The following is a 72089-nucleotide window of genomic DNA, read 5'->3' on the forward strand; positions in this document are numbered from 1 at the left end:
AAATCAGCAAAGGTGGCTCTGGAAGCCATTGTGGAATCACGTCCGCTTACCGAATAGCTTTTAAGTGGTTTCGTGATTCAGGCCGAATCGTTGTTGAATGGACGTCCACTGACCTATGTCAGTGTGGACCCTCGAGATCCCGAACCACTTACCCCTTATCATTTTTTGTTAGTCCAGAGCTCGCCTAACACCGAAGACGACGTCATCGAGAACGAGAAACTGTATTCTCGAAAACATTGGGAAGCTATGCAAATCATGACGACACACTTTTGGCGCCGATGGCTTCAAGAATATCTCCTTACACTCACTGACCGTCGAAAATGGTTTTTTGATAAGAAGAATTGAGCTGTGGACGATACCATGCTTGTGGTGGCCCCGAATTCTCCTAGAGGACATTGGCCTATTGGTCGAGTAACTCGGATCATCCCCAGTTCAGATGGAATCGTAAGGTCGGTGTTCGTCAAGACCTCTACTGGAGAATACCACCGCCCGGTTTCCAAATTATGCCTATTAGAATCTGATGTTACTTATGTATAATTGTGTCTCTCTGTAATCAGTAACAGGCCCCGCTGTTAACGACAGAAGTCGTTTGGTAAAAATGTAATTTAATTTTTAGTTTTTATGTACGTGTGTGTTTAGCAATAGATTTAGCAATAGAAAGCTAGCATACTGATGAAGATAATTTTGTGTTTCCATATGCTACCCGATTACCCTACCCGATAATGACAATAACGAGTAATGGAAAGTATTTTGTATTGTAAAAATTGTTCTACTTATCCGGGGGGTAGGGGAGTCTACCGATGATACAGTCTACACTTTTTCCAGACATTTTATACCTAGGGCAAAAAAAAAGGTGTCTGGACTGACATTACCCAACCCCCTTTATAATGATTTTGCGCCAAAACCACCCTACCTCTGCTTAAAAAGGTAAACTATTAATATTTTCTACCCACAGATGGCTTTTTCAAAACAAATCGGTGTTCACCTTTGTGTGCAGGATACTGTACATCGTATCCTCTGCGCCTACTCAATGAGATTGTAAAGGACTTGGAAATAGAGATAGAGAACTTCCATAATTTGCACCATCTGATAAAACGGGTCAAAACTTTCTGAAGTACCAGATGGACCTTGCGTCTCAGACGGTCGGCGATAGAGGCTGATATGTCTGCATACATCCGAAGAGATACTCCTTGTGAGTTTTTGAAGCTGTTAGCTAGTGGAAAGTCTTGAGTCATCATAGTAAACAGAAGCGGTTGAGTACTGCGTCTTGAGGGACGCCCAAAGAGATCGTTTTTGTTATTTAGAGGGTGCCGTTCAGGCTGACGCGGACCTGCCGTAAGGTGAGGAAATCTTTAAGCCACCGAATGATGTAGTCTGAAACCTTTGCCTGGCAGAGATTAAATAGTAATCCTGTTATCCAAACATTTTCGCTTTAGAAAGGTCCAGGAACAGACAATGGACTTGAAGGAATTGGAGGAACTGTTTATGTTATTCTCTAGGTCTCAGATGAGGTCATGTGTGGGGCACCATTGCCGAGATCCAGCTTCAGGGGACGGAATAAAGTTGTGTTGATCTAAGTGCCACTTGAGCCTGGCTTGTATGATCCGCTCAAAGCCTTTGCTCGTGCAAAAGGTGAGGGAGATGGGCCGATAGGAGTCAATCTTTTTGTTATCTTTTCCTTATTTCAGTAGCGGCAGTATATTTTTCAGCTTCCAGTCATGAGCACAGAATCTGTTATTGAACAGTAAATTGAAGAGATTAAGCAGAAACTTTCGATTGGGTAGATTGAGATGACGAGGCATTTGATTGTAAATGGAATCGGCACTCATAGTATTCCATTTCGGGACCTTCAGCGCAACGTTGAGCTCGTCCAAAGGGATTGGTTCATTCAGGGGGTTTCTTGTATAATTGATGGCATCTTTGATTAGAGATACAAGGGTGGTTTCGACGGGGTTATGGGTTACTAAGGAGTGAAGAGCATGGGCAGTGAAACGTTCGACGAAATTGTTTGCTGTTTTGACATTCTTCTCAGAGGGGCTCAAATTATCTGCCATAGGAATGTTCATCCAAGCATTGAAATTGGAGTATTTGGCACCCAGCAGACTATTAGTAAAGTTCCAGATTCTTTTGGTATTTTTGGACCTGCTTAGGTCTACGATTAGCTTGTCCCATGATTGATCTCGGGCTTTTGCCAGAATTCATTTTTTACGGGCTTCTGCTCTGTTGAGGGCCTTTTTATTAGCGGGAGAGGGAAGAGCCTTCCATTTGTTGTAAGCCCGACGTAACTCGGCGACCGCATTGCTGCAAAATGCATTCCACCAGGGTCGATGTTTTTCTTTTTTAACTTGTTTGTTGTTTCGTGGTGTGAAGTATTTTTTGCTTGCAAATAATAAAACGGATTTTACCACATCGTTAGCTCCGGTGGGGTCTTTGATTCGATCAAAGTCTGAGACAAATAGAATCCGGTGAAATTCTTCGTTCCAGGCATTTCATTTGGAGTTTCTGAGGAGCCAGACTGGTTGGGACGATGGTTCGGTGTGGGTGTCTGATAAACTGATAAAGATGGGGATTTGGTCACTGCTCCAAAAAGGTCCGGATACGATTTGGTTAGGAAAGCCGAGGTCTGTCGTCATAAACGCGAGGTCAGCAGTGGAAACGGTGCCTAAATTAAAACATCTTCTCGTGATTAAGTCCCTATGAGTGACCAGTATCCATTCAGGAGCCTCATTTAAGAAGCCCGAGATCGCTCTCCTTCCTCTGTTTTCTCTGTGTGCAGACGTGTAATGGCTATGATGGGCATTAAAGTCTCTTGCGATGATGGTGGGACCTGAATTTTGGTGGAAAAGCCTAGCTATGAGATCCGAGTCGTAGGCGTTGCCTTGCGGGCAGTATGTAGAGAAGACAGTTATTTCTTTTTTTATAAAGTTTTAACACCAATTGTTTAAATGCCATCTAAGGGTTGAACAAGTGGAATGAGACTGAACCTTAGGTGCTGCTTGAGGATGATTGCGACGCTTTCCTAACCATCTGGGCGATTTTGGTGCACTAAGTTGTATGAGCTTAGTTTACAGGTCATATATGTTACGTCAACATCGTTCCAGTGGGTTTCACTGAGGACAACTACTAGAGAGTTTAGGGTTGCAAGCATTTGAAGAAAAAAATCCCTTTTGTGGCCTTTAAGACCGTTGGCATTCCACTGTAGGAGATCTATGTTATTATTCATGGAGAAGGTTTTGAGATTCCGGGTGCGATGTTACCTGGTGGTTAATGTCTACGCCTTCAATCAAAAGTAATGCGGGAGTGGAGCTTGTATTTTCATGTTGTTGGCGAACGATTCGGCAGATTTCTTCGATATAGGGGATATCTAGAGTCAACCTTACCATGACTGGAGCGATACAATACAAATTGGTTTTGGGATTTTCATACAGTTTCTTGGTTCATGTGATATTTTTCTGCATCTTTGTAGTTATGTCAAGCGGTGTGTGTTTGATTAGCTGAGACTTGAGGGATTCGACTTCGACTAGCCAAAGTGCTTCATTCTGGGGATCATTTGGAGCTGGTAGAGGTGTATTGCTTTTTTGTTGGGGGAGTATGGAGACGGATGATGTTTTAGTGGGTGTAGTTTTTGTTGATGAGGTACTTTATTGGTAAGAATCTCTTTAGCTTGGGGAAACGACCAATTCTCTGCCTCGGCGAAGTTGAGAATTTTTTCTTTTACTGCGGTAAGCTGGGCATGATTTGTCGTCCAAGGTGTGCCTTTCGCTGTTGCAATTGCGGCAGAGAATCAGTGCGGTGCAGATGACCGTGATGTCGTGTACTTTGGAATAAAAGTGGCAGCGCTCTTTCTGACGACATCTAGGTGCTGTGTGTCCCAGGAGCCAGCAATTTCTGCATAACAGGGGACGCTGCCGGAGATCATGAGTGCGAAAGACTTTGTTTGCGATATGAACTTCAGGGGGCGCGAAGCTGAACCACAGAATGACAGCCTCTGTAGTAACATGATCGTCTTCAATGCGTTTTCTTCATCAAAGGGCCTTGATAACTCCGTACTGAGCGAGCTCCGCTACTATTTCCTCTTCGGAATCTTCTTTTGGGACTCCGAAGATGATTTTTTACTCGGTTTCTTGGTTTGTGCGGCTGCACTTTACTTCGATATCACCTAATGTGACTGTTGTAACAATGAGTCTCTGGTCGACAGATCATTGACATGGACAAAGAGGTCCATGTCAATGTTTGATGGTCCAGTGCGCCCACGCAGGTGGACGCAAGACGATTTTTATCCTAGATTAACATAAATGCTCATTTTACGGTATTTTATAGGACATTTTTTAAACTATCTTTTTCAATAAGTGGAATTATTTTTAAGTTACTAATTACTCGTCCATTAATTTAAAAGCAAACATAATAGTAGGTGAATTCGCGTAAATACTTTTTGGGCCTTATGTTTGGCTACTTGGGTTTTTAGGAAATCATTCCTTCTACGGTACGTTTAATCTAAACCATGGAGCCAGGTTTTGGCATGTTGGTCGTAATTTATTTGGTATAATTAGGTCTACAACCTTCGATAAACGTAAACTGACCCTGGCATGCCGGCATCCGTCAAGTCGTCCATTATTCAGTTTCTTTGTCAAATAGCCGTCGTCTACTTGATCAAGGGGCGGCCGCCTTATGGTAAATAAGAATCATCTAGATGAAAAGATACAAGTAGCAGATAAGCATGATCTAGTTGAAATACATCAAGTAGCCGATAAGCATCATCTAGTTAAAAAGCAACACGTAGCAGATAATTGAAAATTGTTCGAACGAGCGAAGCTCATGAAGAACAATTGGGATTGTATTGAAATGAATAGTGAAGACATTAACTGTTGTGTTGAACACAATTTATTTAGCATTAATCAGCAAAAGTTTACGTAGTGGCACGCCCCCTCGTTAGTTTTAGACCTCTTTTTCTTTAAGGTATTCGGGGATTTATTTTATTTTATTCTTAATACTTTCCCCTGCTTCTGGGGTTATGGTTGGAACGATACTTGCAACCACGGTAATTCGTGATTCCCATTCCTTGATTGGTACTGTTTAAAAAACGAAATCAAAAACAGTTATAATTCGTCGTTCGGGGGGTGGGATGGTGGGAATAGAAGACAGTTAATGTCTTCACTATTCATTTCAATACAATCCCAATTGTTCTTCACGAACTTCGCTCATTCAAACAATTTTCAATTGTATGAAAATGTGTTCGACATTAACTGTTGTTATTTTAAAGCACCGTAAACGATCGTTTATAATGACTAGGAATAGTACACGAAGATCTAAGATTCTTCGGTGTCATCAGCCTCCTGATCTAGCACTGGCCATCCGGTAGGGTTGGAATCTTTCACTGTTTCACGGTGATAAAATTTGGCAAAAGTGAACTCGCTGGCCCAATGACCCTGTTTGAGGATGATATTAATCGGGACTCCGTTCGAAGCTGCTTTCGACGCTGCGACGTCACGGGTTGAATGGGCTTTGAAAACTGCGGTGTCTATACCAGCTTCCTGTAGCAGGACCTTTATCCAGCGCCCTATGGTGGGGCTACCTACTGTCTGGAAGGGTTTGGTGATGCTAATGAAGAGATTAGATGCATTCGACTTATTGCGTACAGGGTCCGTAGTGGATAAATATTTCTTTAGGCAGGCTACCGGACATATTGACTCGTTTCTTGGCCACGCCGGAATCGATATCCTAGTTAAAGGGCCAGCATGTTGGGTTTTTCTTGGCTTCCCCAGAAGAAATGATGCTTCGGTAGCCGAAATGACTATGGAACTGGTCTGAATCGAAGCGATTTCCGTGTAACGCAGGAAAGTAGTGATTGCCATCAGCGTCACCACCTTGCGGGCGAGTTAAATTCTGGACAAGGTTAGTGCTGCGGTTGCGTCGAAGGCAGCCAAAACTAGCACCGGATCCCATGTGTTGGCGTATTTTGGGGCCAGTGGCGAGCGTTGTATATTCCTTTTAAGAGTTTTACCACCAAAGGGTGTTTACCGATTTCGGACGGTCCCAGTGGACCGAAACCGAATGTTGAGGATACCATGGAGCGTAGAATGTTGATGGAACTGTAACTCTTACCCGATTTGAAGGCTTCCGTCAGGAACTTTAAGATAGGAATTACGCTGACCGACAAGGGATCAACCCCCCCTCGATCGCACCAACTGCACCAAGAGTTCCAGGCGGACTGGTATGCAGATTGTGTATTTTCCCTTGAAGCGGAAAGCAGGAGGTCCGCAACATCGTTCGGAATGCCCTGGCCTCTGAGACAACTCCCGAGAGGCGGTTAACCGAATAGATCCGTTCTGCGTAAGGGGCTGACAGTGACCCAATGGGGACGTGAGAAGGTTCGGCTTGGGATGAAGTACCAGCGGGATTTCTGTCGCTAGTTCCATTGCGGTCGGGAACCAGGCCTGGCTCGGCCAGTATGGCGTTACGAGGACTAGCGCCACTTGGTCCTGGGAGATCTTCAATAGGCAATTCGGAATGAGGTCGAACGGTGGAAAGGCGTACGGAAGAAGACCTTTCCAACTCCTGGAGAACGCGTTCTTCCAACAAGTGTTCGGCTGAGAGAACCAGCTGACGAATGAATGGAGTTGATAGTTCCACTCGCTCACGAATAGGTCGATCTCCAACCACCAGGTTGATTGGATTCGACTGAATGATGATTTGCTTAGCTTCCAATTTCCTGCCGTTAAAGGTCTCCTTGATTCCGTATCTGCTAGAGTGTTACAGACACCGGGGGGAAATACGGCATGTAAATCTATGTCTCTGCATTCACACCAGGCAAAGATCTTGAGAGCTACTGCACATAACTGAGCCGATTTGCTGCCCCCTAGGTTGTTGATGTAGCTAACTGCTGCTGTATTGTCGATCCTTAATACGACCGCTGAGCCGAAACTCGCTGCCGTAAAGCACTCTAATCCTTTTAGAGCAGCTAGGAGCTCTAGCTCGTTGAGGTGGTATTTCGATTCAGTTAACGACCGTGGTTTTCAGTCTTCACATCTTGGCAAAGGGCTCCTCACCCCAAAAGAGATGCATCCGTGCAAATTGATACGTCACTGGTAGGCATAATAATGGCCTTTCCCTCGTCAAATTTTGCATGCTTAATCCACCATGAGAGGTCGTTTTTGGCATTTGGCTTACTGGTAATCGAGGCTTGTAGGTTTCCTTCTGCAGATTTCAACCCTTTTAAATACAGAGCCTGGAGTGACCTGAAGTGTGCCTGCGCATAGCGAACCACTTGCGTTGCCCAGTTAAGATTGCCAAGCAATGACTCTAGCTCTCGTAGGGACATTTTTCGGCGTAGTAACGCTGTTTTTCACAATTTGACGATGTCAGCCGACTTTTTGTCTGACAGAGAAAAAGTCATAGGCACGGTATGAACAATCAACCCGATATATTCAAGGGTTTCGGTACGTTTTATAATACATTTCTCTGTACTAATGTCAAATCCCAAGGACTCTAGTAATGCCATAACTACCTGCACCTCCTGTTTTGCTCTAAGTTTGGAGGAGTGGGCTACCAAAAAATCGTCGAGATAAACTACCAAGCGGATGCCCGTTCTTCTAAGGAAAGCGACAACTGGGCGCAAAATTTTTGTAAACGCCCACGGTGCACATGACATCCCGAAGGGGAGGCAGGTAAACTCCAACATATGCTCACCGACTTAAGACATACCTTTGTCTTCATTTTTTCAAAGTAACAGACAAAGCATTGTCTTAAGATTCGGCTTTTTAAAATACGATATTATTCCTTCCGCTAGTGATTGGTAGCTGTATTTAAAGTTGACTTATTCATATTTTTGTCATTATAAGTTAAGTTTAATTTTTTTTTGCCGGCCTTACCAAGAGGGCTGATTCTTTCTTTTGTTTAGACAAAGCATTGTCTTAAGATTTGTCTGTTTTAAATACGATATTATTCCTTCCGCTAGTGATTGGTAGCTGTATTTAAAGTTGTCTTATTCATATTTTTGTCATTATATGTTAAGTTTAATTTTTTTTGCCGGCCTTACCAAGAGGGCTGATTCTTTCTTTTGTTTAGACAAAGCATTGTCTTAAGATTTGTCTGTTTTAAATACGATATTATTCCTCGCGCTAGTGATTGGTAGCTGTATTTCAAGTTTAATTTGTCATGTTTTTGTCATTATATGTTAAGTCTAAGGTTTTTCGGCCTTACCAAGAGGGCTTATTCTCTCTTTTTTTTTAAGACAAAGCATTGTCTTAAGATTAGCCTGTTTTAAAAACGATATTATACCTTGCGCTAGTGATTGGTAGCTGTATATAAAGTTAACTAATTCATGTTTTTGTCATTATATGTTAAGTTGAATGTTTTTTCGGCCTTACCATGAGTGCTGCTCCTGTTTGTTTTTTCTTCAGACATAGGCAAGTCTTAAGTTTTTTTCAATAGTTATTTAAAATTAAATTTTAAAAGTATTTATCAATTTCATCAAGGAATTTTACAAATATTAATTTGAAATAATTTATGATTATAAATTTGTGAAGTCAAGCAGTCGACATTTTTCCCCTCCCCCCCCTAGACGACGAATTCGACTGCGCTGATCCTTTCGGCGAGCTCCGGAAGCATTGCTCGACTTGGCGGTATGGGCAGTATGGTTCAAAACACGGTCTAACAGGAGAGGTAGACTAACGCCATAAGAGCTTTTTGTCTCAGTAGGGTGGGAGGGTTATACATTTATTTTATCCCTTTTCAATTCACAGCATAAACGTCCAAACGTTTATATTCCCTTTCATAATTTTCTAAAAAATGTTCTGTTTTAATGGTATGGGTGTCATTTAAAATTTCAGACACAGCCTTATCTTAAGTCGCAGAGCATATGTTGTGGGTTGCACATTTTGAGAATTTTTTTCTTTTTAACTTAGCATTTCTTTAAAAACTTCTCAAATCCAAGAATCTTTCATTTAAAAAATACTTCAGACAAAGCAACGTCTTAAGATTTTATCTATTTTTACGAAAGCGCTATTACCATGTAATTTTGGGGATTATGCAAATTTTTACTAACTAAGAATTTTTTTAATTAACTAAGCCAATCTTCATAAGGAATCACAATCGGAAGCATCTAAATTAACTCTAAATAGTACCGAAGTAGAAAAAATTATGTAACTAAACAAGGAAAATCTTATTTTTTTTGTAATTTAAGTTTTATTTAATCAAGAAAAACACAAATTATTTCTTTTTTAGTCAAAAGATCTTTATTGTTTAATATTAAAAGCCAAAAAAGAAATTTAAAAATTTCAGACAAAGCCTTTTCAGAAGAATTACCTTGGTGTTTCGATTCGTTTGTTCGGTTGACGTCTCTCAAGCACCACAATTAGTTATTATTTTAATTTTGCAACGGGACGGATCAGAGAAAAGGTTCTCTTACTTTTATTAAATACAATATTGCTTTAAAAGAGTCAAACATTTATTTTTCATAACTTTTAGTAAGAATTATGCAATTTGTATTCTAAATTATATTGCAGATTCATCATCTTCCGAATAGCTAGATGAGCTTTCTGTTTCTTCATCAGAATATTCGGATTCTGAGAGAGAATCGTAATTGTCTTCATCAGATGTGTCAAACTCAAATTCTGGTTCAGAATGATTTGTTTGTGTTCCACATACGAAATCTGAAAAATCCTGGTTGCACTTTAAATTAAATGTTGTTAGAGCCATTTGAATTTTTAAATTAAGATGATGAACTTCAGAAACTTTCATGACGGATTTCCCTTTCGCAAATTTCTCGTCTTCTCCGGTATGTTTTTGACTTGGTTGTTGTAGTGATGACCGTTTATCAATGAGGAATCGCATGTAGTTTATCATTTCATTCTTACTCAATGTAATTTCCTCCCTTGCTCTTTTCAATAGCATCCAACAATCAACAATATTATATTTGTCGGCAAGGGAAACTGCAAAAACGACGAAATGAAGTTTTTACTTAAAAAATACAATTTTTTTATTTTTACGTGTGGGAAAGTGCGTGTCATCCCGATCCAGAACTGTTTCCCAAGGAAAGACACCTTCATTGAAATCCTCGTAAGAAATTGGAAGCGTTGTATCCTTAGAATTAATTAATTCAATCGTTTCCAAAGCCTTTCGTTTAGTTTCCGTCAAAACCCGCCTTAATTTAGTGCGACTCTTCGAATTTTCTTTTTTAGTACAAGTTCGATACTCTGAGTAAGTAATGCGGTCTCAATTTATTTTTTGTAATATACCTGCTTCTTTAGAGATAGAAATGGAAGTAGTCTTTAAATGAGCATGTAAGCCCTCCAGCATTCTTCTCAGTGTATCAACTGTAGTCTTTTTGGTTTTTCTTTGGTCAAGAATTGCCTTAGCTTTTGTCTCCAGCTCCTTGTGAATCAGTGGAAGATCATTATATACGAGGTTATGGGTTTCCAACAATTTCTCGAGTTTTGGAGTGCCTTGTTTGATTTCCTTTCTTGCCTAAGAAAATTTTCGTTATTTTCAAATAATTATTCAACCTGTATTGCAAAGTTGTTTACTTTTTCTAGCTTTTTGCGTAGAAGGAAATGCATATTTTCAATTTTACCCCAGTTCCAATAAAGAATAGCTAATGTTAAAAAATCGTTTCTGTCTAAATGAAGTAAGAGTAAAATCGTTGAATTAATAGTTAACAATGCAACAATGTTTGCTAATAAATACAGTAAGAAGCTCTATTACTATGTTTTGCCATATGCTTTAGCACATAAGCATATAGATACAATTTGGAGAAAACTTGCTCGTGCTCTTCTCCTCCTGTTAAGCCCATTCCAGTTGTCCAGCGGGGATTCCATAAAATCTGTTTTGTACATATATATTTCAAGCTTGAGAGAAGACTTTTCTTCATAATTTATTGATATAATACCTTGCATGGCAATTGATGTGCATTCTTATGCATGATAGGCAAGATTCCTGTCATTTCACTTGTTAGATTACGGTATTCAGGAAAATGACGAGCCACTTTTGTTTTCATCCATTTCCAGTATTGGCATACCACGTCGTAGCAGAAGAATTTGGCGTTACTTTTCATGGCTTCGTTGTGCATAAATGCAGTATGGGTCCACGATTCACCTTTAAACATGTTGATTGCGTATGGTACAACGCAGTGCTTGCAAGAGCTAACGACGAGCCCAGTCTCGTCATACTTCTTTTGTTCATTGGAGTCTTCTCTTGCGGCCTTAAAAGCCGATCCCCCACACATCTGTTTCTTTTTTGTCTACAAAATAAGATATGGGAATTAAAAATACTATAAAATTATGATTAATTATATCGTAGTCCAGCATGTCAAATCTAGTAGTTTCAAATGAAATGTAATTGCGTACAGTAGAAACTTTGTTGTAAATCCTTTGACGGAAATTTTCAACTTCTGTATCGGATTTGATAACTAAGTTTCCAAACCTCGCCTGTGGCTGTTCCATTCTATTGAAATAATAAAACTTAAGACCAGTCTTTGTCGTGTTTTCTTGTACACGCATCTTACGTTCTTTCGTTTTCTGGATTGTGCACTTTTCCAGCCGAGCTTAAGCGCCTCAATTTTACGATAGCGTCAGAAGATCTGACTAAAGGTTCTTTCCCACAACTTGGGCAATGAGTTTTGTCTCTTTTCAGCACTTCTTGGTCAATATAGTGGCGACAGGTTTCCCACTCTCTTTCCGCAGTAGTAAATAACGGTACGTTAATCGGTCCATTCTTCCAAATCAACCAAATCATAATTATAACAATTGAATAAATTGTACTGCTTTGTGTCACGTACCCGTCCATATTCTTTAGATACGTCTTCAAGAGTGCGAGCGTACATGTTCTTTGAAGAACCTGGACACTTGTGGGAAATGTGATACCCTAATAGAAGTGCCTCTTCTGAAAAAGATATGTAACTTTCTCTGATAAACTTGCAGGGAAAAAAACAGAAAATATATAGTCGTCGATAGTGGCTTTCCTAACAGTATGGCAACTATCACAAACAAAATTAGTTCCCTTTAACAGAAACCGACCTGTCCAATTATTTTTTAAATTATTAGATAGTCTTTAGAATACGGTCTACATTGAATGTTATTTTTACCTTGCTCAGTGACAACCACGATTGATTCTGTGAGATTGGGTGTAAGCGACATCGATCCAAGGCAGTTTACATCACAGCATTTAAGAGGCACAAAGCATGGTAAACAAACATCAGTAAAAGAGCATAATAGTTGAGAAACACGTGTGTCTGAATTTTTATTTTTAGACAGATACCTTTTGTTATAATGTTTCCTTCTTCATCGATAAAATGATGGGGCTGTAATGTTTCCAGGGTTTCGCAAGAACACAATAGTCTTCGATGAAATGGCATGCTGGAGTGTGTGTTTGCATCACATTGATGGCAAAGGTGTCTTTTGCAGGTCATACATCTCACAGCGTAGAAGTTCAAATCACCATGACACTGGTCACATTTTGAATGAAATAGTGGCTGTCTTGATACATATTCTGTAAAAATTCTTCTTCTAGCATGCTGTCCCCATGCACCAAATGTTTGTCGTTCTTGCCATGTTCGATGTTGTCTTACCTGCATGCTTTCTAAGTCGTTTTTCACTTCTCTTCTTAGCTTATCTGCAAAGATACAATTTCACTTTATTTATATAACCAAAATAAAATTGTACTGGATTTTCATAGTAACCAAGATCTTCAAGGCTGATAGCTGATGGGAATTCATCAGTCGCTATGTCATGTGCTGAATGATGGGTAGTGAATGATGAAACAGTTTGTGGCTGTTGTACGGATTGCGAAGAATGTTGAAGGGAATCACCACTAAGAGTTGAATTTTTTTTTCTTCCTAGTTTTTCCAAGATAAGTAAAAGTTTTTCCAGCAGTGGAACTAGACTTTACTTTTACATTGTTCTTCGACTTGGAAAAATGCTCGGATAAATGATGATACTTTCTTTTCCTCTTGGGATAAACATTTTTCTTCTTTTTCTCTTCTGTTGATGAGGTTTCGAAATCACTTTCCACATAATTTTCCGACTCACTCAATGAACTTACTTCTGCCATGACAAATTACGTAAAAATGTATGGTGCATTGGTGCGCCGTTTGTAGCAGCGAAATACAGATACTTTTTTCGTCAATCCAACCTTAGTCTGCTATCGTCGTCTGCTTAACACCGTTGCTATGCTTTCTTTTTTGCTGTGATCTTTTTTTAATTTAATGAAAAATGCTACCTTTTAATTGCAAAATAAATCAACCGAAATAATTAGAATTATTCTTTAATATTATTTTGCATTTCCCCCCCTTTTTTTACATAAAACCCATGAAAGTTATTCAAACGGATAGCCACCTAGCGGTCCAAAACATACCCACATTCACTCTCCCCCTAGATGGCTAGGGATAAGCGCTGAGCGGCTGAGCCCTATCATCTCAAACGAAGCGAGGACGTTCTCGCCCGGTTCCTACAAATCCCGGCAAATGTAGAGCAACATATTACGAACGGGAAGCTGAATGTGGCAACGACCACAGCATTCACCACAACCAGACGTGGCCCACGTCATTACGATTGCGAAGACGATCAAAACGTAGGGTCTGAATGCAACGGCAAATTCTACACCAGCTCACCGACGGAAATCGCCTGCCAAAACGCCGTATGCGTAGACAAATAACATCACTGAGACACAAAAAAAACCATTGCGGCGACGGGTTGGACGAATAGCGCGCGCCGTCCGCTATTTGATCGCTTAGTGCAGCCCGTCCGCTGTAACAGTTGGGTATCTACGCGAAAATAACGAGGTTAAATATTTCGCACTAAAAGCTCTACTAAGAGCGCAGGGCACTTTTTATTAAATTGCGCAAAAAGGATCAATTTAGCGCAATTCATTCCATCATATAATTTACGAAAAGAACAAGCGCTAAAATCAATATTTAACGCTACATATCACGCATTGCACTAAATTTAATTAAACGGACGTGCAAAGTAAACCAACAATTGCGGTGACTAGTTGGGCGAGTAGGGCGTGCCCTTTCGTTATTTCGGCACTTATCGCGGCGCCTTGCGTTATTTTTGCGTTGTCGATCGCCCGTTGTTTTTAGCGGCTCGCACGAAAAATAATTATATTAAATGTTTCACGCTAGATCTAGCGCTATCTAAGCGCGCATGGCGCTAGTGATGTAGTTTTGATAAACTTGCGCGCGAAGCGCTATATTTAGCGCAATTCACTTCATCGCATTATTTATAAAACGTGCCAGCGCTTCGGTTATTTAACGAGTTGCGACAAAAAAACAATTGCGGCCACTTGACTAGTTGCGCGCGTCCGTTTATTATATTAGCGCTAGTCGCTATCGAGTCCGTTCTCTATCTTAGCGCTAATCGTCGCTTGGCCAATGTTTAGGCGGCTCGTTTGGCGAAAAATGTCAAATGGTTTGCGTTGGATATAGCGATATCGTTGCGCGTATGACGTTAGTGATCTATAGATCACTCGACTACGATGCGTTGATTTTAGGCCAATTTTTTCTATCATATGACTTACGAAACGCGCAAGCGCTAAAATAAATGTTTAGCGCTGAATAATGCGCATCACATAAAATTTGATTGAAGGAAAATTCTCGGCTGAAATAAATTGCGTTTATATTTTGCCGTTTAATTCCGGGCTGGCCGGACTGCCCCTTGTCGACGACACCCAGAATATAAACTGATGAATTTGTTGGCGATTGATCTGTCCCATATGAACAGCGGCCCATCTTTGACGGCTTTTCCTATTTACGGACGCATATATGCCTTCGCTGCTCAATAAATAAATTGAAGATGACCCACCTTCAACACCGGAAGCGGTTCGAGCTGGAGTAGCCGCTGTTGGCCAGCGCCAACGAGGTGAAAAATATCAAAAACTCAGGTGACTTAGCATGGTTTGCGGATATTTTTTTAGCCAGATGTATCTGGGAACTGGGAAGCGCCTTCTTTTCGCTCTCAATAGAAAATGGCTGCGAGCGGTGGCCGCTGAGTTTTTCAAATGTTCCGTCTATGTGGTGCGAGCCAGTAGCCGCTGCCGGTGTTGGAGGTGGGCCATCTTCAATTTATTGGACAGCAAGGGCATACGGCTATAAAGGAACGACGGGTCGCTAACGATCAGCTACTCTGGGTGTCGTCGACAAGGGGCAGTCCGACCAGCCCGGAATTAAACGGTGAAAAACTAGCGCAATAATATTAAGCCAAATATTTGCTAGATATGCGCCCGGTTAATTAAATTTAAAACAATACGCTTTAATAAGGGCTAAATTTTTATTTTAGGGCTTGCGCGTTTCGTAAATTATACCATGAAATAAATTGCGCTCAATTGATACTATCGTGCGCAACTTAATGATTAGCACCCTCCTGCGCTCTTAGTAAAGCTTGTTCTAGTGAAAAATATTTTACCTTATTATTTTTGCGTATATATTATAAAAGGTATTGCGCTAAATTTAGCGCCTCGTAGTTTATCACAGGTAAATCACTAGTGCCATACGCGCTTACACAGCGCTAGATCTAGCGCGTAATATTTGACTTAATTATTTTTCGCGCTACATATTTATTTTTGCTGCTTATTTGTGTTTGTAAATTATGTAATGAAATTCAATGTGCTAAATATTACGCATTTCGCGCAAGTTAATCTTAAGTTAATTATTAGCGAAATGCGCGCATAGAGAACGCTAGATCTAACGCTAACAATTTAAAATGTTTGGCCGCGAGCAGCGAGCCGTATAAAACAGTGGAAGGGCGACGATTAGCGCTAATAATATAGCCAACGGACTCGCGACAAGCGCTTATATCATGTACAGGCACGCTCTTCTCGTCCATTGGCCGCAATCGTTTTCCCTTTCGCAACATTTTATTCGTCGATTTTTTTAAAATTAACGAACCGCTTGCGCGTTTCGTAAATAATACAATGAAATACGAATATTGCGCTAAATATAGCGCATCGCTTGCTACTTTACCGCAAACAAATCGCTAGTGCCACGCGCGCTTAGATAGCGTTAGATGTAGCGCAACAAATTTCAATGGATTTTTTTTTTCGCTTATAATGAGCCGCAAAAAATAGCGGACGGACCAGCGATAAGCGCTGAAAAAACGGACTCGCGTTACTCGTGTGACCAGTCGCCTATGGCACGTTTTTAGTGCCATAAGTAGCACCTGAACCCAGCACCTGAACCCTCAACCTCAACCCAGCACCTCAACCCTCAACCTCAACCCGGCACCTATCTATTTTCCGGCGCTATTTTTTCAAGCTACTTTGTCAAGCTATGCTGACATCTAGCGGAGGGAAAATTAAGCGACCCCGAACTTACATTGTGCCCCCTAGTGACAGAAATGTGGAAAGTTGTCTGCTACACTTTTTTTCTTAAGCAGTCGCGTGGCTTTTTCGTTGGTGTTAAATAATATGCGTTACATTAAAGAAGGTAATCCGGTCTCATTTATTTTTATTGAACCGAATGTTATTTTTGGGGTAGAGCTGGTTATCCAGTCCCATTTTTTTATTGTGCCACATCTTTTGTTTAATTTGACATTTTTTCTGAATACTGATGTGACGTGTTGGGGAGCTGGTTATCCAGTCCAATTTTTGTTATTTTACCACATCTGATATTAAATATTAATTATGATATTTCATTTATCAAATAACTAACAAAGTAAAGAAATTCTGACCAGTTATATATTGATGCATACAACCCATTACATCATAGTTTAAACAAAGCTAATAATAATACTCCTGATTACTCATTGCAGAGCTGAAATACTACCTTTTACATTACCTATTCAATGTAATGTCTGATGGGCCAATAATCTGTGTCATATGACTTGCACTTCTTGAAAATTTACTCACAGAACAAAGTACATTGATCCTGTCATAGTTCTTGACTGCAACTCGTTGAACAAGCTGTAAGTACACACATACAGTTTTTGTATCATTTCGTAACTTTTACTGACTGTTTATGTTTGATTCATATGCAGATTTTTTTGGCATTCACAGTCAAACATGGAAGATTCACATTCACTCAGCAATTCTGAAATTGTTCACGATGAAACAGATCTAGCTGAAAAGAGGCTAAATGAAGCCATGGCACAAAGGAAAAAAGAATTACAACACATGAAAAATATAATGGGGAGACAAATTAAACAGAAGAACAAAGAAGATCGAATCAGAATTTCTCAGTTCAAAGTAATTTATTTGTCATTAATTTGGTTACGTATGCCTACTTAAAATAATTATGTTATATTATTACAGGAAACCTTTAAAGGAAAAAAGGAAGTACCTAATCGAAATAAACCATGGAAAACTATCGAATGGCAAAACTATTGGAATTCTTTGGGTAACCACGAACAAAACAACCTTGACAGGAGGAAGTCCCACTGCCACAAGAGTATCTACACCAAAATAGATGAAATGGCTGAGAACTTCAATGCTTCAGTTGTATGTTTAATTCGTTATCCCAACGGAACCCAACATACCAAATATGTTTTAGCCAGTGGTGGGGGAATTCAGTTTGCCCAATCAGAAGATGGCATTCTTATAGATCAACTTTGGGTTCGACATTGGAACAAAAAACAAGGTTGCTTTTTTGCTAGTGTATTCAAATTAGAAATTGTTTTTAAATTAAAATTATGTTTTTCAGAGAAAAGACAGAAGTTGTGTGAAGAAAAGGGCATATGGCAAGAGAGAGCCAGCAAGAGAGAGAGAAGAGGTATTTCTTGTTTCCTACAAATTTTTATAGCTGTGTTAACATTTGTATTCTAATTTAGGACTGAAGAAAGTAATCGACCAAGACAATGAATCACTACTTCATGACAATCCAAAGCAGAGAAACTTCATTGAAAAAGGAGCCAGCAAAAGAAATAGAACAGGTTTTCATGTTTTCTAGTTACTTCTATACCTGTGCTAACATTCATAATATAATTTAGCAAAGAAGAAAACTATCGAACATGAAAATGAATCAGTACTCCTCGAGAATCATGAGCAGAAAAACTCCATTGAAAGAGGTAGAAAAAGCATTATGCTAATAAATTTTGCAATTATTAGTGCTTAAAAAATTTTTAAAATTTTAAAGGAAAAAAGAAAAAGTCGAAAGAGAAAAAAGATGAAAGGACAGGAAACAATAAAATGAAATCATCTAAAGAGAGAGCAGGAGAAGAAGAAGAAAAGAAAAAGAAGAAGAAGAAGATCAAGAAGAAGAAGAAGATCAAGAAGAAGAAAAAGATCAAGAAAAAGAAGAAGATCAAGAAAAAGAAGAAGATCAAGAAAAAGAAGAAGAAGAAAAAAAAGATCAAGAAGAAGAAGAAAATAACAAAATGGAGAAACAGGTGAAGTGTAGTACAAAATATACTCCTCCGTCGAAAAATGCAAAGCAATATCCTTCACCAAATTGCCACGAAGGTAACAACAAAGATAATATTATTTCCACTCAGGTTGTGTTTAAATTATTGATTTTTCAATGGTTTGTACAGATGTGGACAGTTTGCTGACATTGCAAAATGAGAGAAATAATTTATCACCTCTTTCCTCCGCTCCTCTTTCACCGTCCAGCACAAGGTCTTCGTCTCCCAATTATCAACACCGCGAAGGTATAATTTATATCAGTCTTCTTTCAACTAAAATTCTGATTATTTTAGTATTTACTTCTCTACGGTACAATCAGAAGGGGAAATATTTGGGCCAAGCAACTCTGGAATTCCTCCGCAAACGACATTGAAGCGGGTGGCAGATGGTACGGCGGGTACTGCGGCTGCTTATCTTATAAAATATCTCGTTTTTAATAAAGACCCCAAATTGGCAATTGAGCCATGCGTAAAGGTCAGACGTTTATCTGCGCCTTTCCAAACACAGGGAAAAACAAGAGGAACAAGACGAGGAAATGGAAGGTTGCCTGGAAGACCGAAAGGACGAGGAAAGGTCCCAGCAGGAAAAAAATTATAGAACAGAAGTTCGTCTGATTTGTTCTCCAATACGCTGATTTGTATTTCAATGGAAGTGTAATAATATAAAAGCGTTAATTACCAAGCATCGAAACGTTTTTTTATTTGTTGCGCTATGATAGTCGAAAACCACTTCTTTATTTCCTTAATTTAAATTACAGTTAAAAAATGAACATACCACCTTTTAAATATATAGAGTGGTTCGAGGTAGGGCTGTGGGCCGGGCCATGAAAACCCGGGCCACAGCCCGGGCTGAAGAAAAAAAAACCCAACTCGACCCACCGAGGAATATTTTGTACGGACCGGGCGAGGGGTTGAGCCGCCGGGTTCGCGGGCCAACCCGAGCGGTGGCGCCATCTAGTAGTCACATAGAGAAGCTCGTTATTCACTATGCCTGCGGCCTCAAGAAAGACCTAAAAATATTGCCGCCAAATGCTCTACGAGAATTTCGTTGCATGAAAAGTAGGATAAGTGGTAGAAAAGGGCGTTCGTGTTCAGAAGACATAATTGTCGTGTCAATGTTGGAAGAAGAAGATAATTAAGAAAATTAGGGAATTTTTTAAAGTTTGTCAAAAAAAGTGTGTTTGACCCGATTTTTACCCGCCCCTTACCCGGCCGGTAAAAATTTATTGACCCATTGGCCCGGGCCGAACCCATTTACTCAGTTGGCCCAACCCTCTCCGACCCGCGGAAGAAGAAAACCCCATCTAAAAAAACCATAAAAAAACCGCCAAAAAACGTCCGTACCACAGCCCTAGTTCGAGGTTGCCATCTAGGATAGGTCTTTCACCCAGTTTGGTGCAACCACATCCAAAAAGCATTACATTGTCCATAACAAAAGGGTACGAATGGAAGGACAGTAAAGGAAGGGAAGAATAGAGTGGGGAAGAAAGGGGTTGGTCCCTCTTTTTTTCACTTTCCCTTTGTCTTTCCATTCCTACACTTTTATTATGGACAACGTCAATGTTTTCCATTTGGTGGTTGCACCAAACTGGGAGAAAGACCTATCCAAGATGGCAACCTCAAACCACTCTTTAGAACTGATCGAAAACCATGTGTTTGTTCATAACACATTGCTATTTCTTAAGTAAATAAGACAAGCTCCGTATCAATACATTCTAACTTAACTACCCAGCAATCTTTTTCATGACCGTCAACGTATGCTCACCAACTTAAGACATAGCTTTGTCTTGATCGTTTTTAGTTCATAGTCCTACGTTAATTGCAGTTTCCAATATTTATAACTTAACCTTCACAATATATATATATTACAATACATTTTATTTTTTTGACAAACAATTTAGTTCATAAATTTTAAAATAAATTAAAACAACGTTTTTAATAGAGGAAGGGACTTGAAATAATGTAATGTGAAAGGTAATTGAACAAGTTTTTTTAGTATAAATTGTTGTGACGTATTTAAATGAAAATCCTTCAAATTTTAATTTTCTCAGTAATTTTTATGGTTGTAGAGACTGAATCAAACCTGTGGATACCTGTGGATTCCACAGGTAATCGGCCTGAGGAAAGAAGAGGGAGAAGAATGGGTTCCCTTTTTTTAATACTTTCCTTTTCTCACTTTTCTTCCCTTGGGCCGATTCTCTTTGGATTTGGTAACCAAAACAGTAAACAAAAGGGGAAACATAAAAATTTAACAGATTTCCTTTTAAATACGTCACAAAAATTTGTACTAAAATAAAGCTTGTTCAATTATATTTCACATTACATTATTCCAAGTTGTATTCTGTTAACTGGAAAGGTTTCGCGAATATTTGTTTGCGACACCCTCTTTTCCCTATGCGAATTACTAAAGAGAAACACGAACTAGAGGGAAACTTGGCGGATTCAAAAGGAGTGCGTTAAACCCCCCGAAACCAAAGGGGTACACGTCAGTCACTTCCTCTATTAAGAAAAACAACATATCTAAGGCTCGCTTCGTTTCTATTAACAAATTATTATCAATTATTCTTTAACCAATAATTATTAAAAAAAACAATAAAAAATTATCCATTGGAAACTCTAATGATGAAATGATGAAATGATGAAATTAAATTAAATTATTAACAATTATTCATTCAAAAATTAATTGTAATCACAAATTATTTAAAATTATGCATTGTAAAATTTAATTTGAAATTTTCTAAATAATTTTATATTTAATTTTAAATAACTATTGAAAAAAACTTAAGACTTGCCTATGTCTGAAGAAAAAACAAACAGGAGCAGCACTCATGGTAAGGCCGAAAAAACATTCAACTTAACATATAATGACAAAAACATGAATTAGTTAACTTTATATACAGCTACCAATCACTAGAGCAAGGTATAATATCGTTTTTAAAACAGGCTAATCTTAAGACAATGCTTTGTCTTTAAAAAAAAGAGAGAATAAGCCCTCTTGGTAAGGCCGAAAAACCTTAGACTTAACATATAATGACAAAAACATGACAAATTAAACTTGAAATACAGCTACCAATCACTAGCGCGAGGAATAATATCGTACTTAAAACAGACAAATCTTAAGACAATGCTTTGTCTAAACAAAAGAAAGAATCAGCCCTCTTGGTAAGGCCGGCAAAAAAAATTAAACTTAACATATAATGACAAAAATATGAATAAGACAACTTTAAATACAGCTACCAATCACTAGCGGAAGGAATAATATCGTATTTAAAACAGACAAATCTTAAGACAATGCTTTGTCTAAACAAAAGAAAGAATCAGCCCTCTTGGTAAGGCCGGCAAAAAAAAATTAAACTTAACATATAATGACAAAAATATGAATAAGTCAACTTTAAATACAGCTACCAATCACTAGCGGAAGGAATAATATCGTATTTAAAAAAGCCGAATCTTAAGACAATGCTTTGTCTGTTACTTTGAAAAAATGAAGACAAAGGTATGTCTTAAGTCGGGGAGCATATGTTGGTAAACTCAAAGGTATCCCCACCTATAATAAATCGAAGAAATTTCCTATGCATTTGGGCCATGGGAATGGTCAAGTAGGCGTCCTTCAAATCAATTTTTTTCAACCAATCTCCCTTTCTTATTGTGTGTCTTACCGTTTGAATATTTTCCATTTTAAAGGGGTGGCACTAACTGAAGGAATTTAATTTCTTTAAGTTGATAATTAGCCTAAAACCCCTGAACTTCTTGGGGATAAGAAAAATTCCGATTACGATCCCCGGCCAACTCGCTTTTACTACTGCCCCTTTTTGTAAAAGCGAAGACACTTCCTGATCGCACAACTATTTTTGGGTAGCGCCCATAGCTGCGTTCGAGGGAGTTGACTCTTGAATTGGATCCGAAATGAACTCCCATGAAAATCCCCTTGATACTGTTTCTAAGATCCATGGGTCTTTCGTGATTTTAGTCCATGCCGACAAAAAACGAGTTACCCGACCACTAAAAGCATGAGGAAAAATTAGGTCGAAACGATCATACCACCCGTTGAAATTGTTGTAGCGCGATAACTGCCGCTGTTGTTGGCGTTGGCTGGCTTCTGCTGTTCGTCCGTATTCCGATGTTGAGAGCGTGCAGGTATTGTCTCTACTGGGCGGATGTCGTTCAGGGTCATTTGCACTCTGGCGTGTGAATTGAGCTGACTCATGAACCTTGGGCCGAAAAGATGGTCGCCGCATTCCAGGAGCTTCGGGTCGTCTAGTAGGCTGAGGTATTCTGGATAAAACTGCGAGAGAATATTACGGCGACGGGAATTCAACACCTCTCCGTAGAGAGACGCCCAAAGTTTCATCCCCGTCATCCGTTATCTACCGGACAGCTATGTTTTTCTCATTGGTAATGGTCATAGGTCCAGTTCTAGGACCATTTCTTTTATTAACGTTGATTGGGGAGCGTTAAGGATTTTCCTTATCAAGTTTTGGATGGCTTCCAGTTTTTTCTGCATGTTTTTGCTCGAAGTTCCAAACACCATGATGACGTAGTCAATCCGGCTTCGCACTAGTGCTTTGAACATTATGATCAGCGAGGCTGTCCTAGGGCCGTGTTTAGTGTAAGCTAGGATTTTGAATAGGTTTTTTAGTTTCGCTATTTTGCTTATAACGGCTTTAGTTTGTTTGTTACAGCGTAAACTTTTGTCAAAATACACACCTAAGTGCTTTATTTCACTCACTTCCGGGATTCTTGATCCGGCTATGTACAGAAGGAGGTTTGTTTGTTCTTTTCTTTGTCTTGTAAAGTTGATTAGGCTGAATTTTGAGGCTGAGAATTTGAACCTCCATTTCGTGCTCTATTCCATCCATTTATCTAGGTATAGTGTTTATTTAGTTTCTGCCTCTCTTCCATCTTTTTTATATGTGAGACATTCTATATCAGCAGCAAATAGTAGTTTCTGTCCTGGTTCGGGAAGAGTCGGGAAATCATTAATCATGATTGAGAAGAGTAGTGGGCTGAGTGGCGATGCTTGCTGTACTCCTACTTTTAGCTTGAGGTCCTCCGAGATAATATTGCTGATCCGAACATTGGACAAGAAACCTACTCTGCAATAGAGCTTACAGTGTAGGATTTTCCCGTTGATGCCTTTCAGCTTAGTTTGTATAGAAGGCCCTGGATCCACGTTGATTCAAATGCATTTGATGAGTAATATTGCATACATGTTTGTGGGGTTTCTGTTGTTGAACCGTTTTCTGATGAAGTGCTCTAGTCCGATGATTTTATCCATAGTGCTCCTTCCTTTACGGAAGACGGTTTGCGTATTCACCATAAATTCCTTTTTTTTTAGTAGCCAAGATATTCTTCTGTTAATAATTTGCTCCATGACTTTTTCTAGACATGAGGTTTGGGAGATTGTGAGATAGGATTCTGGATCATCTGCAGGCTTTTCGGGTTACCTGATAGGAATTACTGTCACTCTTTTCCAGTCTTGAGGGACATAAGCTGTTTGTAGCATGTTATTTAGGAGGTGTTGAAGGTATTTCTTGTTGTCGCAGGAGAGATTTTTCAGCATCGTATTACGCTTTTCGTCCTGGCCCATTGCAATGCTTTTAAGATTGCTCATACCATATTTGAGATCCCTCTCAGTGATTTCCTAACTTGCTAGGACTCAACCTAGAATTAAACCACAGCACCAAATACGAGATTTAGCATGGCTTGGTAAAATACTTCAAAGATACAGGGCTCATCGCCAGAATCTAAAATTCAAAACATGCAAAACAACGAAAAACGAACAAAAAAAAACATTCTAAACCAAAACACTCACCTGAGGCATCAACTCCCTATAAAAACAGTATGTAGAGTGAGATGATATGTAGCATTTCTTTTCGGCCTTGGTCTTCAGTTGCGGTTGAGACTCCTATCACTTCCAATGTTTGTAGGTCCGGTTCCTGGAGCATTTTGAATTGGAGGGTTTTGTGAATCAAAATTGCAACTCCACCTTCTGCTAGTGGTTTACAGGATTAACATATATATAAATATTTTATTATAAATTTCAAATAAAATATTTATCATCAAATTTTTATTTCATTACATTCGTTAGGTAAATATGCTCTAAAAACTAATAACGCAATCAAGCTTTGAACGCGGATCTCCCGCGACAGCGACGGAAACCCATCCTATAAGCCAATAACAATTTTTTATCAAATAACTAGCATACCGATGAAAAGAATTTGGTGTTTCTATATGCTACCCGACTACCCGACCCGAAAATGACCATAACGAGATATGGAAAGACTCAGTTTTTTATTGCAAGAATGTTTGTTGTTAGCCTGGGGGTAGGGGAGTCTACACTTTTTTCGAGACATTTAATACCTGGGGCAAAAAAAGGTGTCTGGACTTATTTTACTCATCCCTCTTATGATAATTTTGCGCCAAACTCGCCCTGCCTATCTTTGAAAGAGTAAACAATTAATATTTTCTACCCACAGATGGCTTTTTAAAAATAAATCTGTGTTCTTCTTTTTCTGCAGGATACTGTACAATTGTTTCGCTTCATAAATATCAGTGTTAACTTTTATTCGGTGCTAGTTGACGCCGTGTTGGGCTTGGTGTGCGTCACTGGTGGGGAAAGGGGTTTTACTTTTTGAAGAATTGGTTGAATGGATTCGCGGATTTTGTTGAACTTTTCGGAGACACTTTTTGACGTCTGTAAGCTGTCGTTCTTTAGGCCGAACTCTCCATTTATTACTAGAACCCAACGACCGACTAGTGATCCCTTCGTAAACAGATGATGAGACTTGACAAATAGGTTTATTGTCGGTTTGCGTTGGAGGACGACCGCTAGATGTGGTTGTTAACAGCCGGAAGACGAAATTGTGGCAATTTTGGGAAGAATCTAAAATTCTAAACATGCAAAACAACGACTAACAAAAAAACCCCAACATTCTAAACCAAAACACTCACTGAGGAATTAACTCCCGATAAGATCACCCCTTAATAACTCAAATAGAAGGATGAAACTCCCGGCATCCAGAGCAACAACAATGGCGCCCACCACCCAAACCACAAAAAGCCCAAACTAAAAGAAACAAGAAGAAGGTGGGGGTTTAAGGTCAACCCTGCCCATCATCTGAAGACAGATCTGGCCACCAGATGTCCTCTTCAGAGCTTGATGAAGGTTTAAAAAAATCACTGAGTTCGTAAATTGAATAAGTTGTTTTTGTAACTGGTCGAAGCACACTAATTAAAATACTGGTGGTTTAAAAAAAAACGTCGTATCTCTTACCACAATTGCCGTTGACCTATCGAAGTTGCAGAATAAAATTATGGATAGTAAGTACATCATTCCTGCCATGCAAACATTGGGTTTCCGCAGTTCTCGTGGTGGTTAGGTAGTAATCGATCTACGGTTGTTTTTTGCGATTTCTGGTGTTCGTTCTTGTGAGGTTTTATGCTGTTGATTGGGGATTGTGTTTTCGTTTTCCCAACTGGGCGATGGTGGTTGATGGATGAGTCAAGGGCTTGGCTGCTACTGCTGTTTTCTTGGGATTGTCTGCCTGCTCCATTGTTGTCTCCCTGAAAGGTTCCATGCAAAGGACGTGAATTATAGCCGTTTTCCTTTTTCCTTTTTTAAACTGTACTTCATAATTCACTGGATTGGTCTGACGCAAGACTACGTATGACCTATCCATCGATAAAGTAGTTTTTCTGACCGACCCTTCTTCGGTATTGGTTTGTAGACCAATACTACTCCTCCCTTCTAAAATGTTACCTCTTGATGATAAACATCGTACAAGCGTTTTTGTTTTTCCGTCCAGTTTTTCTCCTCTGGATTTTCTTGATGCTCCATTGAAGAGTTTTTCTCTATTAGGTACTGGTCAAACTCATCCAGCACCCTTGACCGGCCAGCTGAAGGAAGACGAAGTTTCTTAAAGAGGGTGCTGTATAGACCAGGTGACCTTTTTCTCGAATACGGCCCATCACTGCTCGTAGGCTTATCTGTTTCCGACGCATTTGTAGAACTCCTATGGCCATTTCCACTGTTCTCTTCTGGAACTGCCTGCGCATGGCGCGCAAGGAATGCGCAACTCTTTCTTTGTCGCGAACACATATCCGCGCGGCTGATTTTTTCCCCCCAGTGGGAAAAAGTCATACTACATTTTCCCTGTGTCGTTGTACACATAATAATAGTCCTTGAATGGAAGGCGCGTTTTTCCCGGGCGAACAAAATAGGGAAGGGGTTCATGGATCACGATCGAATCGCGGTCGTGGAATAAAGTGCCCAATGGGCAATTTGTAAAAAAATCCCCGGCTCCGTATCTTAATCGGAACAAAAGATATGGCCGCCGGAAAAATCCATCCCGCCATAAGAGATCCACACAAAAAAAAAAATCTAATACTTCTGGAAAGTGGTGTACAGCCTCAGCGGAGGCCTCGTACAGTTCTGATTTTTTTTTCACGAATACATCTTCAACAAATGTATTTGTAAAAAAAAATTAAAAAATCTATCCCCAGTATTTACCTCGCAAATCAGCGAGGTATTTACACGGAGGCTTACGGGTATCCGCGCATTTTCTAACACTTGTGGTGGGTACTGTACATCAACTGCTTTGAGACCGTCCTTCGCTGTGAGTTGGAGGTCATGTTCTTTACAAGAGGATCGCAATTCGGAAGACATCTGGTGTGTCGATTCATGATCCAATCCAGAATACCCACGTTTACCCATGGAATGTTTCAATACGATTTATCCAAAGCATCCTGGACTTCCTCAAACTTGGCCTCTTCGTCTGGGTCGGCCGTCATCAAAAATTGAAAAGCAGGGCGGTTTTTGTATTAAGGCAGCTCCACAATGGAATCAGAATCTTCTGAGTCCAAAACGAGCTTGATCATTTCTTCTTCCTCTCCAGTAAAGTCTTCTGCTAAAGGTCCCGTCTCATCCTGTCCGGCTTGAGCGTTCTCATCCACCTGAATGCCGGAAAATAGTCGTAAATTGATGGCCCAGATCATATTTGAGTCACTATCTCTCACCCCTCAAACTACCTGAATGGTCAAGTGGATAAAGACCATAAAAAAAATTCGTTTATTAATATTTAACTAATAGTATGGTTTTGATATTGAGATCCCATTCCTTACGTACGTCTTCAAACTCAGTAAGAATAGCTTCCTTAGTATGACGACCAGTCATCTGCCGTAAGCTGAGAAAAGCGGTGAACTGCTCGTATTTGATCGTGACACCTTGACGATTAAGTATCGAGCGACCGGGTGGCGCTTGTCATATCTTCTTCAGCAAGAGTATCTTGATTCTGTTAAATTCTTCTACAAGATGACGCCGCTTCATTGTTAAATCGGTTGCGGCCTTGTAGCCAGGTATGCCAGCCTGTAATTTAAAAAATACAAATGGAATAAAAGAAAGGCCATTTAAATATATAATATTTCTTAGCACGTTTGGAAGCCTAGTCATTCGTACCTTCAGAAACTCTTTCTATTCCGGATTCCTCAGAAAACTGAGGGAAATGTTTCCAGTTACCAGCATGCGGGTTGTGAGTCGGTCCAAAGTGGCTTGACGAAAAGGGTTGATTTTGGTGTCTGTCTTAAAAGCTGCAATAGAAGGTTGTTGATGATGATTTTGAGAGCTTATTGATCCGCTTTCTTCTGAAATCACTTCCGATCGTTCGCATGTTTAGTTCAATATGGATGGAGAAGTTGGTGAAAGCCTTTGTTGACGCAGAGAAATACTTTCGATAAGCTTTGCAAAGGCCATGAAGTCGCCCAACCGCACCTTCGCACCAATCTACGAATAATTCGTTTCTCCAGGGAGGAAATAATTCTATGAAAGAAGATTTAAATATATAAATTAAATCCTAGTTTTCAAACCAAATGTTGTAATCGCTGTACTTAGTGTACTTAGTACTACTACAAAAATCTTGTATTCAATGTGAAAAAATTGTGACAAAACGAGGTTTATAAGTGCCCGGCCCATATCAATACAAATACATGAATACATGAATATTCTTGTATTCAATGTGAATAAACTGTGATACCACGATGTTTATAAGTGCGCAGGCAAAATCTATACATCTACACGTAAACAGGATCAAAATATAATTGTATTCAATTTGATTACACTGTGATACCATGATTTTTATAAAGGCATAGAAAATATTTTTAGTTCTTCATGTAAACCGGATCAAATATACTTGTATTCAAGGTCACTACACTGTAGTCCCATGAGTTTTATGTTCACAGGCAATATTGTCACAGGAATGTTGCATTTGTCAAAAACAAGAAATAATACAACAAGCGATGAAGAAAACAATGTTTTACTAAAACCAAAAGGGAAATAACAATTTACACAGACTCGGATATGTGTCTGAAGACCATTAGGGAAACCAAGGAACCCATCTTCACTTAAGTTTACTGGCGCATTCATACCTCTACGCATTTTGCACTCCTTCCGGAGCACATGTCTCCGTATCTTCTTCTAGTGCTGTTTTTTGGATCATTTATTCCCACGGCCGCAGCTGGGTTCAATGAGAGGGTGACTCATCTTTGCGAAGTGATAATAACTCTCCCCTTTTCACCCGCGACAGGTCCCCTTTCTTCAGGACAGATGACCCGACTGTACTTATCTACCTGTGATAACGGCAGGAAGGGCACCCTTGTAAACGTTAACTATAACACCGATAAAAATGTTAAAAATAGGACTGATTAATAATAATTATGATCCGTGAATGGGTATGAAACTAAATAAAAATTGGATGCAACCTTCTGTTGTCACAGTTTGGCTTTGGTCTTGGTGTGATACAGTTCTTTCAAGATGTTCACCTTTTCTTATGTGTTGTCCAATTTGCGGTACTCGACGTTGCCGTCGTGCGCTTCACTGAGATTACTTGCCTTAACCCTTTGAGCCGGTATCGATGGATCGGGAGCCTCTTGTGCCACTCCTAAACGAGGCTAAGGATATGGGTGTCTGTTTGGATTTTATGCCGGTTGCAGGTGAAGTTTGGGAATTTGTTTTCTTGTTTACAGGTATATTTTTCTTTGTGTTTTGGGCAGTTTCATCCTTATGATTTTAACTTTATTTTTGGTTCTCTCAGAGTCATTGAACTTATGGTTGCTGCACTCAATGCTAAATTCTCTCATAAGCCGACGATGACCAGCTATCTACCGTATCCCTCTGGCGGGTGTGTGATGCACTTTCGCAACTGCGGTGGGAAATTCAAAATATTTGGTCGTAGCATGGTCTTAGTTGTATTGACAGTATTTGCAATGTTTCAAAACTCCTGTTTTTAGTCATTAAGAGTTACTAATATATTTTTTAAAGTTTAATAAATAGAAAACAAACATGTATTCACAACTTTTATTCCACAATTATTTCCAATTATACGATTTACAATCGTAATGCGTACTGTAAGTGCTGTAAGCTAAGCCAAACATTAGAACTAAACTAAGAATTTTTGGCTTCTTCGAATTTTGATTTCACTTTAGCATTAGACTTTGAAAGTAACACATTATAAAATCTCATTTATCTTATCTTAACAGCTAGGGCTACGAAGGCGCAAAAGGGCTTTAAAAAAAGAGCTACGTTAGTTCTACCTGTAGCCTAATTTTCAGATTTTTTTCTTTTTATTCAACCCCACTCCGCTTTCACCGATCAAGGGTGCGCCTCTGATCCCCACCCCTTCATTGCTAATCAAAATAGTCCGACCCGCTCTTCCCCACACTCATTGCTCAAGGGTCCCAAGCTTAGTCTTCATCAGGCTCCACACTGTCATCCCAGCTGCGTTTAGCCGAATACTGGCACAAACCAGGTAAACCGCGTTGCCTAAAATCAGCCCATAATAGTGTCAGTCTTTAACAATTTCCTCTATTTCGTTCAGTCGGTTACCGGCAAGAGCCAATTCTAAGTCTCCTCTCTACCCAATCCTGCACTAAAGTTCAGCCGCACACTGGTTCGAACCTTGTCGCATTCCCCCTCCCCGAACTGTTGTGTTCAGTTGTTTATCGGCACAGCCAACGTTACTCCCTCCCTTTACCCTTACCTGCACTAGCATTCATCCAACCACTAGCCCGAGCCAACGTATCCCCCTAAGACAATTCAACCCCCTTTCTTCCCTTCCACTGCAGACCTGGCTAAGTAAAGACCGACCCGAAGCTCCGTCTAGCGACGAGGAAGAGGAAGAATCAACCATTGTCTGTAAGGCTAGATGAAATCAACCATTTAAAAGCAAAGCACTCAACAGCAACAACGAAGCAGCCATTCGGATACTACGGAAAGCGTCGGCGTTAGCACGAAAATGTGGGAACACCAAAATCGTTAAGTACCATTCTCCACCGCGCTCGTCGTTTCCCCAAGAATTTCATTACCATCAAGTGGGTGGACAAATCACTCTTCAGTGCTAGAGGTCTGCCGAGGCCACCACTATACCGTGACAAAGACGCCGAAGTTCCAGTAAACTGCCTCGCCCTAGGTCAGCCGCACAGTGCTGCTTACCGCCGCAACTTGGAAAAGGAAATCATTTTTTAAAAATCCATAATATTCGTGTACCTAGAAGACCACACGATCGGCCGAGAACGCCTACTTATAATCTATCACCTTGCCATATCACCTGTGCGTCATCTGTCACATCTTGTCAATACTTTCCTTTCTTAAGACAATGAAGTTTATAGTCAGTAATAGCCGAAATAGATACAGACGATAATCTTGATAGGGAGAGCACAGAAACCATAAAGCGTGTGCAAACTACTGAGAAGACCCGTCTAAAAAAAATTATCACCTGAATCCTCAAACATATGGAAGAAAGAGATAGCAGTGTAACGAAACGCTATGAGAAGCCTCTTCTTGCCCTGATTTGTTCAAATAGATCAGAAACCCATTTCTGAAACTTCCTTTAACTTAATGCCTTCATTAGCTGACCTAGTTTTTAGACTTTTTAAAATAAATAGCAAGTGGAGGGAACAAGCCTCGACACGCCCCCTATAAATAGAAACTTTTACAGTTCATCAAAAGCCGGTCAATATGGCGCTAACCTATCGTCGCTAAAAATAGATTTATTTAGGTTTGTCGGGAATTGCCCGAAATGGCACAAACCTGAACGGCCGATTTTTAGTGGTGGTCCAAATTCGTTCGACACCACCCAAATGTCCTATCCCACATAACACGTTAATGCAGGAACTCATGCTAAATCTGTCTAACTAGGACGTTCAGTACTGGACCGCCAAAGGACGTTATAAGGACGCGCTTAAGCCACGGTCCTTTTAAAAAATAAATCACGTCACTCTGAAGACGTCTTATATTGATCCATTTCTTTAAAAGCCACGTTTCCACAATTAACAGTGTAGCGTTGGGGATCAATTTTGGAAGAATTACAAACACCCCATGAAATAATAGTCCAGAATTTCTTTTTCAATACAAAGTGATTGGTTAAAAAGAAGAAGCTCAGTCTATGATGCGAGAGTCCACTGATAGAAAATAATAATAGTTATGTCTCTCTTCTGGTATTTTGGTCAAAGAGCGCAAGATGTAGATATATTAAATGCTTAATTTTATTCAAAAATTCATTTCTTAATGATTGAAGCCAAAACTATTTCACTGTAATATGTTTCAGTCTAAAATTATCTAGACATTAGTGAATGTTGCGTATATGGTAGACTACTCGACTGGCATGCGGGAGACACGTGTTCGAATCCGATGGTAGAAAACTACATTTTGCATTTTTTTATAGAGCAAAAAGTCGTCCCAGTGAACGCCAAAATGAGAGCTTTGGTGACCATAAAAATACGTGTATTAGAACAGTTTTTGCCGGCCATCAACACCTGCTAAAATCTTCTTTAAGTCGTCATTGTAGTATTTCAGGACAGAATAAAGAAATCCTAGTAGTGCCGTTAGGATGAATAAATATCCTTTAAAAGACGTCAGTATGCTGAGTGGGATACCTCTGCGTGGCGGTTAAAATCACTCGATACCGTTCGATATTTGCCCACCAATACCCTAACATTGTTTCGTATATATTCCGCGGAAATTGACTAATATATAAAAAGCCAACGCCAACTCCCAGAGGAGAGTTAGTTTAGTTCGGTCAGTTCAGGGTGTCAACTTAGGCCTGTGTCAGCTCTTCCATCGAGCCGACTACCACAACTCTTCCAATCTGCCAAATCAGTACCCTATAAGTATTCTTTAAGCAACCATCCCAATTCCTTCTTATTACGTTTATGGTTTACGTAAATATCAATGTGTTTCCCTTAAGCTTTGTTTTTCTTTCCTTTTTAATCTGTTGGGCCTTACTTAATGATTCCAAGAACTTCTGCTGCAATGATGATGATGATGCAATGATTTAGAATACACGGCGTTTGTTTAATAGCGTATGTGTCCGTTCTACGCTCAATGGTAGACGGGATATTATGAGAAAAAACGCAGTATTCAATTTAACTTTTCCATATCGGAGACAACATGACAACGTTGTGTCCTTCTTTAAATCTGGTGGCAATGGTTTTAGAACTGACTTACAGTGTCGCTGTGTACTAGTGTTAAGTCTAAGACAAGATGTATTTTTTTTCAACAGCCAACAGAAAAGGCAAACCCATTGTACCTTGAATAATGTACCCTTGACCAAAGTGGACAAACCTAAGACTCTTTTATGTGACACGCAATCAAACCTATCTAAAATATCCAAAACGTTGTTTATAAAAAGAAATGCCATTTTTTCACGTCTAGGAAATCGACCAAACTAATTAAGTTACCAATAAGTAGCAACGTTAATTTTCCCAAAGTGGAACACTTAACAGAAGGACAAAGCGAATTAAGTAGCTTAAACGTAATATCCAAAATTGACCTAGTAGAAATTGAGAGCAATGATAAGCCGAATGAAGATGTCCTTACCAATGGAAACCTAGCTATCACATCCCACGATATTCTAACAGACAACAAAATAAAAAAATTTATATACTGCAGGTAGGCAGATTGACAAGACCGCAATGGAAATAATCTCAAAGAATTCCAGTTATTCCTCTTTAGCGTCAAATTTGTTTTTCTATGTAGTCGACCAGACCACAGAATATTTCCCAATTCAACAATCGACTAACAATATCCTTCAATTCGGTCTCAACGACCACAACTATATAGACTACATCCTCTCGGCACCCGGCCACGGCACCCTTGCAATCAACATGTCAGGCTTCCGAAGCCCCCGAAACCATCAAGATTCTTTCTGTGAATTATCCGGGCATCCCCCGCCACCCACCATGCCATGAACACCGGGTCGGCTAAACTAGACATCATTCAAACTGACCTCTCTATTGCGCGTCACATCAGCCTCATTACAAATCAAATTAGCACCGACTTAACTCCAGACAGCTTCAGCCTTTTACCCCAACCCAACGGCTCAAAACTTAGAGCCAACTAACGAAACCCAACTGAACAACGTCAACCAACATTTCTTGGAGACACCAGACTCCTGGCTTCCCGCCCTTAATTCACAATAAGGCAACTTCATGGAGAAAATGGCACCCCCTAGAACGCCGTAGATGTTTATTCAGAATTTCTACGGAAATCCCAGAAGTGTCCATCCTTTGTAGCAAGCTTCAAAATAAACATACATAATGCTTGCAACTGTGACGTAGAACGTCTTTACCATCGGAGGACTCATCTCACACAAGAAGTTCATGACCGAGTCGGTGAAGCCCTCCTTTATTCAGGGCTATATCAACACGCGTTGAAAGAGCTCAACCGCAAATGCGGCAACCCACAAGTGGTTGCACGAGCATGTAGCGATAAACTACTCTCGCTTACTTTATTCAAGAGAGATGATCACAAGTCGCTGAGAAAGTTTAGTGCCAAGGTGCGGGGAGTCATAACCACGTTAAAATACGAAGGCTACCCATCGCAACTAGAATGCTATTCGGTGATTCAACAGATATCATCGAAACTACCGCTCACTCTCTGAAAAAGCCGAGGGAAAAAAGTTAGAGTCTTTAACCAAAGCTACCAACCCTCGTCGACTTCTACGACGGACTCGATGAAACGTACATAGTGAACTCAAGAATGCAAATTAAAAGTCACAATGAAACCGATAGAAATGCTTCTATGGCCCCCTAAAAGGGATCATAGAAGCCCCCTAAAGGGAAACCATGAAATGCTTCTCTGCCCCCCTAAAGAGGACCATGGAAGACCCCTAAAGGGGACCATAGAAGCATTGACATCAAACCAAATAAGGCCTGCCCGAAGGAATGCAGCAAATACAGACAACACGTCCTGCTACATGGAATTTTCTATCCTATAACTTGAACTTTGATAATAAAACTACAGCAATTATTTTAACTTTTATTGTTTGAAGTTTGAATTTACAAGCAAGAATTTCAAAGGGGTCATAAATAATTCCGTGGGGCAAAAAAGAGCCATTTCGGCATTGTCCAACGTTTCTAACACTAGTTCTACTTGTATGATCAGTAAAGAATTGGCAGATAATAATCAAGAATGCCAAGAATTACAATCAAAAAGTGAAAACTGCTTTCCTGAAGGTAAATTGTTATCAAATTGAGCTACGAAGAATCAATTAAGGATGAAACGTAACATTACGCATAGCAAAAGTATCACCTCTGGGTCTGTCAAAAGAAGAATCTAATTGCCCATCTTCATCAAGATTAGGGGGGAAAAATCGTGGACTTGGATGCATTTATCTGAGATTGAAGGCAAGCAAAGCAAATGCAATTACTGTACAAGTACCTTTGTTGTTAATGGCACTGGTCCAAACACGTGAAAAATAAACATCCCATCAAGATAGCTAATACAAATCAAAGTACGTTGGACATTAAGGGATTTATTGCTTGGATTAAAGCTTCGCCATGCAATTGATGAAGTTACGAAAGAACAAGACCAACGTGCCAATCAGTTGAAAGAGGATGAATGAGTTGCTCTCCGACAGGTGTTCACATTTTTGCAAGAGTTCGCAATTGTTACGAACATCGGTTAGGGAAGCAAATATCCCACCCTTTCTCTTGTTGTACCGTTGTACAACCGTTTATTGAATCTCCTGGAAGAAGCTTTGCAAGATTATAGTAAGCATCCGTTGCTTGTGAAGGGAGCCATTGCTGGATTGCGTAAATTGGCAAATTACTACGGCAAGACGCATCCAATTGTCCTGGATGCGACCTACGCAGATCTTAGATGTAAATGCAATATTTCCTTAATCATGGCTGGAGTTGTGGAGGTGAGTTAGCCAGCTCTTACGTTTGAACTGAGAAAAATCTCACAACCATAAGGGTTAAACCAGCATTAGCAATATTGCTACTTGTCTGCTTATCGTTGTTCAAATAAGTTAAACGTTTTTATTTAATTTGTTAAAAGGACACAATCTGTCTGGTTAGAGTATGAAGTATTATCAAAAGATACACCATCAAGTAGCATTGACCTCACTGATGACCGAATTCAGATTATCAGCCGAGAATAACTATGACCTTTTCCGCAAACAGAAGGCCAGATGACTCTCTAAAGTTAGCTATTTACAAAAAACGTCGTGTTACATGTCAATTTGAAGACTAGTTACCTTTGGAAACCGAAAATCGAGATTGCGATATTTTGTCCACGCAAAAAGATGGCAGAAGTTATCAAACATGGCGTATGATTTTCTCACTATTTCTGCATATAGTGCAACCAGTGAGCGTTCATTTATTGGCGGGAAGGATCTCATATCCGATGCGTAAAACAAACTAAGCACTGAGTCAATTGAGATGTCTATTTGGCTTGGAAGTTACATGAAGGGGGTTTTATATCCGTCTGAAATGCATTTCATTAAAAATTGGACTGTTTTTAGCACAGAAAAATTCGATCCGCCAAACTGCGTTTTCTCGGATTCCAGTTCCGGTAGGATGGTTTGACAACGAATCGGATACGGAAAATAAAATACCCGATCCGAACCGGCTGGTTGGGATCGCTATCCTGCTAGCTCAGCCAACCCTGAATCTCCACCGAACGAACCTCCCCACCAGCTGCACTTATCCTGGCGAAGCAATTTTGACATCTATGGTTGGAAGAGTACTTACCTCGGCTAATAGAAAGAAGGAAGTGGATCGAACATAGATGAAATATCAAGGCCAGATATATCATCATTGTCATTTACTCAAAGTCGCCAGAAGGACTCTGGCTAATTGGAAAGATTAATAAAGTTTTTCCATGCCCTGATGGTAGAGTACGCTCGCCAAAGGTAGCCATTCAACACGGAAGACCATCGACCAGTCATAAAGCTGTGCTTATCAGAAGAGGGGGGTTAAAAACCAAGGCCTTCGATGGGTAGAAACGGAAACTAAAGCACACCTACCATGTTTTCTTTTAACTTGATGTACAAAAAAGAATTTGGCAGTTTTATAACAAAAAAATAATGGGTTAGTGTAGATCTTTAAAAAATTGTTAGCTATAGAGGTTTTAAAAAGCTATAAACAAAATAAAAAGGGGTTAGTTTTGGGAAATACTCTACTAAAGGCGCCGGTGGCACGAAACGGAAAAACCTGAAAATGAATCTACACTTGAACCAGCTTATACCGTTCAGGAAAATAAACCTAAAAATATGCGATATATTTTGCATAAAAGCCAACTCATCCGTGAGTTGGCTGATACTTTATTTTTTCTCCTAACTCTTATGGTTCGACCATAAATTTTAAAAAACCCGGCTACACGTAGCGCCGTAAGACACCGTTTTGAAAGAGGCAAAAAACTGTAAAGTGTAGACATGTTTGGGTGGGGATTGTAACTACTATAGGTATTTTACTTAGGCCTATTTTGTGCTCCACCCAAAACGGGTATGAGTCGGTGGGAATTCTCAATTTTGTTCGATTGCAGCCATTTTTTGCACAGTTGTAGATGAAGCGGGTTTTTACAATCTGCCTAACTTTTATAAAAAAATATGTAACCCGTCACACCGAATGCGCCCGATGTGTACGGAAATTTTGGCAATTTAATACAAAAAGAAGTGGTGGTGGGGGTTCTAAATTTCATTTAAAAAAAACAAAAAACAAAAAACGGTGGACTTAAATAAATCCCAATCCCAACTGTAGTAGTGAAATTCAAAAATCTTGCGGATATGAAACTGTTCGACCGTCACGTTCAAATGGACGTTGTAACAGACATGAGATATTGATGGAGTGATGATGAAAAGAAAATGACGGATGGAACTTGAACAGCTTTATTTCTTTATTTGGGGAAAGACAATTTGACCAACGGCGAGGGGACTAAGTAGAGAAAACTGGGGGTACTTGATTACTTTGATACTTAAAATATACTGAACTAAAAGGGCAAGAGCCACTTCCCACGTAAACAAAATTAAGAAGGCCCTTGCCACCTACAATACTGCCCGTGAAGGCAGCAGTGTAAGTGACAGAAACACCCTAGTAACCATGACTGTATATATAACTAAACTATTGAATAAGATATGTTAAAAATGTATTTGAGTATCTCATCATGAATAACGGTCACCTATTTCAACTCATTTGTTGAATAGACAAAGAAGAATATTGTCACATAGGTTGTATTTAAACGAGCACATATGAATACAACAAGTGATGACTCAAATCTAAACAATGGTTTTACCTTAACAAAAAGGGGATAACCATTACCAAAAGTTAGAGAAGCGTCTGAAGAACTCTAGAGAAACCAGGTAACCCGTCTTTGACTGAATTTTACACTCGTATTTATACTGTTATGCTAATTACGCCCCTTCCGGAGCACATGTCTCCGTATCTCCTTCTAGCGCTGATTATTTGCGATGATTCATTCGCAAGATCGCAGCGTTGTTCAATGAGCGGGTGAATCATCTCTGTGAAGAGATAAACACTTCCCCTTTTTCACCAGTGACAATATGTCCGTTTCAAAGCACTTTACCTGCTTTTGTAGTGAAAAGATCTTTTAGTGGTGTTGGTGGATGTATAGATGACTCCTTTTTTTTCCCTAAAACCAAATTAAAAAGATAATTTAAAAACATATTTATATTATATTGTAATAAAATAGCTTTACCCAATAATAGTTTTGGAGAGGTATCGTTCGTAAACGACCAACATTGTAAAGGTTAGAAAACAATCAAGTGCGGTTCTTCCTTTCTTGATGTGATGGTCATGGAAATGCAAATGATAAATCTGGAATTTCACTTCTACGCCACTTACCAGATGCTGCCATTTCTTGAGTTTATTTGTTTTTTATACCTAACGAATGAATATTCTTCTCTTTTATTTTCATTGCCCTCTTATGGGATAATTGTAGTGAGTAGGGAGAACATCCTTTCAAATGACCATGACTTGGGTAAAGAGGAAAACTCAAGTAATTGGCATGCTTCTAAACATCATTCTGCTGCGTTAAGCTCCCAAAGCCAATGCTGAGTAATAATCTGAATACCTAATTGTTGAATTGCAACTGAAGTTTTTATTTTCTTCTGCGTATGAAAGAGTGTTGTAATTTTAAGCATATAGAAAAGCATTAAATGGAAGGATCAGAATACTTGTATGTTTAACTGCATCTAAAGTGTGCTTACTTCTGTAGATCAAATCACAGTGTTTTCTTGAAAACATGACATGGATGAATTATATGTGAAATTTTCTACTTTCATTACCTCCAGACTTTGTAACAAGAAATTATTTATTTATATTTGGGGTGACCAGTCTAGAAACTGGGCTTACGAAGAATAAGTCGTATTGTATATTCGAACAAAGAGTGGACTGTATTTCACTCAAAAGTCAGGTCGAACAATGGTATTGACTATCTATTTAATCAATCCTGAGGGAGAAAAGCTTACATGTAAAACCATAAAACAACGTATATTATTATAAGTCTCACCTGGGTTGAGCTAGGCTCACCAGTCTTAGATGCATCAGTAAATCATCAATTCATACACAGTAGGAGTACAAATTCATCAGAAGGGTGCAAGAGGCAACCCTGATAGACTCACCACATAGTAGTAATATATTACTGCCGTCTAGTCAATTACTATAAAACAATAATGTTATCCAACTATGTACACGCAACGTGAAAAAAATGTAGAAAATACCTTTTAGTCATCAAACGAGGGATGAGACTGAGACACACAGTGTTATGACACAAGAATCTAGTCATCAATTCTATATAACAATCTCGTCAGCAATTTCTCACTAACGATTTAGTGAAACTCTAGTCAGAGGCAAAACGGAGGAAACATAAAACAATAAATTAACACCACGATAAAGATACTACCTTACTATTCAGAATCTTCACGTGCATAGAGAGATTGACGGTTCAGTTCTCTTTAATGCTTCGAACCCTCTTAACCACTAAGGCTAAACAGTCTCCTCTAAAAGCAGCGCACCTATTGGTGGTATATAGTTATTTTACAATGTCGTTCGCCGATCCCCGTATAGACTTATCAGTGCTCCTAACCACGGAAATCTTTAGTAAAAGGTAACAGATTTATCCGGGTATTAATGAAAACCGGAGTGAATAACAGATGAAAACCGTTGGCATTTCTTCATCTTCAACTTCTTCAACTTCAAAACACTTTGGTAAAGTCAAAGCAATAAACAAATATATTCAACCGGAATGCGACGACTATTTTCTGTTAGATTCTAAACAGTCACAAAAAACACAATGCTGTGAAAACCTCATGTAAAAATTGTTATCTCGTTTGATTTGAAGAAGTCTAAGGCAGACGGATGAGTAAGCTGAATTGGGTAAGGAGACGAAATGGATTTATTCTGCTAGTCCATTAGCTCTTTTTGGAACCCATTCGATTAGTTGAACAAACACGATGTTTTAGGCAGAAATTCAGGTTTTCCAACCATTTATATATGTGGGATTGAGTAACCAATCGCTTTATCAATGTTGATCAAGTAGGCAACGCCAAACACTAATCGAACACAATGTTTACGTTCTTTAAGAGAATCGGCTTCTGCTGGAGCTGTCAACAATTGCCGACAACAAAAAATGTTTCATTTCATCGTAGCTGGGTATTGGTTAAAGCTTTCAACTAGTACTAATCACAACTCAGGAGACCGTCATTGGTTATGACATTGCCACTGCACATAAGTAAAATTTTACCTTCTACTTGAACCTTTTTCTCGTCGATTTTACACGGACGTTGACACTAAAAATATCAGGCAAGATACTGTTTTTCATTGAAATCCTAACATTTGACTGCTTTCAATTACACAGACACTCTTAAAAAGATTATAATTTTTTTTACGAATATTCGACATATTGCCATAGGACGCCGATGAGTTGTAAAATTCATGCTAATTACGATGCATTTCGCCAACTCAAATAAACGTACAGATATTGTAATGACATTACAAAACATTTCAATACGCCATTGCTCACCGGCTACTTGACAGCCTACCATCCTCCCTGGCACTCAGTCTGGTCCCAGAGTCATATGGATCGTAACGTCACGTGTCTACAATACTTCACCGTTACCTTTTAAATACACATTACCTTTATAAACGACGTCTTTACTCCTTATTCACTTGACGTCATCACATGGTACAGCTGGTATTCTGAAGCTACACAACAGTATTAAGTATTGTAAATTTTAACCATTCATAGTGTTGGTTTCTAAGGGTAAATAGCCATATGGCTCACGTTACTAAGTCAGGCATGTTTTGTTTTTTTTTTGTCTTGCCATTATTTTTTTTGTCACTATTGTTTCGTATATTCATTACGGTATCGATTTCTGTGCAGAGGCGTGCATTTCTAGGGGCTCTTGAGAAATCAAATTACAGAGCCATAAAACCGTCGCATTTAATTTCATCAACGACTTTTTAAAATTTAATAATAGCTCTCGTTCCAGTCATACCACTGAAAGCGTTCAAACCATATGGATTGTCTCCAACATTTGACCTCGATGATTACAAAGACTCCTTCGAGCTCTGGGCAACAGTATCAACAGTGAAACAATTTTCTCGCACTCTTCACCATCGACATTGCACTCCATGCAGGTGAACGTCCAGCCTACAAAGCTAACATTTCATTTTTATTCCTTTCTTAAAATACTCTTCAACTTGTTATGTCCAAAAGGTTAACCGATGCAGAGTTGAAAGATCAAGTCATAATCCAGAAGATAAGTGAACGCTGCAATGCAGGACGGAATCCACACGTCTGGCGTTAACAATTCGTCGTGGGCAAACAACGGCTGAACGAGACAGACGACAAATTGTTATGTGATCTTGATGATCTTGCCCGCAAATGTGAATTCGCCACTGACTGCTGTGCAAATTGTCAATTAACCCGAATCTTAGGTCAAGTAGTTTATGGACTCTACTACAATGAAATCCTTCGCAAGGTCCTCGAACAAGTCGCAACCCTTACACCTGACCAAGCAGAAGACATCCTACGTTTAGCAAAAGCCGCTTCAAAAAGCGGTGAAAAATAAAAAAACTGGAGATGGCACAGCAATTTAAGGAGTTGCTGGCCCCACGTACAAAAAAAGGCAAGGCGCAGAGGCAGCCTAGCAAGAAACCAAAATATCACCAGTGTGGAAAAGCTAGACTGACCAAAATGCAGTCAAAAGGCGATAATAAATTAGCAGGTTGCCGAAATTGTGGCTCTAAACTCGCCACCTACGTCAAGAATGTCAACCCAAGGAAAAAGGGCGCATTAGATGCTCAAAGCATGGGCATTTTGCTTCTCAAAGGAAGTAGTTTGCAACTCAAAAAACAGTACTAAGAAACCGAAAACTGGACGTGGACGCATCATACTTGAATCCAGCCCTCTAGCGCGTGTTGCTAGCAGCGAAGAAACAGATTTCATCAAAGCAGGCATCCAACCCAGTAGGAGCAAGAAAGCAACAATCGTCTGTCTTCTACCAGACACTGGTGTGTAGATAGACGCAATTCCAACCGATCTATGCTGTGGTTTTTCAGACACGCATTTTTCACCCCGGGGCAGCAATGCTATTACAGCTACAGGCGGCCCAATCATCTTCCTCCGAACATTCGAAGCAAAGATCTGTTGGTTAAAGGGTAATGTCAATCTATCAATCAATAAAACAAAATTTCCCCGTATTATAGGATCTCAAGCAGCCAGTTCTTTCAAAAGCGACTCATAAAGCATTGGGAATGCTACCAGCTGGTTATCCCCAAGAAAGTATCCACATTCTCGATTAGAATGAGCCACAGAACGATGTGGCCTCCACGTTGTTCAACATCTCATGGCTACAGTCAGTGGTAACCCAACAGAAGAGAGGAAAAAAGAAGATCTCAGAAACCTGATAGCTGAATTTCCCAGGATCTTTGACATTATCTGTTGACCCACGGTGTGTCTGGCATGCCATTTTGAGCTTAGGTAGGCCGCAATTCCAGCGTGGATCTCGACCCGTCATTTCCAATCTTTTCACATTTGAAACAGTAGATTGACCTCATCGAGCAGCAGGAGATAATCCGTAAAGTAACAGAGGTTACAGCCGGGGTACATCCCATCGTGTTGACGACTGAGAAAGATGGCGGCGACCGACTCTGTGTGGATTTCCAGAACCTAAACCACAGTATTATCTGGCCAACGATTCAACCAGGCATGAAATTCTTCACGGTGATTGACGCCCTGAAAGGTTACGACCAAGTGCAACTGGCCGAAGAATCGGCAGCCCTCACAACATTCTCAACACCATTCGGACGTCACCAGTATCGGCGCCTACCATTTGGTAAAACGCACGCAGGAGACCACTACAGGGTCGTGTCTCCGATGTTTTGATGATATCACAAACAGTCGCAGAATCGTCGAGGATGTTAAAGTTAGCGGTTTTCACTTTACCAGGATCCACTGATGTAGAAGGAATTTGACACTGGTACTCACACTTTGATTTCTATTTTACTTGTATTCGTCCCTTTTCTGAACACATACTCTGTGACAGACGAAAGAGTGAGCAGCACGCCCGTGCTTTACCATCCTTGTAAAGAAAGAGGAGTGAAGGACACCGTAGCTGCTACCGGCGTAGTCAGCGTCGGAGAAGGCTTTGAGACGGTTCAATGGCCCGTACAGTAGTCCATGTTGTCGTGTCCCAGCCAAGTACCTTAGGATTCGCTGCTCTGCTTTCCAATGTAGTCTTCCTGCATTCTGGCAATGCTGAGCTACCTGTCCTACTGCATAGGCTTTCTCTGGGCGTGTCATCACGTTGAGAAACATTAGCGAGCCAACTGCCTCACGGTAAGGCGTGCAGGCCATGTCTTCTTCTTCTTGACTCTGTGGACCTGTTGCTTTTGTTAGATGCGTGCCAGGCTCTACTGGAGTCTGCTTCCGATGACAGTTGGCCATGATGAATGTTCGGAGCAGCTCTTCAACGTATTCTGTCTGGTCGATGAAGATTTGTTTCTTTTGGTGGTCACGTGAGATGTTGATTCCGAGGTACCGGTCTACCGGCATCACTCTCATATCGAACTCTTTTTTTCAAAAAGTGAATAATATACTCTAGAGTTTCTTGTTGGTTGCTTGCCAGTGCCGTCGTCGACATAGATGTTGACAAACGTGATTTCCCCCTCTCTTCGATGGTAGTATACCCGTACGAAACGTCAAACTTGGGGTTTTAGCGTATCCAAACTGTTAGCTTCACCAAAGCTTCCCCCGCGCTAGCCTACCGATATCAAGTTTGCCGTATGTAACGGTATGCTTGATTTAGGAAACCTAACAAAGCTTTTGCCTCATCAAGCTGCACCCGCACTTGCTTGCAGTTGTCAAGTTTATCGTTTACAGGGTAACTTGAGTTTGGTTAGCTAACAAAACTCTTACTTTATTCAAGCTTTCCCCGCGCTATAATATAGCTTACAGCTAGGTGTCAAGCTTGGCGCATGAAAGGGTTAGCTTGGATTTTGTGGGCTGCTAGTTATAGTATAATAATATTATTAAATAATCCGCGAATTTTAGTTAGAATTATTTATTATGAAAAGTTAGTTTATATTTATTAAACTAGTTTTTTAGGAAATCAAACATCTGTTAAAATATTACTTGTCTTAACGATCCGTAATAAGAAAAAAAAAAAATCTATTTAAATAAAACAAGTTTTTGCAATTTTTAAAAATAACAGAAGATAGCTCTTTGATATTCCCATTAATTATAGCTTTTAAGTTATAACAATAAAAAGTAAAAAGTAAGATATTTATGCGGAATGTTTTATTGTGAAGATGAGATCAGTGTTGTATAGTGAAAAGTATTAAATCTAATTAACAACTCTAATACCTGCGATTCAATACCTTTGTAAATTTAACTTAGGCAGGTTCTACCACTGGTTTATTGAAAACTGACTTCTGACACAAGAAATGGCGTCTGCCTTTACACAGGGAAAAATTCTAACAACGGCTATTGCCGCTATCGGCCACCAAGAAGGCTCTGCTTGGCAGCGCCCCTGGCGGCCTACACAAAGTACAATTACAACATACATTATAAGTCAAAAACAATAGGCCGTCTGACGGGCCTTCCAAATTAAGATACTCTTTCTTCTTGTGGACTTTGACAATCCGCAACATCATCCCCGCCGGAATCGTCAGCGTCCTCGCGCGATTCCAAATTCTTCTTACGGAGCGGATTCTTCTTTCTCGTAGTCTTCTCCACGGTGCCGATTTCGGTATCATCGACGGGCGTGTCGATATCGGCTTGAACTTCTAATGGATAGACAGTCTGGATGCTCCTGGTGGTTTCCTTACCCGAACGTAGTCGTAAAACAACTGCTCGCACCTTGGCGTCGGTTCCAGGTATCACTCCTGTAACAATAGCCGTCGGCCACGAAACACGTTTGATGTTAGGTTCTTTCAGACGGACGATTTCGCCAACACGCGGAATTCTGGTGCCCTTTCCCTTGCGACAGTGAAATCGCTTAAGATCAGACAGGTATGACTCTTGCCACAGCCTCCACCATGTCAAGGCGTGTTCGCTCCTCTGCTTGTCCAGCTCGATGAGGTCATCACGGCTCATCTTCGTTGAGTCGGGTGACTCTGATGTAGTTCCAGGTTGTCTTCCGGTCAGCAACTTTTGTGGAGACAAAACTTCGTAGGAATGTGCGTCGCCAGAAACATAAGTTAGGGGCCGTGAATTCACGATAGCTTCAATTTCCACCAGAATGGTGTGAAGTTGGTCGAAACTAACCTTCATTTTCCCCAGCACCTTTCTTAGCGGTTCTTTAACGGAGCGGACCATCCTCTCCCAAATCCCACCCCACCATGGAGCTAGGCTAGGAGAAAACTTCCATTCTATACCCTTACTTGAGAGCCAGTTGGCTAGGGTAGGATCTTCCGTCACTAGTTTTGCGGCACAAGTAAACGTTGACGCGTTGTCACTGTAGATAATTTTACAATCTTCTTGGCGTGACATCATTCTTCTTAACGCGTACATAAAGGTTTGTGTTGTCAGATCAGTCACAAGCTCCAAATGCACAGCCCTTGTGACTGCACAAGTAAACAAACACGCATACACTTTTTTTTCACCAACACGAGTTTTCTCGATATCGTTCCCATCACTGTCCTTTTCAATAAGAATCACTTCTTCTAGCACATACATTGGGCCGAAGTAGTCGATCCCGATCACTTCAAATGGCTGCGCTTTCTTGGTTCGATCCAATGGCATTGCAGCAGTTTCTTCATTAAAGGGACGCGATTGAACTCGTTGGCACTTTACACACTTTTTTATGACATTTTTAATCCGTTGGCGTGCACAAATGATCCAAAAACGATTTCGTAAGAACGTCAGAGTGTTTTGGACACCAGCATGCTTCCGTTTAACATGATGATAGTAAATCATCATGTCGACAATCCTCTCGTTTGATGGAAGAAGGATGGGTGGATCGATGAGCAGTTCTTTTAGGGCTGGGCCTATTCTTCCAGTCACTCGGATGAGTTGCTCCTTTAAATCCCAAATAGGCCTGAGTGTATCAATACCGTGAAGCAGTTTACCATGTGGTTTTCCCTTTTGTAAGGACTCGTAGATTTCTGTAAATGTCCTTTTTTGAATGAGTTTTAAGATGAAGTTCTCGGTGACGGCGATTTCGTGAACAGAGAGACAGGAAACTTCCACTCCCCTGATCATTTCAGTTGCTTTGCCGGGCGACTCCTTCCTAAAAATCCTAAACATCCAGGCGATTGTACGTAAAACTCTCAAATAACTGCTCGCTCTTGATACGAGTACGTCAAACCAATCCGAAGTACTATTAGCTGCAAGGATTTGCAGTTTCTGCTTCAATTTTGCTTCGATCTCCATCAATTGCATTACTTCTGATGTCGGCATATCTTGTTGCGGCCATTCCGTCTTTTCCGGTTTCAGCCAGGAGGGACCTCCCCACCAGGAAGAAGCCGCAACTAACTTCTTTGCTGTCAAGCTTCTTGATGCGTGGTCTGCTGGGTTGTCCTTTCCCGGACAATGTTTCCAGTGATCTGGCCCAAACCTCTTCTGGATGGCTTCAACTCTGTTTCTGACGAACATCTTCCAACGGTTTGCTTCTCCGCGAATCCATCCAAGGGTTGCGATTGATTCAGTCCATAAATGCACTTCCCAATTTACTTTGTCCACTGCATTGACGATTCTTTCAGCTAGAACACTGCCGAGTTCGGCACTAAGTAACTCTAACCGTGGTAGAGATACCTCGTTCTTCGGGAGTGGTGCTGCTCTGGTTTTGCAGCAAATTAGCCGAATGAAATCTGGATGTCTTGATTTCACGTAAGCGACAGCTCCATACGCTTTGGTTGAAGCGTCACAAAAAACATGCAGTTCTTGCGCGTGTTTGCTAGGTGCCATAGAAATCATCCTTGGCACTTGTATCTTGTCAATGTATTTTAAGTCTTCAACAATTGTTCTGAATCGGCTTTCCGTTTCTTCGGGCACCTTCTCGTCTCATCCAATCTTGAATTTCCACAATTCTTGAAAAAGAAGCTTAAATTGGAGCGTTACGGGTCCAATTAATCCAAGTGGATCGAACAATTTTGTTGAAATTTTTGCAAAAGTTCGTTTAGTTAACACTTGAACTTTTGCTGCTGCGTCTACGATAACGTCTGCCTTGAAATAAAAGCAATCCGTGCTAGTATTCCATCTAACTCCAAGCACTTTTTGTGGGTCTAAATTAAGACATGAGTGTGACTTGTCTGAGTCATTGGTTAGGCCTTGTTTTTGTAGATATCTACGCAGCTGTTGGTTGTTTGTCACCCATTTTCTTAAGTCCATGTTTGCGTCAGCAAAAAGTTTCAGCACGATTCCGATTACGGCCATTGCTTCTTCTACTGTAGAGCCATTTGACAAGTAGTCATCTACATATAGGTGGCGTAGAATTTGTTTGCTGATTTCTGCTAAGTCACCTTCATAGGATTCCAAATGTTTCTTCAGGACAGTCCTGAGCACTGCCGGTCTGCATGTGAGTCCAAATGGAAGCCTGTTCCATTTATAAAGTTGCAGTGATCCTGGGACGTTTTCATCCTCTAGAAAAAACCTTAACGCTTCCGCGTCTTCTTTAAGCAGTTTCACCATTAGAAACGCTTGTCTAATGTCAGCTGTCCAGGCAATGGGGTTGAGCCTAAACTGTAACATGATGTCAAGAATGTCTGGGTTCAGATTGGGTCCTTCTTCTAGGCAATCATTGGCGCTGAAACCCGTTTTCGGTTTTGCTGAACCATTGAAAACTGGCCTTACTCTGCTGGTGGTTTTGTCTTTTCTGACAACCGGATGATAAGGCAGAACCATGTAGATACCGTCGAATGACGTATCCGCCTTGGAAATGAACCTAAGTTCCTTTAATTTGCTGAACTCGGCTTCGTATGAAGTCTTCATCTCCTGGTCTCTGTCCAACCTTCTTATCAGTGCCTTTGCCTGACCTTCTGCCATGGCTTCATTCTTGCTGAGGTATTTTTTGTTCCCGTTCCATAGGAGCGGTGCTACATAATGTCCATCATCATCTTGAGTGATGGACTCTGCATAGGTCTTCCACTGTTCTGAAAGTGGCACCTTTTCCAGTGGATCTAAACTCTCTAGTTTCCACCATCTGGCAAAATCGATTTCTTCTTTTTTCGGATCAGTTTCTTCATGTAAATCTTTTGGTGTTCCTAGTTTAGCTTTTAAGAGAAAACTGATAGCCGTTGTAGACGATAACGCCACCTTCTCATCTTGCCCTAGTAGTAGCCATCCCAATTTACTTTCTATCGCTCGAATACCTGTATTCGACACGATCTGTTTTGAGCCGAGAACCTTCCAGACTTGATTCGCTCCGATCAAGACGTCTATTTGGCAGGGTCCTGCTTTTCCGCTCAGTATTCTGTCGTCGGCTAGTTGGTATCCTTGTCTCCAAAGTTCACTGACGAATTCTGTCTTACTTGACCCAGAAATTTTCCCGATTTCAGGTTGCCCTATTGCTTCAAGTTCAATATCTTCCGCTTGTGGGATTGTTCCCCGAAGTCGTAGCTTTCTTACGCTTCTTTCCTTTTCTGGATGGATGTGTCCCACTGCTTGCAGCTTCAGATTGATTTTCCCGACTTCTTGTAGCCCTAAAGTCTGTGCCAATTCACTCCTAACAAGGGTTGCATTCGATCCTTGATCGATATAGGCGAAAGCTTTATGCCACCTGTTTGGGCCCTCCACTACCACTGTTGCCGTTTGGACGTATACGCCACCAAATAGGCGTGCTTCGATTGAGAGAGGAGCGCCATCTGCTACTCTTAACATTGGAGACGCTGCCACAGTTGCTGTCACCGATTTCGGTTTAACTGCCTTGTTTCAGATAGACGTGTGGTGACCCATTCCGCACTTGTAGCCTTTTCTTGTACTCCAACACTCTCTCACCTGATGATTTTGTCCCAGGCACTTCCAACACCTTTTTTCTTTCTTGATTAGCTCCAGTTTCTTCTCTAGGGTGATATCACATTTAGCCGGGGAATGTTTATCGTTGCAGAATAAACATCTTTTTGACCGTAGTGTTCTGTTTCCTGTCTTTATATTCTGTAGCAGTGCCTGTGACTGCTAGTTCAGCTGCCGTTGGTGTGGTGGCAAATGTTACTTTTTGCGTTTTTTCGCTTGCTTCTGGTCTTGTTTTCTTCTTTTCTTGCTTCTCGGTTGAGTAAGCATACTCCCAATCTGCAGCTATTGAGTCGATGAAGGTAAAGAAATCTGCTAATGTCTTGTGGAACTGCCTGGTTTTGCCATGCCATTGGGATTTTAGTTCAATTGGCAGTTTTTTTGTCAAGATTTCCATAATTGCTTCATTCTGAGCTGTTTGTTGGTCTAAACTGCAGAGGTTTAAAGCATGGCCCATTGCCTTGTCATGTAGTTTTCGTAGTCCTTTAAAGTCCTCTTGATGTTCTACTCTTGGAAGTTCTGTAATGGCAATATAATGGTCTGCTTTTACCGATCTCGGCTTGTTGTATTTCCCAGTCAAAATATCTATTGCTTTGATATAATTGTTATCTGTCAGATCCAAGTACGATATCGCACCAGCTGCGTCCTCCGTTAAATGCAACTTCAGTCTGCTGAATTTCTCGATGGGTCTCATTGACGGATTCTCGTGGATCAGTGTGCGAAAAATTGCCCACCAATCCTCCCACTTGCTAAGATCTCCATCAAACTTGGTGATTTCTATCCGTGGTAACAGATGTGCAATGTTCCACGGGGTTGAAGGTACTTGCAGTTGCATCGCATTCATCGGTGGAGTAATTGTGCTTGGAGGTGTATTGTTTCCACTTGGAGCTGCTACTTGAAGTATGGGGCTTGCCATACTTGTTGTTACTACTGGTTTCTTTTTCTTTTCAGTCGATGGTTATTTTGTGGAAACAGTCGACGAACTCTTCATGCTGCACCAGGTACTTCTGTTGAACTTCGGGGGCTTGTTCCAACATAGGGATGATTGTTTCGTAATTTCTGATTAGTCGTTTCATCCTGTCATCGGCCAGCTCAAACGAAGTTTCAGCTTCCTGCAATCTGTTTTCAGAAGCTGCGGTTTCATAATTCTTCAAGTCTTTATGAAGTTCTTTCTCCAAAACTTCTATGGTCACCGCCAACGTTGCTTGATTCAATCTATTGGCAGCCATTTTTGTTGTGGAGTTCTACTGGTGATCTGAAAAAGTTGTCTAAATAACAATTATAGTGGGATATTCCAAGGAAATATTGTGTCTGAGAAAGCAACACAAAAACGAGTTTAAGAAGAAACAAAAGACTGTATTTTTGCGAAATCGCACACCTTTAACGACTTGTTAATTAGGTAACAGATAGGTCAAAACACTTACACTATAAATTAATAGTGGGTTGAAAATTTCCCCAACACGTGATTCCTTACAACACGTGTTGAATCTCACATTCAAAGTCTACACTTTAAATTACGCCAATTACTTGGACGATATCGTCAGTCTCAAAAAATTCGAAGGACCATCAAAAGTTCGAAGGACCATGAAAAGTTCGAAGGACCATGAAAAGTTCGAAGGACCATGAAAAGTATTAAATCTAATTAACAACTCTAATACCTGCGATTCAATACCTTAGTAAATTTAACTTAGGCAGGTTCTACCACTGGTTTATTGAAAACTGACTTCTGACACAAGAAATGGCGTCTGCCTTTACACAGGGAAAAATTCTAACAACGGCTATTGCCGCTATCGGCCACCAAGAAGGCTCTGCTTGGCAGTGCCCCTGGTGGCCTACACAAAGTACAATTACAACATACATTATAAGTCAAAAACAATAGGCCGTCTGACGGGCCTTCCAAATTTAGATACTCTTTCTTCTTGTGGACTTTGACAATCCGCAACATATAGGATAGACTACTGCTGATGAAAAGTTTAAAATTCTAATACATTGTTTAAGGCAAATGGGTGATTGGAAGAAGCCGCGATTGCGATGCGGGAGACTCGGGTTCGAATCCAGTTCCAGGAATTTATTTTTTCAAGTTGACAGATACAAGCTCGCGCGGCACTGGCTAACTTAGCTTGAATAACCCAAATCTGATGCTAGCTGAAAAATCTTACATTGGATCGGAGCAAATCTAGCTTCTCTCGTGGAAGCTTACACTACTGTGGGAGCCTACCGTACGAAGCTTGCATCCAGCTTCTATCTAGCTAACCGTGTTTAGACTCAGGCAGCGGTAGTTTAAACAATGTATTTTACTTTAGCAAAGTGGAAGATGCGAGAGCACATGTGAATCTTGATTCGAGTGAGACCAGACTAATCTCTCCCGTCGTCTGCTCCTCGCCCAGTCAATACATGCCCCTTTTTTTCATCCCAATGGAAGTTTAATGGGAGGCTTTTTGGCGACATGAAATGGTTATTTCCGGATTGGAAAAGGAGGACGGAAGGGAAAGAATGAGTCGAATAATAATAAAAAAAAAAAAAACCAAAAAAAAACCCCCGGCAAATAAACTGCAGTTTTCGTTGTTAAGCTGGATACCGCTGGGGTGAATTGCGCTTCCTGGTGGACTTGCGCGTTGCTTCCAGCGGAGGTGGTCGTCTATTGCGCCGAGTCGGTTCTAAGCCTCGTGATGATGTTGTTGGTGGTTCGGGGTTTTCCTCTGATTCCGGTGCAGCTGGCGGAATCGGTGGGAGGATCTGCGGCAATCGGTTTGGATCCTTCTGGCATGACGGCAACTCGCTGGCGAAGGAAACGCCTATTTCGGCGAAAGACCCGACCAGCCGCCGTTTTGATGAAGTAACCCTGATTGCTCGAGTGAGTTCTGGGTTTGGGCAGAATCCGTTTTCCGATACGACGTATCCTGCAAACACGACGCTGTGATTGGCGAATACCATCTTCTTCCTGTTGAAGGAGACGTTGTTATCACTTGCTGTTTGGATTAAAAGACGGAGGAGATTGATTTGTTCGTCGTAGGTAATTGAATACACTATTAGGTCTTCCATGCAGCGTGCTGTATTGGGTATATGCCCGAAAATGTCAGAGAATCTCCTGCCGTAGTCATCCCCGGCGTGTGATATGCCCATTGGAAGTCTGGTGTACTGATGTAGGCCTTCTGGGGTTGCAAAGGTGGTGAGGGCAATCGAATCTTCGTCCAACGCGCATTGGTGGTAGCCTTTTAGTGCATCCACTACTGTGAAGAAGCGCATCCCTTGAGGTATTGACTGTACGGCCTAGAACGGGGTTGGGTTATCGAACTTGGCTCCGATTAACCACTTGTTAAGCGGGCGGTAATCGGGGCACTATCGTATTCCGCCTTGTTTTTTCGGGAGGACGACGACTCCGTGGATCCATGGGGTGGTAGCTTCGGGTGGAACTTTTCGAATGATGCCCTGCTTGACTTGTGTTACCCACTCTTCTTTAAATGGCTCTTTAAGTGGCTCCGATACGTGACGTGAACCCCTGATTTTCTCTGGGATGGCTCCCTCTTTCAGCACGAAATGGCAAGGTGGTCCTTTCATGACGCGGCACACACCGTCGAATACCTTTCGGTATTCGGCCATTAATGCTGCTATATCGGTCTCTCGTTGAGCTGGTGAAGGGTCTGCTACACCCTGGGATGTCACTGAGTTCCCTCGCGTGTGGGGGTATCCGTCAAGGAGCATGCCCAGTTTCTGCTGTGTGGCTGAGCTGATCACTGCTTGTTGAAGGTTTTCTAAAACGTGAATGGAGGTAGTTACTGGACGTGGGGTCCCGCCATCACCTGTCCAATTTATTTTTGCTGTGAAGACGCCGAAGCAATGAATGGGGTTCCCGATCGCCGTTTTTGCTGATTTGCCAGGCTGAAGTGAGATGTGTTTGAAAAGGGTAGTGTACGTGGAGTGCGGAATCGCGTCAAGTGCGGAACCTGTGTCTGGAAGAGCATGAATGATGACTGTTCCATCCCGTGCTGTTTGACCACTTGGCGCGATTGATAGTTCCACCAGCTTACTAACCCCCGATGTTGACAAGTTGTGAATGTAGATGGCCCCAATAGGTCTAGCTGTGCCTTCGCATACTTTTGCAAAGTGATCTGATTTACCGCAATGGTCGCATGTTTTACCGCTGGTTGGGCACTGGTTTTTTGGATGGCGTCGTGGACCCCCGCAGTATCGGTATGGTATCGCGTATTTTTCCATCGGTGGCTTTGTTCCAGGGGCGAAACGCGGATGTTTCCCCATCGTTTCTTCTGCTTTTCCAGTTTTGTAGGCTGATCGCCGGATGGCATTTATCGCGCTTTCGGCTGTCTGAATGTTGGCTGCCTGTGACTGAGTTGCCTCGGCTGTCCTTAGGATAGTGAGTGCTTGATCTAAGGTGAGAGCATCTCCTTGTTCCAACATCTTGATCCGAACCGCATTATCGGCCACACCGGCGATCAGTTGGCCTAAAATTCGTGTGGGATCGCAGTTTGCGCAACAATCTTGTCCGAAGTCGCATTTCCGGCTAACGTCGCGAAGGCTACAGAGCCAGTTGTCGGCCGTCTGGTTCGGTAGTTGGTATAGTACTGCGAATTGATGCCGCCACACGTGGCGATTCCTCCCGGCATTACAGCGTGTGCGGAGAAGGTCGATGATAGCTGTGTGGTCTGTAAGTTGCGCTGCTGTGAGTCCTGCTGACATTACCGCTTGCAGTGTAGGGGTAGATAGACAAGACTTCAGATGGTTTGTCTTGTATGCTGGGCGCAGGGCGTCTAGAGCTTCGTCGATGGTGGAGAGGGCGATAAAAATATTCCACCTTTCTTCCCATATCGGAAAAGTGTCGCGTTCGGCTTCGAGGTCGAACGGTGGTGGGGATCCATATGGTTTGAAAGCTCGTTGCTGTATGGCAGGGTTGCCCACTGGTGCAGCTGCTGCTACTGCTGCTGCCGCGGCTGCTGCTGCTGCTAATGCTGTTGCCATATTGTTGCTCTCAAAGCTTGATGGTGCCTGTCTAGCGAGAGTGTGGGATAACCAAAATCAAGATCTAGCGCAACTTTTAGCAGCACCACCGCTACTGAACTAGTAATTTCCGTTAGGATTGTCACTTGGGTTTTATTTGGCGTCGACCCGGCACACTGAAGAATTACAACGTTTTTCTTCGGAAACGCTTGAAGGCAAAAGAACTGTAAAAACTGTGGGGCGGGGGGGGGGTATGATAAAGATCGCTACCGGGAATGTACTTTGGTGTTGCGCGCCTAGCGGCAAAAATGTGCGGCACCACGTGAGTCCAATGTTCGTCGGGACGATTGCGAAATGGGGGTGCTGGGCGCACAGAAAAATTTCTGGCAAAGATCGATTAGTTAGGGGTGTAGGTGATAACCAACTGCGCCATGTTTAGAATCAGGCAGCGGTAGTTTAAACAGTGTATTTTGCTTTAGCGAAGTGGAAGATGCGAGAGCACATGTGAATCTTGATTCGAGCGAGACCAGACTAATCTCTCCCGTCGTCTGCTCCTCGCCACTAGCGCTGCTAGTGGCGAAGTCAATACAAACCGTCGCGTACGGGTAGGCAAGGATCGAACATGGTACGAATGAGTCCAAACTTCAGGAGAAAAGTGTTGAACTTTTCCTTTCAGCACCGGGGGGCTTGCTTTAGTCCGTACAGCGACTTGATGAGTTTGCAAACATCTATGTTCCGACCAGGAGTTACAAAGCATTCAGGCTGTTTCATGAACACATCTTCTTTTAGCTCTCCGTACAAGAATGCCGTCTTGACATCCAGTTGTAGCATTTCTATATCCATTATTGCTACTAGACAAAGAAGCATGCGGAGACTTGAAAGTTTTACCACTGGTGCATATGTTTCGTCGTAGTCTACTCCTTGCTGCTGCGTGTACCCTCTCACCACTAGTCGTGCCTTGAGGTGAGTCTTTTTTGTGTCCATTATTAATCTTGAAGACCCAGTCGCTCTTTACTATCATACGGTCTGACGGTCTTTCTGTAAGTTACCATGTCCTGTTCTTGATCAGTGTATGATATTCTTCTTTATGGTTTTTTCCAAGATGGAGGCGTCTTCGGATGAGATGGCTTCGTTGTAGTTCCTTGGCTCGACTTTCTTTTCGGACCCCAGGGACAATAGCCCTTTGAAATGTCGGTATTTTTCAGTCATGACCATCGTGCGTGCTGATCTTCTCGGTGCGAGTGTTGGCGGTTCAGGCCATCCATGAAAACCGTCAACTTGCTGGAAGTCAAGCTCCTCCCCTGCTTCCTGCAAGTTTTGCAATTGTTGGGCATTGTATTCGATGGGTGTTTTTCAACACTCGTTTGTAGTTGAGCTTCTTCACTAGATCGTTCACCCGTTGGCGTTTCCGAGCTAGACTGAGTTTGAACGTTAACACGATTTTTTTCCATGACCATAGCACCATCAACGTTTGGTTCTACGATCGGGCTATTGTTAGTAAAGATGTGGTCGTTTTCTTCGAACAAGACATCACGACTGATGAGTATTCGACGTGCAGTTGGATCCCAACAGCGATAGGTTTTCGACGTTTCACCGTACCCGACAAGGAAACACTTCTTGGCCTTCTGGTTGAATTTACGTCTGGTTTCGTCTAGTATGGGTACAATGGCAGTGGAACCAAAATACGGAAGTAGGAGATCTCTGGTTTATTTCCGTACCAGAGCTCATGTTGCGTCTTGAGTTACGCAGAGAGTTACGTAGAGAGTACGCATTGCTGCAGTACTCTCCGCAGTTGTCAGAGCGAAGCGTTTTGACATCAAAATCAGTTTCTGTCTTCATCATACCAACGTAGTCTTGAAAGCATTGCGGGACTTGCGATTTTCGTTTGAGGACCTTCACACGTATTCTGTTTGTCACACGCCATCCACTGAAATCGTCTATAAAAGTGACGTAGTATTTCGATCCTGACGGGGTGTCTTCCTGCAGGGGCCTACACACGTCAGAGTGGAAAAGTTCTCCGATGGAGGTAACGTGTTTTCTTCCAATCTTGAACGGACCGCGGTGAATTTTCCTGAGGGTGCAGCCTTCGCAGTGGCATGTAGGTTGGTCGTGGGTGTTAAGGTCATGGGTGTTAAGGTGCTCAAGTCCAACTACGGTTTGTTTTGTTTTCATGTTCCAGATGGCTTGCGGATTCAGGTGTGCTAGACGTTGATGCCATACGGCGATCGACTCTGCTGCTAAGCCATTCATCTGATCTAATAAAGAAACGAATATTATTTAGTTAAATATATATATATATGTATATATGTATATTTTTTTTTATAGAAAAAATGTGTTCAATTTACCTCAGTTGCTTCTTCCAACTTAATGCAGTCAGTTTCGTTTCTTGTAACGACAGAACAGGGTGTTGCCTGCATACATGCAATTTTGTTGTCATCTTTTCCTTTTGAATGATTGTTAATTTTCTTGTTGCCTACCTCAACAGCTCTAAGATTAAGGTGGTAAAGTGACTCACCAACTCTCCGACCATGAATCTCGATTGTTCCTTGTTTTGTGATAAAGACGTCTTCGTTCATGAAATGTGCCTCTTCTCCTGACTTGGTGGCTAACGTGATGAAAAAAAGATTCGTTCCCAAGTTGGGTACGTAGAGAGCCCTATAGAGGCTGCCGTTTATATCCTTTCCATCTACGTGGGAGGAGAGTCTGGTGTCTTCGATCCCTAATACCCACAGTTCAGTGCCACCGATCCCTTTCACAGACCAGGTGTTTGGGTCAACGGATTTTAAGTTGTTGAAAGTTGAGCGCTGATCACTCATGTGTTGGGTTGCACCTGAGTCAGCAAACCAAAGGCTCTAGAAAAGAATGAGATTGATTTACTATACAGATTTTTTTTTTCACCTATTTCCAGATAGAATTTATACCTTCTAGCTGTGAAGCAAATTGATAATTGCAACCCAAACTCTTGTTTGTTGGCTTGCTGGTTCTCTTTCTTGAACCAGAAGCTCTTCGCGAGGTGTCCAGGCTTCTGACACTCACAGAAGGTAACTGAATACGGTGTGGTCTCTTGTCTTTGTCCATTGAAACCACCGCGTCCTCGTCCTCTTTCTCCACGATGCCCACATCCTCGATTAAAATTATAATACTGTTTCGATTGAGTGTTTATATCGCGACTTGAGCTGGACTGTTGGAACGACTGATTCCTACTCACGGAAAAAGCAGTGTTCCCCGAGTCCGTTACTCCCTTGTTGTACGTCTTGACCAACTTTTCTTCGTTTTGAAGGCGTTTAGACAGCAGATTCATAGTCCTTGATCCAGCTGGAACGCTGTCCCAAACCATTTGAAACGCTTGCTAGCTAGGTGGCAGCGACATGATTATCTTGTTCATCAGCTGGATTTCCGAGAGAGGGTGATTCAGATGCTCAAGATGTCTTTCCACTTGTTCTATCTCGTTGGTAAATGCAATCACTGATTGTCCTTCTTCCTACTTCATGGTAAAAAATCTACTGATGACGAATGCAGATTTTCCTCTGCTAGTTCTGCATATTCGGTCTTCAACTTGTCCCACATCTCCTTGGCTGTTCTGCTACCTTGTAGAGACATTTGTTTCTTCTACAAGACCGTTGCATAGATGATAGTTTTCGCATCTACATCCTTCTGCTTCTTCCAAATCTCGATTTCTTCCAAGTTGGTCACCACGCCATCAGCGTTCACCACCTACAAGGAAAGATAACAGTATTCATATAGTATTCATTTCCTACCAACCGAGGAAAGCATGCACATTCACTTTCTTTGGTAGTTTTCTTAAGCTCTCTTGGCTTTTCGGCTTTTCCTTTTTCGCTTACTTTGCTTTTCCTTTCAGCTCACTTGGCTTTTCCTTTCAGCTCACTTGGTTTTTTCTTTCAGACCAACAAATCAAAAGATTTTCTCGAGGTTGAGTAAATGCAACCAAGAGACTCTGTATCTCCAAATATCTTTTACATTAAAGCCAGTGAGTGAAGGAAAAGCCTTTTAAACAAATGATTAATTTACCTGAGTGGGCAACGCGTTGGTTCCATCAACCAGTGAGCTGAGTCGATTTTTGTCGAACATTATCTGAATTCCAAAACTGTATGAATGCCAGTTGTCACCGTTGAACTTTACAATGTGATCTGTGTCCTTTGCTGTGGTGTTTGCCATCTTTCTGTAAAAAAAGGCAAACTGAACAGACATTAGTTAGAGAGAGCCATTTGTATCACTGGTATTCGTAGCTTGACCCATAACCTTTTAGAATTAGCGGTTTTCACTATACCAGGATCCACTCATGTAGAAGGAATTTGACACAGATACTCACACTTTGATTTCCATTTTACTTGTATTCGCCTCTTTTCTGAACACTACAACCATACTCTGTGACAGACGAAAGAGTAAGCAGCCCGCCAGTGCATAACCATCCTTGTAAAGAAAGATAAAAAGGAGTGGGGGACCCCGTAGCTGCCACCAGCATTAGGGTAAGGGTAAGCGACAGTAACGCGATGCTGTCGTTTGACTTTCAACAAAGGACGTGATCATCTTTTCCACCACATATGATTCAGCTTGTGCACCGTCATTTGCAACGAGTGGCTATTCATAACATCAAAATCAATGTTGGCAAAATCATATTTGCGCAACGAACAGCAAAATTTAGAGGCTACATTTTCAGCTCCAGAGGTTTCCAGCCGAGTCCGGATTTAAATAAAGCAATCCGCCAGTGGCCGAGGCGGAAAAATATCACGGACGTTAGATCATTTCACGGTTTTTTCCAACAGGTCGGTAATTTTTCCACCAAAGTTGCTGAATCATTGAAACCACTTTCACCTCTCCTGAAGAAAGGGCTGGGTGGAAGTGTATTACAATAGACGAAGACACATTCCTTGAAGCAATAAAAGCCCTATCAGAAATGAACGACTTATCCTTTTACGACGAGAAACGCCCAACAGCTCTACACGTCGAAGCATCACCACTTTTTTGGCTTGGGATTTGTTCTAAAACCGGAAAATGCCGCTGGGAACTGACGAATGGTTCAAGCAGGCTCCAAATACCTATCAGAAGCTGAATCGTGTTACGCGATGATCGAGTTGGAATATTTAGGAAATATGAGCCGAGCCGAAATTCGAGCTAATTACGGACCACAAGCCGCTTGTGCCGATCCTGAATGACGACCTTGACAAACTCCACAATCCACGGATTCTACGCCTTCGATTCAATAATCAAAAGCAGCCATATGAATGCACAGCCCGATGGTTGCCGGGCAAGTAAAAAATGGACGCTGACGCTGACGCTGACCCCTGGACACTGCACCCGCAACTGATGACATAGCCGAAGAGGCATCGTCTGTTTCAGCCGCATTGGCTTCAAAGCTATCAGTGGGTCTGACGCATCTGTGCTGGACCCTGTGCTGGAACGGATCAAAACAGTCGCCCAGAGGGATAAGCAAACAATCGATTTGAGGGAAACCATCATTAAGGGTTTCCTAATGACAACTGCAACTTGCCCATATTTTGGAACATGCCTTCTCAATTGGCAATAGACAAAACGGATGGAATGATCGTGTCTGTTGCCTTGGTCGTAATTCCAGCAGACGTATCAACAGAAACTTCTTCCGCTCACTACCCGCAGTCTAACGGTTTTGCTGAAGCTAACATCAAGAGCATTAAAAAGTTAGGTTCTTTTAACAGCAACCAATTTGTAAAATCCATTTTAATTTTTAGGAATGCCCAACGCTCAGTTGCTTCTTCACCAGCACAAATGATGCTTAACCGCCCCATACGCGACCCTTTACCAGCCAACTATTGCTCTTTTGTGCCAAAGTGGCAGCAAGAAACGGACACACTGGAAAAAAAGAACGAGGAGAGCAAAAGAAACCCAAATGGAGCATTACAATCGAACAGCCCATCCACTATAGCCGTTCATCTGTAGCCAGGCAATTCCTGCTCTTGATCGCAGCATTTTAGTCTGGGAGTGGAAGCGCACTCGAATTCCTTCTATTTCACACGAATTTTGAGCTGAAACTGAAGAAGTCGTGATAAAAACGAGTTACTGGATTTGAGTTCTTCTCGTACGAATGTACTTGAATTGTCTAAAAACATGCTCAATCGGCTGCGAACGCTCTCGATCGAACTACCGGAAACTATCCGTTCCTTACCTGAAAGCAATGGTATGATACCATTGCTTTCAGCTTGGTATGGTCATCGAATTTTATTGAATACTAGCGGTGTTGTTTGACTGCAATACTAGCGCATGTCTTCCGGGCAGTGACATCTTGACGAAAGCTATTCTTTTTTATCTGCTAAAATATCTGATGAAATCCCCCGCTGAAATTACGGAGTATATTTTCTACTTCAAAAACGCTCGTCTTCCTTTGCAAGCCGATGTTGCTTTTACGAGTAAGCGTCATCCCGCACTTTTCTTGACAACCAGTTGCTGACGAAATGAGTGGCTGATAGTATATGACGAAATCACCCGCTGAAATTACGCAGTCTTTTTCCCTCTTCAAAAACGCCCGGTAGTCAATAGATCGTCACCGTTCACAAGCCGATGAAGCCTTTGCGAGTGACCGCCGCACTTTTTTTGACCCGAGTTGTGACAGAATTAGTGGTTGTGTTGAAATGTCAACTATGATGAGTAGTCTCGTGTTACTAGGTGATCTAGCAGAGTTTTCCTCGTGCCAGTTTTCTTACCTTTTCCCCGGTGCAGCTATTTATTTCGTACTTAACTATCCGTTGTATCAAAAGGAAAATGGAGATCGTACGTAAGAGGAAGAAGAGTTTGGACCAATTCAGCAATCCAAAATGTAGAAGACTCCGTAGCAGACATTCCTTTCTGCACTTTGTATGTTGTGAACGAAGAATATGGAGACGGTTCACCGGAGACTGTCTTACGAACAACCGTTGATGAACATGTATTGTAAATATCGAAGACGACAAGGAGATTGATTCATTGTTCATTTGCCGATCCTCGAATTCAAATTCATTCAACACACTGGGTACAGCATCGATTTATAAAGGTCAGAACGGACTAGTGTTGGTGACACAACAGGATTCTTATTGATACCACGTAGAAAATTTGCGAGATTTTTATCTCTACGAACTTGCTGTTCTGATAGTTATTGTCGCCATGCGTGAATGCAAATGCAAGGTCAGTGAGCTGATAATTGTAAAGAACCAAAACAATTTATTCTTTATTCTTTTCCTTATTTTTTTCCTACCCTTTATTCTTTCCCTTTCGTAACATTAATTTTTTATACGCCCCTCTTTTCTATGTAATTTCTTCCTTAGACGTCTTACAGACGGACTTACCCTTACCCTCCTGAGTAAAGTTAAGGAGGTCTTAGATCGTCTTAGTGCACAGGTGGAATCAAACACTCGCCAAAAACATTTAGAAGAAAACACGAAGAAAATGTAAAGGCAATTATACACCAGAAGAAACGTGAGTTTTTCACAGCGCTAACCAGAGTCAAACCCTCCAATCAGTAAAACAGGGGATTTATATTTTTGTGATTTTCACAACGATTAGGGCTATCACTCAATAAGCAATTGTAAAGCAAGGGAGAGTAAAGCTAATAATAAATGTTTTCGTTGTAAAGAAATTGGACACTGAGCCAACTTTTCCCAAAGATAAAAAATTTGTAACCCAGTCCTTGAACCCAGAGGGTTATGACGGAAATGGAAAAAAACTCACTTCGTTTGAAGAAAGGGGAAACTAAAAACTACCGATGTAAGCATTGGGCCCCTCGGTGGAACAAAGAAAAATCCCCGACATCATATAAATAGTTCAGCAGTAAAATCTAGAGTTCCTAGGATAAGAATAAAAACAGGAAATTCTATTGCAAAGGTGCTGTTTGACACTGGAGCCGAGAGAAGCGTTATTAGTAGAACATTTTTTCATAAGCTTAAAGAAGGAAAGGAATTAATTAATTTCACTAAAGAGGTAGACGTGGATCTTTTCGGCATAAATGACGTGATGAGCCGACTCCTCACGGAAGGCACAATCACCGTTAACTTTTTTGTTGCAGACAAAACGCAACGCCAAGAACTTAGGCAGAAATTCATCATCGTAAATGGGATTGGTGAAGATTGCGTTCTAGGCGCGATGCACTTTGGAAACATCAGTTTATATATAACGGAAGACAACAGTCCATCTACAGAGTCCCGGAAATTGATCACTTCCAGGAAACGATAATCCCTTTGTGATTGGCAAATCTTTGAGAATTCCTCCAAATTCCACTAGTCTCCTAGAGACTAGAGAAGAGGAAACTCACCCTTTCAACCCTCTCAATACTTGTCATTTTGTTAGATGCTGTAATATTTCCTCCGGGCTTAGCTTGGAACCCTACATCTCTACGACACCAAATCGTTCACTCCGTGTGGTGGCTGTAAATGGAACAGATAAAACCATATTTCTACCTCGCCTTACAGTGTCAGGAACTCTTCGTATTTCCAGACCTTCAAGAAAGCCTGTTAAAACAATGGCTTCAATTAGCGTAGCTTCAGATCCAATCAACACAGCAGCCGTTGAGTCGGCTCTTCTAGACGTAGATGAGGAAAACAAAGAGAATTTGCGTAGATTAATAATAAATAATTATAACAGTTTTGCTTTTAAAACAAGTGAGTTAGGCCATACTACTTTAGTAAAACATGTCATTGACACACAAGGACAAGGTCCTATCCGTCAAAGGGCATAGCGCACGTCTCCAAAACCAAAGGAGATAGCTAAAAATATAATTGAGGAACTGATGCAAAATAAAATAATTCGTTATTCAATGTCCCCGTGGGCAGCCCCGATAGTATTAGTAAGTAAGAAAACAGGGGATGTCCGTTTGTGTGTAGATTTTAGAAAATTAAATGCAATTACAAAAAAAATTCTTTTCCTTTACCTCGTATTGACGACGTTTTAGATTTACTGGTGGGACAGAGGTATTTTTCCACATTAGATATTGCCTCCTGATATTGGCAAATTGAGCTCGAGGAGGAATCCAAAGAAAAAACAGCCTTCATAGTCGATGGCAATTTGTACGAATGGAATCGTTTGGCGTTTGGTTTACCAACGCCCCGGGGACGTTTCAAAGACTGATGAATTCAGTTTTACGAAAAGTTATTTGAAAAATTTGTCTCGTTTATCTTGACGACATAATAATTTTTCAAGAACAATTGAAGAGCATTTTACCAATTTCAAGACTGTTTTTTCCCTCTTAGAAAACGCGCACCTAAAAATGAAATTGTCAAAATTTGAATTTTTAGCGCAATCCGTTTCCTATCTTGGACACGTAATCACGGCTGAAGGAATAAAACCAGACCCTGCTAAAATTGATATCCTTGTGAATTACAAAAGACCTGGTACAGTAAAAGAATTACAATCTTTTTGGGGTCAGGCCAGTTACTACAGACGATTTGTAAAAAATTTCTCTACCGTCGCCCACCTCTTGTTATCACAGACCAAAGGAAAACCTACTGATAGTGTAACTTGGAAAACAGATGAAATTGCAGCTTTTGAGTACTTGCGACAATGTTTAATATCAGAACCTATCTTGATATATCGGGATTTTTCGAAAGAATTTCTGATTTACACGGACGCAAGTAACTATGGCTTAGGAGTCGTCCTTTCTCAGATGAAAGACGGAAAGGACCAACCTATAGCCTATGCAAGCAGACATCTCAATAAAGGGAAAATCAAGTATTCGACAATTGAAAAAGAGGCCGCAGCAGTAGTGATTGGGATAAAACGTTTCCGACATTACTTACAAGATCAACTTTTTGTTATTGTAAGCGATCACAGGCCTCTTCAGTGGTTGCAGACTTTTAAAGAAGAAACAGAGTGACTAGGTAGATGGGCGATTTTGTTATCTAATATGAAGTTCAGTGTTCAGTACCGACCAGAACGAGTACACGAGAATGCTGATTTTCTTTCAAGAATACCGATGAATCTAATATCCGCCATTCCTGCAAACAACAACGTAATGTGTCATGAACAGCAGAAAGATTCTCTGTGCAAAGCAATCGTTACGTTTTTGGAACAAAATGAACCTTGGAAAAAAGAAGATGGCCCAATGCCTTCTTGGGTCAGTGAAATAGATTATTTCTTTGTTGAAAATGGTCTTTTCTGTAAACACTACGAACCTACGTCAGTGAAAAGAAGAAACTTTGAACAGTGTCAAGTGGTTGTTCCACTTTCTCTTAGAAAGCAACTTTTACAAGAATACCATGATTTTCCATTGTCAGGACATATGGCAACTAGGCAAACATTCCTTCGTCTAAGAGACAAATACTATTGGCCTACCATGCTACGGGATGTTAAGGAATATTGCACTTCTTGTGAACCTTGTGTGCTGGGACGTCGAGTTTATATTGCGAAAGCCTATATCAACCCGTTAGACCTCGCTACAAGACCTTTTGAAGTAATGGGCTTAGATTTCCTAGGTCTAATCAAACCTCATTCACTTCAAGTAAACAATTACATATTAGTAATCATGGATTACTTTTCTGAATGGATAGAAGTCATTCCTATTACCAACTGTACCGCCCTCAGTACCAGTAAAGCCTTAGAAGAACGAATTATTTTACCTCATGGTCCCCCGAAAACAATAATTACCAATCAAGGCAGTAATTTTACTTCTGAATTACTTTCTGTGCTTTGTAAAGCTTTAAACATTACACGCATGAAAACAACTGCGTATCACCCTCAGATTAATGGGTAAACAGAGCGATTTAACAAAACTGTTGTTGAAATGATAAGGAAATATTTGGAGAATGTATTCGAGCCGTGGGGTATATTTTAGGACCCGTTTTTTGTCGCTTATAATAATTCTGTACACTCATCAACACTTTAGACTCCACATTTTCTAAATCATGGTCGTGATCCAGTCATGCCGATTGATCAGTTCCTCTGTCCTCTTCCACCAGTAATAGTTACTCTCTGTCAGACTATAAAAGCCAAATTATGGAACGCTTACATGAAGCCTTTCAGAATGTCAAAATCAATCTTTCCCAAGCTCGTGAACAACAAAAAGCCCAGTACGATAAGCGCGTAAAAGAGCAAAAATTTAACGTAGGAGATAAAGTGTTACTGGATATGCGAACGCCCTTGGCGGGAATTAGTAAAAAACTCATTCCACGTATTATAGGCCCTTTTCGAATTTTGAAAGTAAGCAACAATAGCACTGTAGAAAAACAACAAGATGTAGGAAAACAAACTCAGCTTGTACATGAGAACCGAATAAAACCCCTATTTTAGTCAATGATTCTAGAAAGAGGAACCAGGTGTCGACTTTTTAGTTGTAAGAATTGAGAAATAGGCCGAAAAATTCGTACAAAAAACCGCAGATGAACTCGAAACATCCCCTCCACCCCTAGAAACAAACCTTCAATCTGAGATAGAACAAATTCCTTCTGAAAAAGAAACTCCTACTCAAAATTTGATGAGACCCCCACCCACAATTCCTCCTACCTTAAATTTCATTATTAGTTCACCAACAATTTCGTTACCTTCCAACCCGATTCTAGAGGCGTCAACCATACCCATACAACCAGAGCGTCACCTCGGTTTACGTTCTTGGAATCTTTTAAAACCAGTTGTCAAATTCTGAAATTGTATAGCTGTTATTTCTGTAAATCACGTAAAAAGAACTTAAACTATCTTTAAGCCGTGTTTAAATTCTAATTATTGTGTATTAACGAGTTTCTTTAACTTTTAGTAATCGTTGAACAATATCACTTAGAGCACTCTGTAAAAAAAATAATAATTGTTATTATTATTTTAAAAAATAAAAAAAATAAATAAATAAAAAAAATTAAAACTTTGTATTAGCAATCTTAATAATTCATTAAATAGACCCCTACAAGTGATTTTGAAATTCCTTTTCTCATACATTATGTCTTCTACCTCTCCTAGTCATACCGTTTTTCTGTCGCCTCCATGCTCTTAACATCACTATTTGCAATTGTACTGCTTCCAGCCAAAATGATTCCTAAAATTAAATAGCGATGACTGTGATTATCAAATAAGCCCCCTTCCCACTATTCCAGTATATTATGATGTCTATTCTACTCTTCCCCAAATCACCCGTTTTGTTGGCCATTCATGTACCATGTGGCTGGAAAAGAAACACATCTATACTGACTTCTGAGGTTGGCAAACTCCAAGTCAATCAAGAGTGCCAATTGAAGTCAATGCACATGAATGTGAAAAACTGCGAGTTTCCCGATTGTGACATGGTAAAAGCATGGACTACTTAGGAAACAATAAGTGGTCGTTCGAACGTATTCTAAACGTGCAGAGTAGCTGGCTTCAAGTCACAGCTGATCAGCTGATCAACTTTCGATTAGCAGAAGTTACTTTAGAAACTGAGTGCGCTAACTGTACGATAAGCTCATCGATTGGCGATATATCGGGAGGGATCAACGGATCCGTTTCTCACAACCTAGTGACCATTGTCTGGAAAGAATCGTTAAGAGAAGTTCAAAAGTGCGAACTAAGGCTTGTGGAAACAGGTATCTCTCAATGTTACCTGACTAACAATAGTGGAATAGAAAGAATTCGTGACGTCGAACAACAACTTGACTTTGTTTACAATACAACTAACCAGAAATATTGTAATTCATCATAAAAAATCTACAAACAAGTAATCGGAATGGAAAAAGTTATCTTACGTTTACATTCTTTAACGGACACCAATGCTCATCCGAGTAAACCACTGGAAGAAGACATCGAAAACATTGCTGAAATTATCCGGGCTGAAATCAGCGGTGTGGCACATTCTCAATACGCACGAGACCGAACTGTCTATGGAATAAACGGAGTGGCTCGAGAAATTGGAGCTCTACAATATGACAATCGGATGCTGGCACACATAACTGCTATCGCCACCGCACAACACAGTGGATGGCTTGCTGCCAGTTACCTTAATTTACCCACATGTAGTAAATTGATAGCCACTGGTGAATCGATCAGCGTCTATCAATGCTCCCCAAAAAATTCAACAACCACCACTGAAATCCCAAGCTGTGGTACTCAACCCAAACTCGGCGACTACACTTTAGACACTGAGGGATGGGAACTGACGCCTTACCATCCTTGTTACTGGCATAAAAATTTCGTCAACATTAACGGCCGAGCACATTTCTACAAAAACAGTTCTTGGCATCCAATTGTCCCCGGTGTAATAATCCAAGGACATAGTTTGATCAACACTTTGCCGTATGAAATTGATAAGTTAGTCGCAATAAGTTTACACCCCGTGCTAACCCCACACCCCATGAGCACTGCAGCTGCAATCGCCGAGATAATTAAGAAGAACATAGCATCCACCTTGGAAATCCTTTTCACATGAGCACTCTTCTTTCCTCAATCCAAAAAGAAAAGAACGTTTCCCCGTCGTCTAAGATTCTTAGTTGGTCAAGTAGCATTTGTAGCCTTCTAGGGATGGGATAATAATAATATTAATATGTAATGTATTAATGCAAGAAAATAAGAAATCAGAGTTGAAACAAAAAAGTTGTGGCTGTTTCAATGTGTGCATCAACGCCAACGCTGTTCTGTCAGCTGAAAACTATATAGGCCGTACCTGTACGAAGGCGGATGGGAGGAATAGGACCCATCTAGCGGAGAAATAGGACCCTTAAAAAAAGATAGAAAAAGGGGTCCTATTTCTCTGGGTCCAATTTCTCCGTGGCCTTTTTTTGGGTCCTATTTCTCCGGCTACCATTTGGAGGATTGCTTGTATTTGTGGTCAGAGATTTTTTCCCAGCTATACACTATGTCGGAGCTTTAAGGTCAGACTATCTATTGCAATGTAAGGTCAGACTACCTATAGCAGCTGCTAAGAGAAACATTTGGCTAAGTTGTATCCCTTATGCAGTTGAACTTGGCTTCGTCATCACTGTTCACAAAATCAAGGGACAAACACGAGATAAAATTATTCTCGATCTCAATCCACGTCCATTCTAACCTCAATTCGAATTCCACAGCCTTTTTGTTCCCTTGCCTCGAGTGCGCAATATGAAAATATTCGGCTTATGGCTCTTCATCCTAATTCTTGACTTGAACTACTTGTAAGACCGCCAACCATCATATCTCCTCCCAGACTGGTTAGGTGGGTTCGATTGTCGTGGATATTGGAGCAAAGCAAAAGTACCACTTCGACCTGAATTGGTCGCTCACTTGAAGCATGGTAATCAGCTAAAAAACGGGCGTAAGTGGCTAACACCATCAAAGCAAGTTTCCTTGTCCTCAAGAATCAGGATTCCTAATAATAAAACTTTTAGTATCAAACCATCCTCTCGAAGTGCAGATCAGCGTAAACAAGCATCAAAGGATGAGTTAGAAATAGATGCGACTGTAAATTCTCCATTCACTAACTTACATACAACTGATGGACATGAATACTACGGGAGATTAACACGGAAAGGGCAATAAGGATGAACAACATGCTAGTGAGAATCTTGTGAGTCTACATTAGTCAAGCTCATCAATCAAGTCTTAGATTACATAACTCTGACGAAAAAGAACCAATTTAGAAAAGTCGTAACAGATCAAGACGGAAAATACCTACTCCGCAAAAAAAAGAGGACTACATTATCGACAGAAATACCGAATAACAGTAGAATCAATTCAAAGAAAACCCTTGCCTACAGAAAGCAATGAAAAGCACTGTTAGCAACATAAATGGACTCGGTAAGTTGCATTTTCTCAAAACACAATCGCGTATTGCTTGTGTTGTACGAAGCGTTTATTGAACTCCGCCAAGTCTAACGAAATGTATAATTAATTGGAGTTCTTTTCTTTTTATTTTTTGAAACAAATTATTGCATTCAACTTAACAATCTTCTGCTTGCTCACCTTATCCGGTTTCAAGAAATGCTAAAGATAATGTATCAGACAAAGCTTCTAATTTCTGGTAGATCGTTTTCTTCCAAATAGAATGATTTTTTATCTTTTTTTAATCAATATGAAATTGTTTTGCTGGATTCCACTTTTTAAGCCTAACAACTGCGACGTCTCCAAGATCCGAATGTAAAGGAGAAGATCCCATTCTGTATTTCATTACCGAAAAAGTTTATTGTATAGGATTTTTCACTGCAAGCGAAACAGTTAACTTGAAGATAATCAACAAATAAAGAGGTAACCACAAGAAGATCGCTCCTATTCCGAGAAACTTACACAGCACCTTTTTTATCCTTATTGGGTGTAAATTAGATTCAGGAAACCAAAGACATGTATCAAGCAAAGAAGTTGCAAGGTTTATAAACTTCAACAAAATATCTTGTGTTGAAACCTCCGTCTAAAACAAGGTCTCTGTAACCTTACTTGTACAACCGACATTTCACGAAACATTTGATGTATAGGCTAAAACATGGAAGACGCGTTTCGTATCGTTGGTCAAGAAACATGTAACCTCGTACAACTAGAAAAATGCTTAACGCGTGAAACATGGGATGGAGTTAAAACTGGTTATCGAAGAACTTGCCGAGATAATGGCTTAGTAAAAGCTGCTAGGACAAATGCCACTAAATGTGTTTTACTAAAGTTTTGTAAACATTGTATATTGTAACACGTAGACGTGTATTCGACTAACTCCCCCTTTATACAGTACAACTACATGGTTATATACTCGCTGGTTGTGGGCGGATGTCAACGTCATACTACCAGTTGGCCTACATACCAACCGGATCATACAGCGTGGTCAATGACTACGTGACAATATTTACATGAAATGACGTTCTTCTATGGGGAACCTTGAACACGAAAACTAGTCAACAACTTTTTTAGCTAGACCTTTTTTTGAAGTTCACTTTGAAACTTAACGAATATGTACCACAGCAAGGTCCCAATTGTTATTATATACCGGATCATGTTTCATCCTAACATCGTAGTATTTGAAACCCAAATATTTTGTGATTTTTACTTAACAGTAATATTATGTCTATTCCTACGCGCAATTGGTGCAGGAAATACACCTTTGTAAGACACCTCAGTCATCACAAGAAATTTATATTGGTCAATTCAACAAGGAATTCTAAAGCACGTAATTGAAATGTAAAGAATACCTGATTTTCCCTACAGAAACTATACACTGTCTTATGGTTTACTGCTGGCTACGGCGGAGTACGATTCGAACGCCTGTTATTCAGTAGTTTATTTGGAGTGATTGGGTGCGAATCGATACTCCTTTCCGCTACGTAAGTGTGGCCTGACGTTTACCACACTCCCGGTATCAATAAGGCTAACTTACAATTCATAGTATACCAGGAACGCGACACCGTTGGATCACCGAATAAGTCTTTCATCGTCCGCACCACGCGCTTCCAAAACCCACCTAACCATGGAGCTAGGCTGGCAAAAAAAATCCACTTGGTGTTGCGCCTTACCAAAAGGTCGTGGATCGGGGATCCCAACCACCATACCTTCAGATGGTTGGGGACTCCTGGTGGATAATCTTCTAAACGCTAGAAGGAAGTCACGTGCTGACATAGTTTTCGAGAGCTTCAAATGGACGGCTCTAGTCAAAGCGCAGGTAAAGAGGCAGTAAGCTCTTCGACTGTTTAATTGGGCCTTTTTACTTGGCAGGTTATTCGTCCGTTTGGTTTTTTGATTTTTGTCGGGGAATCCGCGGAGGCTGTAGGATCCGCTTGTTAGCGTTACTAAAGCGATGAGTGTTTGTAGTACAACAGCCCTGCAAAATACACACCCGTGATACCGCTCTGGTGAGCAGGCAATAAAATGGCAGGTTAGTGTTTCCTATCTTGATTGAAGTTTTTACCTGTGTGGCATTGGTGGGACGGTCTTTGGTGATGAATCTTCGTATCCATGCGTTTTTTCGGAGTGATTGATTCCATGACGGAGTTTTATCCAGCTGCCATTCCACTGGAGTAGTTGGCTCCAAGAAACTGACATGATGACGGTTTTCGATTTGGCCTCCGCTTCAATCCTCTCATGAATACTAGGTTCTCCTTCCTATGGTGTTGAATCCGGTCAATCGCTTTCTTCCTCTAATAGCCATGATGGAGCGTTCCACCATTGCTCAGAATGTACCAGCGTTGCCGCTAGCACTCCTCGCGAGTCGAGATTCGAAGGATTTTCAACTCCTGGGCAGTGCTGCCACCAACTTGTTCCTGAAAATTTCCTAATTGCCTCTATCTGGTTCATGACAAATGGTTTTCATCTGTTGGGGTTCTCTCGGATCCATCCGAGTGCAACTAGTGAGTCTACCCAAAATATTTTTCACCATGACCAAATGTGGAGAAAATTTTTGAGTTTTTCTCCCAACCGAGCAGCAAATAATGAGCTCAACAATTCTAATCTAGGTAGGGTGGTCATTTTCTTTGGGAGAGGTGCCACTTTCGTTTTGCTGGGGAGAAAGTGGATGCTGGTTCCGCGGTTTTTCTTTTGGAGTCTTGCGTACGCTACGGCTCCATAAGCTGCCTCAGACGCATTACCGAAAACATGTAACTCTGCAAGTTGTATGACCCTTTTCGAGTACCCTATCCAACGGGGTATTTTAAATTTGGCAAACTCGTTCAATCTACTCATAGCTTTTATTGATGTTCTTCGTATGTCTGGTGGCGCTTCGACATCCCAGTCCATTTCTAAAGCTTTTGGTGGATTATTTTCAACAACAGGGTGGTAGGTGCTAGGAACCCAATGGGATATAATACTCTTGCTGATAATCCTAGAATATTTATCTTGGTCACTAGGTCCCCCAGTTCGGTTTCAACTGCAATAATAGGTGCAGGATAGAATTGGAAGGTGTCGGATTCGTATCCCATCCAATCCCTAGGACATTTGGTTGACCTTCCAGTTTCTGAGTGAAATTTTAACAATAGGGTTGATAAGCCCCTTATCACTGAGAAATTTGCGAACTGTGAGGTCGTTGGTGACCCAACTCCGCCAGTTGAGTTTCACTTCTTGAAAGATGGATTTTGTTTTCTGTATCCTCGTGTTTGCTGTATAGATACGGTCAGCGCAACCAAGATAGTCATCGACTTAGATTTGATCTTTTAATTGCTTCACTGTAGTGAAGTTCAGTGGTTCCATTCCTTTTAGGTACTTGTCGAGTG

At 40.9% G+C, this 72089-nt stretch overlaps 4 protein-coding genes and 1 non-coding gene across 5 annotated transcripts; 2 read left to right on the forward strand and 3 right to left on the reverse strand.

Moving 5' to 3' along the window:
- Nucleotides 1–9361: 9361 nt before the first annotated feature.
- LOC123472365 lies at nucleotides 9362–10701 on the reverse strand. Its single transcript, XM_045173765.1, has 4 exons — nucleotides 10524–10701; nucleotides 10236–10464; nucleotides 9987–10169; nucleotides 9362–9929 (listed from the first exon to the last, which is right to left on the reverse strand). The coding sequence occupies exons 1-4, from the start codon at nucleotides 10554–10556 to the stop codon at nucleotides 9493–9495; spliced, it is 882 nt and encodes a 293-aa protein (XP_045029700.1). The 5' UTR covers nucleotides 10557–10701; the 3' UTR covers nucleotides 9362–9492.
- Nucleotides 10673–12197, reverse strand: LOC123472597 (the record flags this gene model as incomplete). The annotated part of the gene is given in 7 exon segments (XM_045174460.1): nucleotides 10673–10819; nucleotides 10886–11236; nucleotides 11343–11439; nucleotides 11501–11709; nucleotides 11774–11886; nucleotides 11889–12011; nucleotides 12080–12197. Coding segments are annotated over 7 exon segments (1158 nt in total), but the record flags the coding sequence as incomplete, so codon positions are not given.
- Nucleotides 12198–16873: 4676 nt separating this feature from the next.
- Nucleotides 16874–18089, forward strand: LOC123472283. Its single transcript, XM_045173569.1, has 5 exons — nucleotides 16874–17172; nucleotides 17239–17563; nucleotides 17627–17695; nucleotides 17754–17855; nucleotides 17913–18089. Exons 1-5 carry the CDS (start codon nucleotides 16990–16992, stop codon nucleotides 18035–18037), a joined length of 804 nt encoding a protein of 267 aa, XP_045029504.1. The 5' UTR covers nucleotides 16874–16989; the 3' UTR covers nucleotides 18038–18089.
- Nucleotides 18090–18111: 22 nt separating this feature from the next.
- On the forward strand, nucleotides 18112–18941 carry LOC123472282 (histone H3.v1-like). The gene is given in 5 exon segments (XM_045173568.1): nucleotides 18112–18145; nucleotides 18148–18384; nucleotides 18456–18572; nucleotides 18647–18888; nucleotides 18891–18941. Coding segments are annotated over 5 exon segments (681 nt in total).
- Nucleotides 18942–40210: 21269 nt separating this feature from the next.
- Nucleotides 40211–40352, reverse strand: LOC116924094. Its single transcript, XR_004394748.2, has one exon. It is a non-coding gene; the product is annotated as a U4 spliceosomal RNA (small nuclear RNA).
- Nucleotides 40353–72089: the final 31737 nt, after the last annotated feature.

The sequence above is a fragment of the Daphnia magna genome, linkage group LG5 (genome assembly GCF_020631705.1).
Source record: "Daphnia magna isolate NIES linkage group LG5, ASM2063170v1.1, whole genome shotgun sequence".
NCBI classification, from domain to species: Eukaryota; Metazoa; Arthropoda; class Branchiopoda; order Diplostraca; family Daphniidae; genus Daphnia; species Daphnia magna.

Excerpts from the sequence above, each read along its gene's own strand:
- LOC123472365 (XM_045173765.1), bottom strand. The coding sequence starts at position 10,556 with ATGCATTTCCTTCTACGCAAAAAGCTAGAAAAA. Across the intron at positions 10,465-10,523 it reads TACGCAAAAAGCTAGAAAAA|GCAAGAAAGGAAATCAAACA; the intron begins GTAAACAACTTT and ends AAATTTTCTTAG. Across the intron at positions 9,930-9,986 it reads TGACACGCACTTTCCCACAC|TTTCCCTTGCCGACAAATAT; the intron begins GTAAAAATAAAA and ends TCGTTTTTGCAG.
- LOC123472283 (XM_045173569.1), top strand. The coding sequence starts at position 16,990 with ATGGAAGATTCACATTCACTCAGCAATTCTGAAATTGTTCACGATGAA. Across the intron at positions 17,173-17,238 it reads TCAGAATTTCTCAGTTCAAA|GAAACCTTTAAAGGAAAAAA; the intron begins GTAATTTATTTG and ends ATATTATTACAG. Across the intron at positions 17,696-17,753 it reads CAGCAAGAGAGAGAGAAGAG|GACTGAAGAAAGTAATCGAC; the intron begins GTATTTCTTGTT and ends ATTCTAATTTAG.